At 38.5% G+C, this 67015-nt stretch overlaps 2 protein-coding genes across 7 annotated transcripts; both read right to left on the minus strand.

The window, feature by feature from the left end:
• Positions 1-13667: 13667 nt before the first annotated feature.
• SMPDL3A (sphingomyelin phosphodiesterase acid like 3A) lies at positions 13668-30600 on the minus strand. 6 transcript variants are annotated; one of them, XM_043890397.1, is made up of 8 exons: positions 30461-30600; positions 24589-24802; positions 23547-23691; positions 19204-19300; positions 18297-18466; positions 17502-17682; positions 15678-15802; positions 13668-14512 (listed from the first exon to the last, which is right to left on the minus strand). In XM_043890397.1, exons 2-8 carry the CDS (start codon positions 24675-24677, stop codon positions 14195-14197), a joined length of 1125 nt encoding a protein of 374 aa, XP_043746332.1. In that variant the 5' UTR covers positions 24678-24802; positions 30461-30600; the 3' UTR covers positions 13668-14194. The 6 variants fall into 6 exon arrangements, with proteins under 6 accessions (XP_043746332.1, XP_043746331.1, XP_043746329.1 ...); XM_043890396.1 differs by lacking the exon at positions 30461-30600 and adding an exon at positions 30176-30429; XM_043890394.1 differs by lacking the exon at positions 30461-30600 and adding an exon at positions 30172-30429.
• A 4686-nt stretch (positions 30601-35286) lies between these two features.
• Positions 35287-39440, minus strand: FABP7 (fatty acid binding protein 7). Its single transcript, XM_043890448.1, has 4 exons — positions 39004-39440; positions 38388-38560; positions 37644-37745; positions 35287-35664 (listed from the first exon to the last, which is right to left on the minus strand). The coding sequence occupies exons 1-4, from the start codon at positions 39074-39076 to the stop codon at positions 35614-35616; spliced, it is 399 nt and encodes a 132-aa protein (XP_043746383.1). The 5' UTR covers positions 39077-39440; the 3' UTR covers positions 35287-35613.
• Between the last annotated feature and the right edge of the window lie 27575 nt (positions 39441-67015).

The raw sequence follows: 67015 nt of genomic DNA on the forward strand, positions 1-67015 counted from the left end.
AGAGGCTCTGAGGACCCAGAACTGGTTCAGAAACTTGAAAACTATTCCATAAACTGAAGTAATTGAGCATATAGGAACTAACTTTGTACCTTGTGTAAAATGAATGTTCAGTAGATCATGTTAAATGGATAACTGAGATCCGTTAAATACATATAACGAGAGAGGTTAGAATTAAAAGATAATTTTTTCTAGTAACATATTGAAAGTAATGATACATTTTTTCACTCTCCTCTTTCACTTTCATCAAGAGGCTTTTTAGTTCCTCTTCACTCTCTGCCATAAAGATGGTGTCATCTGCATATCTGAGGTTATTGATATTTCTCCCAGCAATCTTGATTCCAGCTCGTGCTTCTTCCAGCCCAGCGTTTCTCATGATGTGCTCTGCATATAAGTTAAATAAGCAGAGTGACAATATACAGCCTTGACGTACTCCTTTTCCTATTTGGAACCAGTCTGTTGTTCCATGTCCAGTTCTGATTGTTGCTTCCTGACCTGCATATACTTGGTCACCTCATGTGAAGAGTTGACTCATTGGAAAAGACCCTGATGCTGGGAGGGATTGGGGGCAGGAGGAGAAGGGGACGACAGAGAATGAGATGGCTGGATGGCATCACCGACTCGAAGGACGAGTTTGAGTAAACTCTGGGAGTTGGTAATGGACAGGGAGGCCTGGCGTGCTGCGATTCATGGGGTCACAAAGAGTCGGACATGACTGAGCCACTGAACTAAACTGAATGATACATTTACCATATACAAATCAAGACTAAACAAAAAGTCTCTTATACCTAAAAAGTTACATTTTACCTGTGTAATATGTGTTAGTCATTAAGTTGTGTCCCACTCTTTGTGTTCCCGTGGACAGTATAGCCCTCCAGCCTCCTCTGTCCATGGAATTCTCCAGGCAAGAATACTGGAGTGGGTTGCCATTCCTTTCTCCAGGGGATATTCCCGACCTAGGAATCAAACCCAGATTTCCTACATTGAAGGCAGGTTCTCTACCATCTGAGTACCTACTCTGAAGTAAAAGAAAAAAGATAAATTCTTTCTTACACGATTCCTAAATTGTGTCTGACAGGAGAAAAAAGAGACCAAAATACAAAACAGAAGCTTTAATATGAAGCAGGTCAAGACAACATCATGAAGTCTTCATTGTTTTCAACCTATCAATAACAATCAAGTGACTGTTTCCTCATAGGTAGGCATGTAGCATCAAAAGAATATTAATTCTGAGATCTCAGAACAAGCAGTTTCTAACAGGAAAAGAAGCAAGAGGTTACTGAATAAACACAACATTTTGAAATAGTGACAGACAATCTTGGCAATAATCCATTGTGTAACTCAATTGTGAAGCACATAATTGAAACTGTTTTAGTAGAAGAGTTTATTATCTGTTGCCCTATGAACCTGATGAATTATACATCAATGTAGAAAGTGCTGGAAACTGCAAATCTGACTAGTGTAATGGAAAGAGCACTGAGCTTGGAGTCAGAAGGCGTAGGCTGTGTTTCAGATCCTTTATTTTTTTGAGCATATCCCTTGACCAGGTTACTTAGTCTTTCTGAGTCAAACATGCCTATCAGTAATGTAGCAGATGATCTAAAATGCTTTTGAAATATTAAAGAAGTAAAGGAATTATTATTTTGAAAGTTCATGTAGGAAATATATACAAAGATACGTAGTTTTATTTAAAATTTTTAATTTCCTTAATGAGTGACTTATGGATATTTAAATGGATTGAACTGATAATGACTTTAAAAGTGAAAGTTCACTATATGCCTTACATGTCTTCAGATGAACTTCAGTGTCAAAGGACATTGCTCTAGCAGCTCTTCATACTGTGACATGAATTCACAGAATAAAATCAAAAAGCACAGCAATAATTTAAGCTCCATAGAGGCAGGGATATTTCACCCTATATCCCCAGTGCCTAAATAGCACCTAGCGTGTAGGAGGAATTCCATAAATATTTCATGAGAGAATAAATTAATTAACCAGGACTAAGAGTCACCCTGTTGTCAGAATCCAGAAAAAACTTGAACTGATAACTTGATGGGAAGAATAATTACTGATCTCTGCATAATATATACTTAACCAATGCAGAACTGCTGGTTTGAAAGGAATAGAGAAACCTTTGCCCTTATCCCACGTCTGCCACTTGCTCAGAAGAAGACATTCACCAACAGGAAATCTAGACATATACTTCTCTCCAGCCAGAGCACAGAAATTTGAGAATTGGTTTCCCTCATCCTTAATCAGTCAATGAGTATTGTTCTATTTAAAAAAAAAAAAAATTAGACTAAGACCCCCAAAAATTAATAGGCAAGAAATAAGGAGGAGGGAAGGGGCTTCCCTGAACATTTATGTTGCTTCCAAGTCTTGGCTGTTCTACATAGCGCTGTTATATTCATTGGGGTGCATCTGTTTTTTCAAATTAGAATTTCATCTTTTCCAGACATACAGCCAGGATACATGTAGTATCGTGTGGTTAACTCTGTTTTTAGTTTTTTAAGGACCCGTCATACTGTTCTTCATAGTGACTAATTACATTCCCACCAATAGTATAGGAGCGTACCCTTTTCTCCACACTTTCTCCAGCACAAAAATGAGTTTTTATTGGGGAAAACAATGGCCTGTGGACTAGCATAATGAATGTTGGAAAAGGACTCTCGAAGGTGAAATTAAAGATATGCAAAATATATCGATTAGCTAAAATGGTACAGATAGAGATAATGATAGAGAGATAAATAAGCAGACATAGACATATATGTGTTTGTTTTTTTTAATAGACACTCCTCCTATCATACACAAGCAAGGTAGATGAGCCCAGGAGGCAAGCAGCCTCACCTCTAAGGATGATACCTTAGATAATCCTCACCTTTCTGCCTCAGAAGGTGAAGTCCTGAGGGTTTTAAGCAGTCCCCCATGGAGCTATATTAAAGCATAAGCTCAACAAAGAAAAAGGTGCATCCTTATATACTCTTACCAAAACATTCTTTCATATTTTGAAACATAAAAGTTCATAAAATCTCTACAATTAAAAACATGATGTAAATAAACCTCATGTTTCCCAGTGAGATCACATGCCATTGTTAACCTTCACAAACTGTTGTAAAAATTTGGTAACCATTGACTGCTTGGAAATGACTTCTTGTTGCACAGATGCAGAAATATAAAAACAATGACTGTTTTTATTTTAAAATTTGACATTTTATTCATGTTAAATAATTTTGCATTCTTTTTGATTTTTTAAAATATTATTTCTCTTGATTATTAAGTGTTTTGGCACCTCTTCAAAATATGCACCAGAGGCTAATGCCTTAACTGCCCTGAGTTTGGGCATCTGAGGAGACTACAAGACTGAAACATTGTATCTCTGGAATTTTGGGGTTTAACTCTACCAAATCTTTTATCCAAGGTACCATTCAAAGAACCCCAAGGAATGAGAACTGGATCTTCTAGAGATTATAAAATGAACATTGTAAAATGTCTGTTGTTTGATTCTTTTATTGTATTGTTTTATATATTATTTTACTATTAAATACTTAGTTAATAAATGTCTGTATGTGTGGTATAATCTGGCTGAAACTTGCTCTCATTATTACCTGACAGGTAAGAATTTGGGGATGGCTACCGTTATCTGCCAAAACAGAATCTGAGACTAAATTGATTTGTCAATACACAGCACTCAAGAAAACAATGGATGGGGGGTCAATTAATGTAGTCAAATAAGATAAACTATGTAATTTAAGATAAAATATAAATTTAGTTTAAAAATATTTATTTTATCAATATATTCTTATAAATATAAAATTTATATGAAGTATAAAATATTTATGTACTTTATAAATATATTTTTCCTTATTTAACCACATTTTCTAGCCCTTACTATGTGTCAAACATTGTTTTACATTTTTTACAAAAATTCATTCATAAGAATTGCCTATGTGAAGTACTATTATTATCTCTATTTCACAAATGAGAAAACTCTCTTCTCTCTCAGTAAAATCCAAAACTATGTGTACCTCATTTGAAAATGCATGACAGAAAAAGTCCACAATGGGTATTAAACAAAACTAATGTAGCAAAAGGAAACACAACAATGAGCCTTTAATTTAACAGTCATTTATTTAATTATTTGGGTGCAATGGGTCTTAGTTCTCCGGCCAGGGGTCAGACCTGGGCCCCCTGCTTTGGGAGTGCAGAATCTTAGCTACTGGACCACCAGGGAAGTCCTGAGCCTTTAAACTAAGAGCGGGACAGTATTTCTAAATTAGCTCATCTCAAGAACCAAAAAATAAGTTTTGAAAATTTGTTAAAATCCTCAATCAAATGCAAAAGCTCAAGAACTTATAACTACGTAGGATAAGGCAAAATAAGAGAGTGGATCAGAAAGATTTATCTACTACAATAGTTTTTTCAGAGGGAGGAGGAAGTTTTTATTATCAAGTTAATGTAAATCTTCTTAAAGACCATTAAGTGCTTCTGCTCCACCCTTGGCTCAAATCTACTTAAAAATTGCAGCACTGATTGACAGAAAAATATCTTTGGTTCAGAAAAGTGTCTCGGAAAACAACTTATGTTCCTTCTAAGAGTTTCTGATAAGAATTTGAAAAGAAAAAAAAAAAAAGCAGAGCCCACGGTGTGGATGCGTGCTCAGTCACATCAGACTCTTTGCGACCACAAGGAAGGCAGCCCATCAGGCTTCTCTGTCCATGGGATTCTCCAGGCAAGAATACCGGAGTATGTTGCCACGCCCTCCTCCAGGGGATCTTCCTGACCCAGGGATGGAATCCACGTCTCTTGCATCTCCTTCATTGGCAGGTGAGTTCTTTACCACTGCACCACCCGGGAAGCATGAATTTAAAGGAAGAATATAATTTCTGGACCTACAACTTCTTATCCTGATAGATCTTTTCTCTCCCAGGTTTACTGAGATATAATTGACATATAACATCATGTAAGTTCAAAGTGTGCAACACGTTGATTGATTGCGTTTTGCAATACAGTTACCAACTTAGCATTAGTTAACACCTCCATCATGTCACCTAAGTATCATTTCTTTTTGTGGTGAATATAATAATTTTTAATTATCCACTTAAGTGTACGTTTTCTTTTTTGTTTCAGGCTTCAGTTACCTTTGTCCTCTAGTATCCAGCACAAACCCTGCATGTAATAGGCATTAAGAAAATGTTTGATGAATAAATGTGTGAATCTATTACTCCTTTTTCCTAAAATAATTATCAAACATATGAGTAACTTAAATAAACACATTAAGGCTTCTAAACAAAGCAGCCCCCAGTTTGATATTCTGTGGCCTATTGTTCTCAAATGTAGGTGAATAGCCTCTTAAATGTACTCTTATTGAAAAGATCTTGTTTTGATTCTAAAGCATAAAGATTCCAAATGAAAGATTTTGCTTCTTTCTTTTATAGCAATCATATCCATTAAAATATAATAGTGAGTAGATGATATTTAAAATTTTTAAATGTCTTCTTCCATTCCAAAGGATACTAATATCCTTATACATCTAAAATCAATGCTACCAACCCTTGCCAAACAAATAAATGATTAAAAGAAACTACATATATTTCAGCTAAAGATTCCAGCTAGATTTTAAGGGAACTAGTGATTAATGAATTTTCAGGTGAATAGAAACTGCCTCAGGCTACCACTTCAGTGTTTTGACACCAGCTGGCAGTAATTTACAGGCTTAACAGGAAAGAAGACAAATGAAGACTACAGCATAATGTTCCTTATAACTCCAGTCCTTGTTCCAAGCATAGTTCCACGGCTGTCTGGGTGATCTGAGAATAAATGCTTTCAAGACACACACATAAAAGGGTAAGTAGTATCCAGCAGGAATTTCGATATTAATCAGCAAAATACCAAAATCTGCCTGACTGATCGGAAGAGGTTTTTCTTCTGTGTTGTGACAGACATTTCCATGTTTGTGCAATCATATGGTTTTAGACAAAGCAATCATTTTAGCAACTTTTCATCATTCTTTCCAAATACTGAAGACTTAAGTGGACATCTTTGTAACACAGTTGTCAGTATTTCTAACACTCCTTTTTTGTGAATGGCAGTCACAGCCCCTACTAATTAGTGTCTGGGAATGACGTCCATTGTAATGACGTCCACCTTCAGGTGGTACTATTTAAAACGTTTTAGTTGTTAAATCAGTTTGAGTTACATGCAATGTGGTTCAAGGGTAATCAGTGTTCCCAGTAAGCTGCGTGCAAACACACACACACATCACACTAATTAGCCATAAGGAAGGAATCGCCATCTCTTTTGCTCATTGCTGTATACCCAGAATGCAGAACAGTGCCTGTAACATTACAGGAACCCCATACATATTTGTGGAGAGAATTGTGCTGTACACAACTCAGGGGTCAGCTTTATTTGCGTATCCGACTGCATGTTCCACAGAGCAACACTGAAAAATATGAGATTCTGGTTTAACTTTATCTTCCATCTTCTGTACTTCCAAGGTCTTGTCAAATCTCCTCTGTTCCTTTTCATCATTTAATGATGTCAAAAATCACATTAATATTTATAATTTTATACAATGTTTACAACGTCCAGGAACTGAGCTGCGCACTTGTCATTTTCACTTAATTCCTACAACACTTTTATAAAACAGGTGATGTTATAACTCTCAATAAATGAGACAAATTGAATTACAGAGAGAGTGAGTGCCCTGAGCTATTAATACTCAAAATGAATGGAGGAGCTGAGACCAGACCACAAATACCTCAAACTAGAATCCCTGCCCCCATCAACTTATTGTAGCACTTTCCAATGAGCTTCTACTCACTAAGCCCTTCTCCCTACCACCATGTCAGAGGACGGGTTACACTTCTTTTGTCTGAAAATCCCCACTTCCCTTCTCAGGTTTCTTCCCCAACCCACCAGTGCCAATGCCAGAATCCATCCTGTCTGTCTCAACTGGAGTGAGGATGCTCTCAGACAGGTAGGATGGCTGACTAACCAATTCATTACCCACTGGTATAAATAAGTTCCCATCAATGGATTGCCTAAGCAGCATTTCCATTTTCAACATTTAATCTCTGCTGATCAATGATAATAATAAACGGTTTTATCTATTCATTAAGGAACTTGGGCATCAGCAAGAATTTGAGAAAAATATCTTCCAATGTAGATATAATGTAATTCATTTAATGCATGCATGTGTGCTTAGGGATGTCTGACTCTTTTCAAGCCCACCAGGCTCCTCTATCCCTGGGATTCTCCAAGCCAGAATACAGGAGTGGGTTGCCACTCCCTTCTCCAGGGATCTTCCCAACCAGGGATCACACCCAGGTCTTCTGCATTGCAGACAGATTCTTTACAGTCTGAGCTACCAGGGAAGCCCAATTCATTTGCTATTGCTCATTATAAAGATTACTTACCTATTGGTCAAGCATTGTGTTAAGTAAGGAGGATACAAAGTTGAGTAAAGCGGAGCCCTGTCCTCTCAGGACTAAGGAAGAGAGAAAATCAGAGAAAGGAAGGTGTAGTGATGGCATTGATGGTTTTAAACAAAGTATGATGGTGGCCCCAAGGAGAAAAGACTAATTCTGTCTGAAGAGGTTAGATAAGTTTTGATACCAAAGGTAATTTTTATGCCAGGTCTTTAAAAATAATAATATTAGAGAGATAAAGATATGGGGGTCCTTAGGTTTCGAAGAGGAACAATGTGAGCAATGATAAAGAAATGGGTAACTGCATGGAAGGACCTAGCGGGCATTGTGCTAAGTGAAATAAGTCAGAGAAAGACAAATACTGTATGACTGCAGTTATGTGTGGAATCTAAAAAACAAAACGAATGAACTAACATAATTCAACAGAAACAGAGTTACAGATGCTGAGAACAAATAGGTGGTTGCCAGAGGGGAAATGGGTGGGGTATGAATGAAACAGGTAAAGAGAGATTAAGAGGTATGAACTTCCAATTATAAAATAAATGAGTCATGGAGATGAAATGTACAATATGAGGAATTTAATCAATTATAATACCTGTGTATGGTGACACACGCTAACTAGACTTTTCATCATGATGATTCTATAGTGTAAAGAAATATCCAATCACTATGTTGTGCAACAGAAACTAACACAGAGTTGTAGGTCAATTATACTTGAATTATTAAAAATGTCTTATATGTAAACACTGAGAGTAAATGCATCAAATGCTCATGGTCATTGCCTCTGAAGGGTGGGGATTATGGGTGATTGTTATTTTTTACTTTATCCTTTTATGTATTTCTAGTTGTCTAAAATGAACATGTATCACTTGTAAAATTAGAAAGAAAACAATTAAAAATGAAAAATAAATATATCCTAACCTTATAATAAATTAAGAAATTGAAATATATGCTATATCAGAAGTTAATAAAAAATAAAAATTAATCTAATAAAGTGTACCAATTTAAAAGTGGGGAACAGTGTATAACATTATATAAGAGTTTCAGTTCTGTCTGGATATTGCCAACTTTTTAAAAAACAATTCCAATAGGTGTATAGAAGCAAAGTTTTTTTTACTTTTAAATTTACATGTTTTTAATGACTAATTTCTTACATGCTTGTTTGCCATTTGTATTTCTTCATTGGTGAAACATTTGAATTTTTTGACATTTTAAAAAGATTTAGTTGTTTTTCTTATTGTTGAGTTTTTAGTTATTTATATATTTTGAATACAAGTAATTTATGGACATGGATAATTACATGTGTGTTTAAAAACTGACACTCTATTTTAATTAGAATATGGGGTAGTGATGGGAGGTAGGAGTCTTCCCTGAAGCTACAGAAACCAACAGGACCACTTGGTTCCTAGTCCTGCATGAAGAACAGTCCTCCAAGTCTACAAGTCATTGGTCAGGAGACACTCATAGCCCACTTCATAAACCACCAGTTTGAGGACAAAGAGCTTTCAAGACGGAATGTACTATGTACAATATAAAATGCAAAAGACATTTGAAGTTTGAATTTTTACAATAAGACAGAGGAGTTTTAGAGTGATTTGTTTAAAATTAAAGAACAGATTATAGAAAGAAATTTGTTTCATTAAAAGTTAAGTATGATGAATTACACTACATTTTATTGAGGAGAATTTTGTAAAACAGGAACTTTAGGTATGTCTTGAAAAACTGATTATAAAATAAATATGACCCTTATCATTTCCTTCAATGTTCATGGAAACATTGCCTACATTATATTTACATACGTAATTGCTTCAAGGAGAACCAACCCAAGTAGGGGAGGCTGTAGCTTGCAGAAATACATTCTCTATCAAAAAAATATATATAACACATCAATAATTGAACTAACACTATTTTTCCTTTCCTTAAGTGTCCTCAACATTTGTCTAGAATGATTGAGGCAGTACCAGTGGGGAGGCAGGCAGATAATACATTCCTATAAGTGGGTCTCATTTACTTCTGATAAATTTTAAATACTATAAAAACAATCAGAGTTGGTTTGGCTGCTTTCTTAGGGTACTGGTTAATTCTAAAAAGAAATCCTAAAGTTCTCTATTTAGTGATGATGAGAATAGCAAAATGTTTAAAGAACTAGAGTAGTTCCTGGGTAGCTTGTACTAACTGTAATACATGATAGTACTTTTAATCTGTTGCTCTGTGTCCCACACACTCCCCGCAAGCCCTCTCCTCTCCTAGTAATCCTAACTCCCTCATAACACCGCCATGTTTCTCCAGCCATGAATCCAGGAGTCACCCTTTATTTCTCTCTGTACTTTGCCTCCTATATTCTTGCCATCAACAAGTCTTACTGCTTCTGCTTAACAAAATATATCACAAAACGGCTACCTCTCTTCACTGCCACCACCTAAGCCCACCAGAATCCCTTCCCTACTAGACTACTGCAAACCCTCCTGGTGTCTCTATGCTTTCATTATGAACCATTCTCCATGGATGAGCCAAAACAATCAACTTTAAAGCCTGGATCTCCATCTGTAGTATTTAATATATTTAAAGATACCTGAAGAAAAAAATGAAACTATGAGCCATGCTGTGTAGGGCCACCCAAGACAGATGGGCCATGGAGGAGAGTTCTGACAGAATGTGGTCCACTGGAGAAGGGAATGGCAAACCACTTCAGTATTCTTGCCTTGAGAACCCCATGAACAGTATGAAAAGGCAAAAAGATGGGACACTGAAAGATGAACTCCTAGGTCTGTAGGTGCCCAATATGCCACTGGAGATCAGTGGAGAAATAACTACAGAGAGATTGAAGAGATGGAGCCAAAGCAAAACAACCCAGTTGTGGATGTGACTGGTGATGGAAGAAAGGTCCGATGCTGTAAAGAGCAATATTGCATAGGAACCTGGAATGTTAGGTCCATGAATCAAGGCAAATTGGAAATGGTCAAACAGGAGATGGCAAGAGTGAATGTCGACATTCTAGGAATCAGTGAAATAAAATGGACTGGAATGGGTGAATTTAACTCAGATGATCATTATATCTACTACTGTGGGCAGGAATCCCTTAGAAGAAATGGAGTAGCCATCATAGTCAATAAAAGAGTCTGAAATGCAGTACTTGGATGCAATCTCAAAAACAACAGAACGATCTCTGTTCATTTCCAAGGCAAACCATTCAGTATAACAATAATCCAAGTCTATGCTCCAACTAGTGATGCTGAAAAAGATGAAGTTGAACGGTTCTATGAACACCTACAAGACCTTCTAGAACTAAAGCACAAAAGAGGTGTCCTTTTCATTACAGGAGACTGGAATGCAAAAGTAGGAAGTCGAGAAACACCTGGAATAACAGGCAAATTTGGCCTTGGAGTACGGAATGAAACAGGGCAAAGACTAACAGAGTTTTGTCATAGCAAACATCACTTCTAACAACACAAGAGAAGACTCTACACATGGACACCACCAGATGGTCAATACCGAAATCAGATTGATTATATTCTTTGCGGCCAAAGACGGAGAAGCTCTATAAAGTCAGCAAAAATAAGACGGGAGCTGACTGTGGCTCAGATCATGAACTTCTTACTGCCAAATTCAGACTTAAATTGAAGAAAGTAAGGAAAACCAGTAGACCATTCAGGTATGACCTTAATCAAATCCCTTATGATCATACAGTGGAAGTGACAAATAGATTCAAGGGATTAGATCTGATAGAGAGTTCCTGAAGAACTATGGATGGAGGTTTGTGACACTGTACAAGAGACAGGGATCAAGACCATCCCCAAGAAAAAGAAATGCAAAAAAGCACAATGGCTGTCTGAGGAGGCCTTACAAATAGCTGTGAAAAGAATAGAAGTGAAAAGCAAAGGAGAAAAGGAAAGATATACCCATTTGGATGCAGAGTACCAAAGAATAGCAAGGAGAGATAAGAAAGCCTTCCTCAGTGATCAATGCAAACAAATAGAGGAAAACAATAGAATGTGAAAGACTAGAGATCTCTTCAAGAAAATTAGAGATACCAAGGAAACATTTCATACAAAGATGGGCACAATAAAGGACAGAAATGGCATGGACCTACCTACAGAAGCAGAAGATATTAAGAAGAGGTGGCAAGAATACACAGAAGAACTATACAAACAATATCTTCACAACCCAGATAGGCACATTGGTGTGATCACCAACCTAGAGCCAGACATCCTGGAATGAGAAGTCAAGTGGGCCTTAGGAAGCATCACCAAGAACAAAGCTAGTGGAGGTGATGGAATTCCAGTTGAGCTATTTCAAATCCTAAAATCCTAAAAGATGATGCTGTGAAAGTGCTGCACTCAATACGCCAACAAATTTGGAAAACTCAGCAGTGGCCACAGGACTGGAAAAGGTCAGTTTTCATTCCAATCCCAAAGAAAGGCAATTCCGAAGAATGCTCAAACTACTGCACAATTGCACTCATCTCACGCTAGTAAAGTAATGCTCAAAATTCTCCAAGCCAGGCTTCAACAGTACGTGAACCATGAACTTCCAAATGTTCAAGCTGGATTTAGAAAAGGCAGAGGAAGCAGAGATCAAATTGCCAACATCTGTTGGATCATCAAAAAAGCAACAGAGTTCCAGAAAAACACCTATTTCTGCCATATTGACTATGCCAAAGTCTTTGACTGTGTGGGTCACAACAGACTGTGGAAAATACTTCAAGAGATGGGCATACCAGACCACCTGACCTGCCTCTTGAGACATCTGTATGCAAGTCAGGAAGCAACAGTTAGAACTGGACATGGAACAACAGACTGGTTCCAAATAGGAAAAGGAGTACGTCAAGGCTGAATATTGTCACCCTGCTTATTTAACTTATATGCAGAGTACATCATGAGAAACGCTGGTCTGGAAGATGCACAAGCTGGAATCAAGATTGCCGGGAGAAATATCAATAACCTCAGATATGCAGATGACACCACCCTTATGGCAGAAAGTGAAGAAGAACTAAAGAGCCTCTTGATGAAAGTGAAAGAGGAGAGTGAAAAAGTTGGCTTAAAGCACACCATTCAGAAAACTAAGATCATCTGGTTCCGTCACTTCATGGCAAATAGATGGGGAAACAGTGGAAACAGTGTCAGACTTTATTTCTGGGGGCTCCAAAATCACTGTGGATGGTGACTGCAGCCATGAAATTAAAAGACGTGTACTTCTTGGAAGAAAAGTTATGACCAACCTAGACAGCATATTAAAAAGCAGAGACATTACTTTACCAACAAAGATCCATCTAGTCAAAGCTATGGTTTTTCCAGTAGTCATGTATGGATGTGAGAGTTGTACAATAAAGAAAACTGAGCACTGAAGAATTGATGCTTTTGAACTGTGGTGTTGGAGAAGACTCTTGAGAGTCCCTTGGACTGCAAGGAGATCCAACCAGTCCATCCTAAAAGAGATCAGTCCTGGGTGTTCATTGGAAGGACTGATGTTGAAGCTGAAACTCCAATACTTTGGCCACTTGATGCGAAGAGCTGACTCATTGGAAAAGACCCTGATGCTGGGAAAGGTTAAAGGCAGGAGGAGAAGGGGACGACAGAGGATGAGATGGTTGGATGGCATCACTGACTCAATGGATATGAGTCTGAGTAAACTCTGGGAGTTGATGATGGACAGAAAGGCCTGGTGTGCGGCAGTCCATGGGGTCGCAAAGAGTCTGACACGACTGAACTGAACTGAATTAAAAAACAGAGCTAACAACAACATAGCCACTGATTGAATTAGGAAATAAAACTTTCCCAATGCATTTAAGCCCCCTTTTATATCTCTCCCCAATCAACTTTCACATTAATTAACCTCCAACTTTCTTGTATTTGATTTACCAATGTACCTCTTTTGGGGGGATCTATTACATATATCTCTAAGCAATCTATACTATCAATATCTCTGCAATTTTTAAAGTTTGATAAAATATTTCATTCATCCATTCTCCTGTGACAAGCTCTTCCTTAAAACTTAGCAGTACTAAAAAGGACTCTCCTTCACTCAGAGAATGAAGACAGGTAAAAGTCCTGTCCCGTGGCATCTCGCAGAATCAGAGACAGCCCTAATGTGACCTTGGTGTTTTCCCAAGAGTACAGACAGCGCAAAAACAGGCTTAGCCTCATGATACTTAAAACAGTTTGAACTTGAGTTTATACATGAAGTTTCCAAGAGAGTGAATTAAAAACTGAAAATTACCATATTAAAAATAATTAATTCTACTTAAGGAAAAATAATTTGTTTTATTGTATAAATGACAATTTCAACAAGAGTATAAATTAGGTACAATTATATAAACTGGAAGATAGGGTGTGTGTGTGCTCAGCTGTATCCCACTCTTTGGGACCCTATGGACTGTAGCCCACCAAGCTCCTCTGTCCATGGAATTTTCAAGCAAGAATACTGGAGCAGGTTGCCATTTCCTACTCCAGGAGAACTTCCTGACCCAGGGATTGAACCTGCATCTCCTGAGTCTCCTGCATTGGCATTGGCAGGCAGGTTCTTTACCACTGAGCCACCTAGGAAGTCCTGGAAGATAGGGTATTTACATTCAAACATCATTCTAGTAATGGGCAATTTAAATACATTCGATATAATAAAAATTGCTACATTTTTGCATCATAAAAAAGCAAAGACAGGAATTATTCCTGCCCACTGAGTAACTCACAAAGATTTGTATAACAATTTCCACAAACTGATCTCAGAAGCAGAGGATCGTTTCATTATCAAAGAGAACAAACTGTGAAATATTACAAACTGTGCTTCATATGATATTGTCTCAAGCAATCTGTATAAGAAATAACATCAAGATTCATAATTGCACAAATCTGAAAGATCTTACATTTTCCCTGACAAATTACACTGCTATCGTAACTCACAAAGAAGTATTTGTAGTATTTTATGAACTGCTTACTCTCTTGGATTGCAAATTGTTTAGCTAACTTATACAAACTTTTTGGCTGCAAATCTTCAATGTCATAGGCCTGGGTCAGGTTATACTCCACCTTCCAATTGGATTCTCCCTTTAGATTAGCATCTGTCAGGTTCAAGTAATACTGCAGCATATCCTATAGTTAAAAAATAGTTAAAAAGAGTAATGAAGTCTGGTTCATATTTTGGCATATAACATACTGCATAGCAAGTAGAGTTCTTATTAGGATTTATGTGACCTTCTTAATTTTAAAGTGTAGTCATTTTAAAAATTGACAATCGCTTTTAAGGAAAGAGTCCCAACAGAAAAATCTATATTGTTTTGTTCATGTAAAATATAATGAAAGGACATAATAGAAAATAATCCAACTATACAGAGAGATATACAGAATAAAAAGCCTTCAGTTCATACACCTCAGAAGTAACCACTGCTAACAACTGTCTATAATCAGTTATATGCAGCAGGTGGCTTGTATAAGCCCACAAATGCCGACTGTCAAATTTTCAGGAAACTTGCAAGTTAGTTTATATCATTAAGGCAGCTTGAAATTGGCCATTTTGGGAGTATTTATGCCATGGAAATTGACGCACACTAAAAAACAAAGCACCTTCCACACCCCAGTGAGCCAGCTACTAAACGTTTACCAGCACTCCAGTGTATGTGTGCTATTCCAGACCGTATGTACAAAAGAAATATAGGTGTTTAATTTCTTTTTACTATCTTTTTCATTTCTTCATAAAATGAAATCAAACTATTTTGCACTTCAAAAAATGATATAGTATTATAGCAAGTACATCTTTTTATGTCAATGTACACACATACACATGAATTTCAGATCTAAAAACAGGCAACTAGTAGTTTTAAAAAATTTCTTTTGGACTATTCTTATCAGGCAATTGTTGTATTACCTTTCTTAATTTAATGCTTATGGATTAAAACCAGATTTCTCCTGCACTATTGTTTTTTGTAAAAACATGCTCCAGGGAATAATAGAACTATTGCTGACTAAATTTACCTAGGAGAAAAATACAGTTACATCAGTAGTGACTTTAACTGAGAAATTCTTTTCAAATTACATATTTGTTGAAAGGGACAATATTCATAAACTAAATGCCTACCCTTTTGAAGCTGAATTGATATAAAAGTTTGCTGACATTCAAAACACAAAAAAGAAGACATCTTGAGATTTCAACATAAAGCACAACTTACAGTAGTTGTGTTGAAAACATTCAACTAAACTGATGAAAACTACACAGACAGACAAAAATATGAAGTCAATTCTAAAAGTCACACCAACTTACCAATAATTTGTAATCACGAGGATCATACTGAAATAGTCTGACACCGGGGTTGTTGGTCAGTTTCTCTAAAGCACTTCTCACTGGAGTTACAGCAGGAGCCACGAACAAAGAATTTACTGGATTTCCTGGACAAAACATATGTACATAAATATATGTATTTTTAACAGTTGAGCTTAATAATATTAAAAATACAAAAAGTTTCAGATTAAGAAGTTAACAGTCGTAACAGTCAAATAATGCATGATGCTTGATGGATCCTGATTTGAAACAACAGTAAAGAGACACTTTTAAGAAAATAGGGAAAGTTTAAAAAAAAGAAAATAGGGAAAGTTTTATTACAAAGAGATTAAAAGAATTATTGTTGGTTCTGTTAGTTAAGTTAATGGAATTATGATTATGTTGTTATCCAAATATTTTAGCAATGTGTGAAGCACGTAGTGTTGAAATACATTTAATGTTTGACATTTACTTTCAAATACCTCAAAAAAAAGAATTATTGGTAAAACAAATCTTGATAGATATTTGAATATAAGTGATAGTACACAGAGGTTCTCTCTGCTTTTATATATGTTTGAAATTTTTCATAATAAAAATATCCAACTTATTACAAGTACACACACATGAAAAATACAAAGCTAGTTTTTTGTACTCTACCTATGACAATATTCCAATAATTACGTAATAAGAATTTGATTAAAGTGTCACCATGTTTTATATCTATTATAGAACTAAATCTCTTTCTGAGTATAAAAGCTATCAAAGGCTGAAAAATGGTCATTTTTACCAAGCCCAGTCAACCTAGATGAAAAAGGCAAAACATTTTAAAAATGTTCTCCAATTACTGAAATATATATATATATATAGATTTTTATCCTGGCTGACTACTAAAAAATCAAAACTTTTATTTTGTTAACTCTCAGTTTTCTACCCTCATACAGAAATTAACTTTAAGACTAAATAATCATTGTCTTATTTAATGCAACTGCTCCTTCTGGTTTTTTTTTTAATGCTGAGTAGATGACCATGTTGGTAACCACTTAAAAGTTAAGAGCATAATATATTTTATTTTAAACCACAGTAAATTGTGCTTTGCTTTTTAAATTCTAAGGAAAACTAATCATAGCAAAAGAAACTTGAGGACTTCCCTGGTGGCCCAGCGGTTAAGAATCCACCCACCTGCAAACACAAGGGACACAGGTTTGATCTCTGGTCCAGGAAGATCCCACATGCTGTGGGACGACTAAGCCTGTGTGCCATAACTGCTGAAGCCCGCACACCCCAGGGCCTGTCCTCCCCAACAAGAGAAGCCACAGCAATGAGAAGCATGCACACCGCTAGAGAGTGGCCCCCGCTATCCACAACGAGAGAAAGCCCGCAGGCAGCAGCGAAGACTCAGCGCGGTCAAGATAAATTTTTTTTAAAAGTATGGCAAAAACCACCACAATACTGTAATTAGCCTCCAATTAAAAATAAATGAATTAAAAAAAAAAAGAAAGAAAAACTTGAGTCTCACAGGTAGAACAAAAGCAGTGCTTCTCTAAACTTTCAGACCTAAAAGAACATTTGAGTGAGCTGAAGGTTTCAGAGGCTTTTGGGTCAACAGTGATCAAATGGTGATGGCTTTGGGAAGTTAATAAGAAGTCCAGCAGTTGGACTAGATATAGTCCTACACACTATAGGACTATATATATACTCACTAGAGGTAAGTGAGAAAAAGCTAGTGCTGGCAAGTAGATTTATTAAACTTCAAATTTACTGGATCAGTAAAAGTTAATATTCACTATTTTGCGTAGCAAAATACATACAAATAGAACATTCTATTACCTTTTTTATCTGAAAGAACCATAATACTATCTCTGTGAGTATGTCCATAAAATTGTCCTGCAATGATGTCACTGTATTTTCTAAAAATGTCTATCAGTTTCTCATTATGGTATTTTCTCATGGCTGTGACGTCCCTTGCAAAAGGCAGATACCCCACTGGAACATGAGCTATGATGTACACCTGGAGAGAGAAACACAAAGAGGACTGACGGGACTCTTTCTGCACATTTATCATAACAAAAAGACATTTAGATACCCAAGATTGAAAGTACGTTAATTAAATTTTAGAAAACAAATATACCATCTCTCCTACTCATTTATCAAAAGGAGAAATTATGAAACTATTAATGGTCTTAAATTTATACTTGTCTATTTAAACTGCATGGTTTATGATATAACAGTCTTCCCAGGTGGTGCTAGTGGTAAAGAACCCACCTGCCAATGTAGGAGACATGAGAGACGTGGGTTTGATCCCTGAGTTGGGAAGATCCCCTGGACATTATGATATTAGGTAACTGTGACCACGCTGCAGTCCGTGGGGTCACAAAGAGTTGGACACGACTGAGTGACTGAACTGAACTGAACTGTGACCTTGCTCAAAAATAATTTTTAATATCTATCAAGCCTTAGAGCATAATAAAACAAAACTAGCATCAACAACAGAGCAAATCTGTTTCATGCAAGAACATCTTTAAGTTTTAATACTTTTATTAATACCTGACCCCTTGCAAGTCTAATAAATTCACAAGTGTAACCCTCTGTTCATCCCCAGTGATGTTGGTCTATGGCATCTACCTTCTCTTTATTTTGCTGAGAGATGTTCAGTATATTTTCTAGCCATTCAAATTGATTTGCTGGATCAGTTTGATTTAGGGTCATGGAATTTGGGCCATAGTATAAGTTTGTGTTGAGACTGATGATCCGAAGTTTCGGATTATTTGAAACTTTCTGTGTATAAAAGCCACCTATAAAAACAAATTTTGAACACATTCTATTAATAAAATAATACACAGATACATAGACACTGTGAAAGCAAAAATCTTAATTAAGGCTTACAATCCATTTCGGAAGGTTAAACTTATTTCTCATTGCTTTGTTTGCACTTAAATAGGCTTATCATTGGATAAGAATCAGATTTAACAAACACTGAAAACCTACTCTGTGTCAAGTCCAGTGCTACTACTTCCACATACTGAGGTCACAACAGTTGTGTTTAACATTCTTATGAAAAGATAACTAGGCAATGAGGTACTGATTTTTATCAAGGAACGATTAAGAAATCAATGTCTACTTTTGTATGTTTGCGGACTTACGGTAAGAGATACTGTGAAGTCTAAAATCTAAAGAATGAGAACACACGTGGATCTTGCCAGAGGACACTGAAGAAGCCATAGCAGATAAATCAGAGCTGCTAGACTCTCAGGTGAGATGGGGCTTAAACGCATAACCCCACTCACACCTGTGAACCAGTGGTGAGAGAACAGCGCCGTCATGGCGCTCTCAGAGTGAGCCACTGGGACCTCGGCCCACTCGCCATCCATGCTGCTCCTCGGCTTTCAAACATGGTCAGGCCTCTAGGAAAACTGGGCACAGAGACTCTTCAGAACTGGCACACCCAAGCAAACACTAAATATCTAAGTCTAAACAATATTAACTGAATAAAAACAGAGACAAAACAAGGCTGAGTAAATCTTTCACTTACCTTTCTTTAAAGTAGTAACAGCTTCTTCAGTCAGCCATGGTTTCCAGAGGTTTGCTACTGCATTGTACACTTTGCTGGTGACTACAGGCAGCTGATCCTGGCCACAAACAACATAATCCAACATTAAAATTCTGAAGATACATGGATGACTTAATTTACACATGATTTGAGCGATTACTACTATAGGAGGCATCTGGAGATGCAGGAATACTAGATATACTTAATTTTTCAAGGAAGTTATGGCTTTGTTGGGGAGATGGAGGACAAAATGCAACCAGTCATCTATAAGACAACATGCTAGGAACCATGGCAAGGATCCTAGGAGTGGAGAAACAAGAATAATCAAGGCTGGCCTAGAGAGTCAGCAGCGAGAGTGAGAAGAGCATTTGAACCAGACCTTGAAAAATGATTTCATCAGGTTGACAAGAAAAGGAATCAAAAGCAAAAACAATGGCCCAGACACCAACACGGTGCTATATACAGAAAAAAAGCCCTTGTTCTGGCATAACTGGAGTACAAAATAGATGTGGGAGTGTGCTCACTAGACACTGGAGGCAAGTTTGCCCCTGAAAACGTAAGTTCTGGTGTAGCATGCCCAGGAAGTGGAGAAAACGTCATGATTTCAGAATTAAACAAAGTCCTCTGAAATGTGAACACTAGTATAAAGCATTTTAACTTCTTGAAAGAAGACTTATAACCACATGGTTTTGATTCGAAGTCTCTGTATGTCAACCCTGAATATTCATTGGAAACACTGATGCTGAAGCTGAAGCTCTAATACTTTGGCCACCTGATGCAAAGAGCCGACTCACTGGAAAAGACCCTGATGCTGCGAAAGATTGAAGCCAAAACGAGAAGAGAGTGGCAGAGAATGAGATAAATAGCATCACCGACTCAATGGGATGAATTTGAGCTAACTCTGGGAGATAGTGAAGGACAGGGAAGCCTGGTGTGCTGCAGTCCATGGGGTGGCAAAGAGTCAGACACGGCTTAGTGACTAAACAACAACAATTCCTTATGTCAGCCTAAATCATATCATTATGATTTTCTAAATATTATATCTGTAATATACAGTATTTTTATCATCCTACTTCATCATATCATTATTAAAGAACCCTTATGGTGATGTAAGCTCTAGACAAGAAAAATAAAGCTTCGAGAAAATAGATACTGAATAAAAACCCAGAATTCTATTTCCTTTTCAAAAAATTATACTAAAAAACTGAAGCCATATTATTCACTTTGTTCATTTCCCTCTATATATTGGTGACCTAGACCTATTTCTTAAAGGAGTTTCACTGACATCATTAATTAAAATGCTTTACCCTTTTAAAAATGACATTCAAGTCACGTTAGTTCCTAATACATATGCCTAATACATGATTAAAATATAAATATATTCAGGGCAAGTTACAAGTAAATGACTTCTTTTAACTGAAACTAATTATTCAAAGTATATTTTCAGTTTGTGTCAGAGATCGGAGTGATCTGTCTGAAAGTTACACAGTGGCTTTGCCCAATCTAAGTCCTAATCAAACACTGGTAAGCATCATCATCATAAAAAAACCTAACATTTTAGCCATTTGTTTACTTCAGGATGGATGCCAAGATACTGGTATAGTCATGTAGAATCAAAATCATATAAACATTACCCTAGACTTTTCTCTCTACTTTAAACATGAGAAATATGAGCACCAGAGGTAAGTGATTTATTCAGGGAGAGCGTGTCAGTTCCAGAGCTGGGTCTAAATTCCAGGTCTTCCTACCGTCACTCTGATATCCAATTATCTATTGCACAATGGGAAGTAGCGTCACCCAAGTTTGGTGGCGCCTGCTTTGCCAGTGTAGGAGTACACAAGGATGCTGGGCTGCTTCCTGGAGTGGCAATAGGAAGAAATCCTTGGGCTCTCCATATGAATATCTACTTCCGACATAATGGGTGGGAACTTGTATCTGTATGTTTATGTAGCTATGTTTATATACATGTCTATGGGAGAAATAACACATCCAATTTATTTGTTACTAACATTCACCAGAATTTGATCTCAGATATGAGTAGCCTCTAGGTGAATTCGTTGTGGGGCTTTCGTGTTACATTTGACATTCCTGAAACTGGGATGGAAGGAAAGATGGCAGAATAGTAGAAAGAAGATTTTCAGACACAAGATCACAAGCTAGAAAGAGGAAACCATTAGCTGTTTAAGGTATAAAGGCTGCTCACTTTATCCTAGTTGTACATGTAATAGGATATATTTTAGACTTGGATAGCACCTATATCTTTGAATTGTTACAAGATTTGACTTCACAAAAAGAAGGCAGAGATAAAAGTAAAATGAAACCAATCCTCAGAGGAGTTAGGAAACACGTGTCCCGTGTCACTGCTTCATGCTACAAAACCACCACTCCACTGACTGAGGGCTTATAATGTGCCAGGTAGGAAACTATGCCCTTTCCACCGAGCATCCTCAAAACTTTGCAAGGTAAGTATCACCGCTGTTGTTTACAAATGATCAGGGATAATTACATGCATTACTCAAGTTGCTCAGCTATTAGAAGAAGCAGGACAGGTTTTTAAATTCTAATGGATGTGACACTAAACCCCACAGGTTTTCCATCACAGTAGTCTGTCTGTTAAGCTTATAAACAACCTAAAGCTTATAAACAACGTGTGTAACCTCTGATTCCTGGAGATTGTCCACCTCCAACCCTCTGCTGTGTGGTCTCACATGCAACAGTAACAAAAACTGACCACTAGTTGAGAGGCTGACTGTCACCAAGACTCACCTATCATTCATCTCAAGACTGGAGGCCAGACCCAGGAAGTCACCTAAACTTAAGCTCGTCCTAAAGTGCAACTTGCAAAGTCACAGTATTTAGATTAATTAACCAATATAATCAAGACCCTCATTAAGCAGTCTTTTGACATGAGATGGAAAAGATATTCTAAACACAAAGCAAAACGTAGACAAAGAAAGGCATGAAAGTAAACGTCATGTTCAGGAAATGCTGATAGTCTGGCAAGAGCAAAGACCTGTGAAAGGATGTTTGTTTAACTGAACACAAAAGATACAGGATGTGGGCTCTGCCACTAAGGGACTGAGCACGTAAACAAGTGACTTAATTGTTCTGGGCCTCAGTTTCCTCATTTATAAACTGAACAGTTCATCTAGACCAAGCGTCAGCAAACTTTTTCTGTTGCTGCTAAGTCACTTCAGTCGTGTCCGACTCTGTACAACCCCATAGACGGCAGCCCACCAGGCTCCACCATCCCTGGGATTGTCCAGGCAAGAACACTGGAGTGGGTCGCCATTTCCTTCTCCAATGCATGAAAGTGAAAAGTGAAAGTGAAGTCACTCAGTTGTGTTCAACTCTTCGCGACCCCAAGGACTGCCGCCTACCAGGCTCCTCCGTCCATGGGATTTTCCAGGCAAAAATACTAGAGTGGGTTGCCATTGCCTTCTCCAAACTTTTTCTATACAGGGTCATATAATAATACTTTAGGCTTCAGGGTCATATAGTCAATATGGTAACTATTCTCTGCTGTTACAGTATACAAGCAACCACAGGTAAAACAGAAAGAACAGCCAGGGCTGTGTTCCAATAAAACTTTTATTTACAAAATCAACTGTCAGGTCACATCTGGACTGGTTTGTCAAGTCCTGCAATAATCTCTAAGATCTCTTGAATCTGAACAAATGTAGGATTCTGCACTGCTATCGCAGATCTCTGTTACTGGAACTGCTATCCAACTGTTATGCACAGGCTGTTTAATAAAACAGCCACTCTAATAGAGGTTGAAGCCTAGGTTGTATCAGACATTTAAAATATTCTGAACATACTCTCTGCCTTGAATTATATTTTGAACATGGACTTCCCTTCTTGGTTCTTATAATAATTCTCTATGCTTTCGTTTTTAATCACAATCCAGCTTCGATCAGAGTATGAGCAGCTTAGTATGCCTAACAGAAATTCTAAAACATGTAAACATTTGTCAACAATAACCTTTTTAGGCTAGCCTAAAGGAAATTAAAATGAACAAAATAATTAAAAAAAAAAAAACTGAGGAAGAATAAGAAGGAAATCACAAATTAATAACCCATGAACTAAGTAATCTGTTTCCAAAACCCCACTATGGACGTAACTTTTTATGAACTATTACAAGTCAGTTTTAAGTCCCCAAACCATGTGTCTTGCCTTCCTTGATGGTTAGTGTTAAGAGCACACTCTACCTCCACGTGCCCTCCCCCGCCCATGCTCTATTATCAACCAGTTAGTTGCAAAACTTTGACACTACTGATGGGAAAAATCCTTCAAGCATTTCCAGAAGTTGTGGTCAAATTTACCTGTGGCCAATAGTCATGATTACCCAGTGCAGGGAAAACCTGGAGATTTGGAAAGAGACGCTGGATAGTGGTTGTAATATTAGCAATCACATTTATGACTTTGTCTGTTGAGAGTTCAAGCACTGGAACGTGAGGTGGGCTATCCCTGAAGAGAAGACAGAATCGTAGAAAACAAAATCAGTTTCTATAAAAAGTCACTAGACTCCTGTGTAAAGCTTTGCTGTACTGTCATTGTCGAATTCTACCATAAATTAACAGATGATAAAGAGTTGATCAACTACTCTACACTTACTTTTGTTCCACTGAGAACCCTAAAGAAAAAGAAAACTTGTGAAATACAAAAGATAAACTGAAAATGTCAGCCTATTTCACTGCCTGACTGAAGATTTATAAGAGGCAAAAATGCTTAGTAATTAAAAGCACAGACTCCAGGACCAAAAGTGCCAGGTTTGCCCTCTTATAGCTGTGAGCACTTGGACAAGTTACTTAGATGCTCAGTGCCTTAATTTTCTTATCTGTAAAATGGGAAGAATAATAACAATATCTATTGTGAAGATTAAACGAGTTACAATGTATAAGTTAAAATAAAGCCATTATCATTATTGCGGGTACAGGAAATACAGACCTCTTCACTCTGTCATGATGAATAGAATTAGTTAAGTATACCACCAGAAGATCATGTTTGTAAAATCGCTATCATGGGTTAATTCCCATTGCTGACTTTTGTTTTTTGATTATTTAGTCAAGACTTATTATCACATTAATAAAGATCTCAAGACAATGACACAAAAAGCTATTTATAAACTCATCTCTTAGTTAATATGGACATATTTCTAGAGGATATTTTCTAAATAAATAAAACTAGGACTTTGAAAGTTTTTCTTATCCCTAATAATGCTGACTTATTTGATCCAGTATTTTTGAAGCCCCAATAATTCTTAAAATGTAAATTAATTTTCTTATGAAATTCAACATCCTAATGAAGCTTAGGACACTGTAGATATATACTCAGTAACTATATGGTATTTATATAATCACTCACCCTGTCCATATCATAAAAGATACTTTTTGTCCTGAATTTTTAATAAAATCAAGTGCTGAAAAAATGAGGCGATAAGGAGAATCACACATTACATCTCCAAAAGGACCAGGATCTGAGGCTTTTGCACCTTTGGAGGAAGCACACACTTTTGTGTGGTCACCTGTGACGTGGTAAGTCGGATCTAAGTGGAAGTCCGTCACATGCCAAAACTGCCCTGTTGATGAGAAAACAAGTGGTGTTAAACCTACTTCTCGTTCGGAATTCCCATACAAATATTTACAGTAAGACGAAATAGGTGTTCCATCCTGCATTAGAGGAAAGCCTTAGCAATTTAAATATCCATGTGCTGAGTAGCTCAGCAGTCCTGTCCAACTTTTTGTGGACCCAGGGCCTACAGCCCTTCTGGCTCGTCTGTCCATGAGATTTCTCAGGAAAGAATACTGGAGTGGATTTACACTTCCTTCTCCAGGGGATCTTCCCACCCCAGGGATCAAACCCATGTCACTTGCATCTCCTACATTGGCAGGTGGATTCTTTACTACTAGCGCCACCTGGGAAGCCCAAATATCCATATGCCCTGAAATTAAATACAGTCTTTCCCTGTGAGAAATACTGACTCTAAAGATAGTACAAAGATTTTAGTAGAATTTACTATTTGCACACAACAAAATTGATGAGATCAGTGACAGCGTGACTACCTAACAATGACTACATAACAAACATAAGTTTGCATAGTGATATACACGGAAACCCCTTTCTGGGAAGTCAATAATAATCCCATATATTGTATCTTAATAGCGTATCTTCTTCCTTATAGAATTTAATGTTTTAGAAATTATTTTCTTCTTGTAGAAAAATGGACATAAAAATATGATGTGTTTTGTTAGGGTTACACAGTGAAGAGATTGCAGATGTATGTGTGTATGTTAGTCGCTCAGTCCTGTCTGACTCTTTGCCACCCCATGGACTGTAGCCTGCCAGGCTCCTCTGTCCATGGAATTCTCCAGGCAAGAATACGGAAATAGGTAGCCATTGCCTTCTCTAGGGGATCTTCCTAACCCAGGTATCTGCATCACAGGCAGATTCTTTACTGTCTGAGCCACCACGGAAGAGACTGCAGAACTTGTAACTAATAAATCTTATTCCTAATTTCATATAAAACCTTGCCTCTCAACATTAATGGAAAATGAGTGTGTAATCTAGCTTTCAGCCAAAAATAGCCATTGCTAGAGGTTCTCAAAAGCAATTTAATAGAGGAACATCTTCTATTATACACTGTCTAAAATGTTAATAATATTAAGGGAAGCATTTTTTAAAGAAGATGCTTCCATTTGGGTTTTCAGAGAGAAGCCCAGGAACCATTTGACAGCACCCTTGCTTGGAAATCATCTTGACAAAAATTCTTTCATTGAAGGAAACACTAGTACTAATAAACATAGTAGTAGCTCTCTTTATTAAATATTCACCATATGCTAGATACTGTGGAAACAACTGAAATACACTATGTGATTTCATTCTCAAAACGACTTCTTAAGCAGGAATCCCTGTTCCTATTTTAGAGTTGAGAAATTAATACTGGGTCAATTAGAAAATTTGCTCTCGTATATACAGCTTAAGAAACAGGAGAGCCAAAATCTGAACTCCCGTTTTGAAAGGCCCTCACGTTTGCTTATAATTGATTTACATATATCTTCAATGATTTTGCTGCTTTCTTATATATGACCAAAAAGTTGTTTTATTTTTTTTTTATTTTATTTTTTTAATTTTTTTTTATTATTATTTTCAAAAAGTTGTTTTAATATTGAGACTTTTTCACACTTTGAATTTTTAGCTCAATCTGATACTGACTAATTTACAATAGGAAACACATCAGAAGTGACACAGTAGCAACATACCACACCAGAAGCATGGAAAAAATGAGCAGAATACAAAGTCTTATCCATACAAATAATAAAAAGCTAAGTTTGCACCTGAGCAAATACTTGAATAAAACCCAAAGCTGGATAATAAAGCAGAAAATCGAAAGTAATTGATTTAATGTGGAAAAGGCATATTATATATATTTAGGATGTGGTTTCTCCATGATGTTGTTACAATAGCACATTTTAAGCCCACAGCTAAGAAGTGGTAGACAAAAAAATCCAGAACAAAGTAGTCATCAAATAGTCTTCATGGTCAATTACTTGGTATTCAGTCTTCATTTGGAAACTTTTGCCATGAGTAATTTATTTTATTCCATAATGCAGAAAGTACTCCAACTTTTTTCCAGCTTGGACCTACTTTACCCAGCACATAAAGTGGACTGGCAGATAACTCAGAATTATCCTGGACACAGCCGTTCCTTGGGGTATAAATATACACTACATCTCAGTTTTATGTAAATATATATATTATTCAAAGAATGTTAATGTGTGTAGTGAACTTACAAGCAGAAAAGTATAGTGTTATGGTTAAGAATGGGGGCTCCACAGACTTCCCTGGCAGTCCAGTGGTTAAGACTATGTGCTCCCAAAGCAGGGGGCATGGGTTCAAGTCCTGGTTAGGGAACAAAAATCCCACATGCCCTGCCACGCAGCCAAAATAAATAAATAATTTAAAAAATAAATATTAAAAAAGAATAGGGGCTCCAGAGTTAGACTGCCTGACTTCAAATCCAAGCTCTTCTTCCCAATCTAGTTGTATGATCTCGGCCTGTTTCATCTGTAAAATGGAAATAATATTATTGTCTACTGAATGAGGGTTAAGTGACTTAGTAGAAGTAAAGGCCTGGCATTTGGTAAGCTCAGCATTATATTGTTATTCATTTGTAATGTCAAGTTTGCATTTGACACTGAATTTCCTAATTTCCAAGTAGTGGAAATGTATTGAGTACTTACTTTAGTACTGTTTCTTATGCTTTACATGTATTTATTGACCATTATTTTCATTTTACAGATAAGTCCAAATCACATATGTCATATGCAACAAAACTAAGACAGCAATTCCGGAAATCTGATTCCAGAGTTGACATTGTTCTTAACAACTGCACACAGGGCCTCACTGTGTTAGTTCACATGAAAAAGTCCTTTCAGAATAAAAAAGTCCTTCCATCTCACTTGCCTCATACAAAATAAATAACAACATACCTACAAGAAATACTGTGTCAAGTAAGGGACATGAAATTACCAATATATTAAATTTTTCTAAATAAAATTTTTGTAAAACAAACCTGGAAACACATTGAAGACATTCATCTGATGTAACCTATTACCTGGATTTACACATCCCCAGCATCTAGAATAAGTCTGATCTATGGTTAGGTCCCCAATTAAACATTCTTTAATTAGGCACAGGAAGAGTCAGGATTTCCTCAAGATCACATGGTGACTCAGTAATAAAAGCTGAAATGGAACCAGTCTCTCCAGACTTGCAGTCTGGAACTCTTTCCACTACCATTGCACTGCTAGACGGATAAGTAAGGGGTAATTATTTAGATGCACTGAAAGGTGTCTTTAAATAGAAGCCAAGAATGGAGCCCTGACAGGTTCTTAACCCAGGATTTATCAATAATAAACATCTAGAGACCTCACCTCCCGCCTCTAATGAAATTTATACAAAATACTGTTTGTGTGTCCAAGGCTATAGACCTGGCCTGTGGCAGAGCCCACACTTCAACCCAAATTCTCCGGTTCATAGTTCAACATGCTTTTCACTACTCAATTATCACATCTTGTTTGGCAAATAGGGAAATCTCAGGTGTCTCAGTGGTAAAGAATCCACCTGCAGTGCAGGTGACACAGGTTCGACTCCTGAGTCAGGAAGATTCCTGGAGAAGGAAATAGCAACCCATTCCAGGATTCTTGCCTGAAAAATCCCCTGGACAGAGGAGCCTGGCGGGCTACACACAGTCCATGAGGTCTCAAAGAGTCAAACATGACTTAGTGACTAAATCTTTAAAGCGTCTCACAAATGTATATTGGGAGTTTGAACCCTGGTTCCCCCTCTCCCTTCCTCTTCCCCAGGCGACAACTCTGAGTAGCTTCCTTACAGAAACAGGGAGCTGTGGAGATTCACCAGACCACAGAAATCTGTCATGGAGGCCTTCAGCAATCAGAGCCTTAAAACCAAAAGGTGAATTGGCCAAGGCTGGCCTCCGGCAATCTAGGACATTTTATCACAGAATCCTAAACAGCCACATAATTGAAGAAAAACAGCTTTAATGAAAGCAGAAACCAGCATACATAAGTATTTGGGGACAATTTTTTGTTACGACTGACAGTTGGGAAACCAGACTGACAGTTCTAGCTTTCAAATGAGTCATGAGCAGCTGAGTCATGAGGACTTGGCTCTTGGACAAATAGAAGGCTTGTGAGAAAGCAAAGTGAGAAAGATAAGCAGTCTCAGCAGTCAGCACTGCGCTGTTTCAGAGACAGCTATGCCCAAACCACAAAACATAAAAATAACTCCACCTTGCTCATTTCCCCCTCCTCTAGATAACAACAGCCACCACCACCACCTGTGTGCCCAGTCTGTGTCCGACTCTTTGTGACCCTATGAACTGCAGCCCATCAGGCTCATAGGATTCTCCAGGCAAGAATATTGGGAGTGGGTTGCCATGCTCCCCTCCACGGGATCTTCCCAACCCAAGGTTGAACTCATGTCTCCTACACTGGAAGGCCGATTTTCTACCACTGAGCCCCCTGGGAAGCCCAGATAACTGAGCAATTCTATTTGAAAATGCGTCAGGGAGGTGGGGATATCCTGACACTGAAGGCTCATATGGCATCATAACATCTTCCATCCAACGTTTACCTATTCAGGACCAGTGGCTCTCAACTTCCAGCGTCTACCAGAATCAGCTGGAGGATTTGTTACACGGATGGTTGGGGTTTCGGATCTAGTAGGACTTGGGGGTGACTAAAAACTTGCACTTTTAACCTGTTTAGGTGATGCTGGTGCTCTTGGTCCCAGACCTCGCTTTGAGAATCACTTCGGTCCAGGTACTGGGGTAGGCGTGGGGAATGAATAAAATTGACTCAGCCCTCAGAGAACCCAAGGGCGTCCAGGTAGAGTGAAATGAAGGCCCCGAGAGTTCTCACGTAGCCTAAGGAGTGGGGAGCGCGGTGCCTGCGACCGTGATGTGGTTGGTGAAGTGGGACGAAAAGGCCACCAAACTTAGCGAGCAGGACGGAATAAACTCCGAGTCCCGGTGAAATGTACACAGCTGAGCGGCTGAACCCCGGCAGCTCCCCCGCCCCACAGGGGCAGACTCGGGGCCCCTGGGAACGTGGGACATCCAGCCCCCAGGTTCTTTTTTCCCTCGAAACACCCCTTTTGCCCGGGAGCAAAACCTATCTGGAGACAAAGTGAAAACAACTGCAGGAGCAGCGCCCCTGCAGCGCCCCCGCTGTTACCGGCCAGTCCCGATCTCTCCGCCGAGCCGAGCGGGCACTCTGGTGCCTCCGTCACCTCGCCCTCCCCGGGTCCCGCGGCGCCCACTCACTGCGCCCCGCGGCGCCCACTCACTGCGCCCACTCAAAGCGCATGCGCTTTGGCCGCGGCTCGCGGGCAGCTCCAGAGCCGGAAAGGATAGCGACGACTCACCCACCGCGGGACCAGCGCCAGCGGGAGCCAGAGGCCGTCCGAGGCCCGGGCGGCAGTGCCAGGCGGCCAGCAGGCAACAGACAAGCGCCCCCAGCCGCGCCATCGCAAGTTGCAGCCACGAGTCTGGGTGACTCTTGCTGTCCGGAGACTCCCCGGGACCGTGGGACCCGGGGGAATCGGGGAGGAGGTGGAAGACCTCTGCGGTTGTTAACGCCCAGCGGTCACGTGCTAGATTCCGATTCCTCAACGAGTAGGTTCTCTTGACCTTCAGCAGCTCTCTAGCGATTACCTGGTTTGTTGTTGTTTCTAAATCGGCGACAGGTCCTGGAAGGAATATGCTTGAGGCAATCCCGCGCAGATCGGGTCCCCTAAGTGCCGCTTGACCTTAAGTGCATGGGGCTCCTCCTCAGAAGTGATACAGAGAACCTCCAAGTGTCTTGATTTGAACCAGGTCAGCAGAGATTTCCAATACAGTGGATCTGAGTGTGGTCCCTGGAACAGCAGCCTCAGCAGTATCTGGGAAGTCTAGTTACAAGTGAAAATTTCCCAAAATTTCCCAATAGGCTTGGCCCATTGAGCCACAAACAGGACCTGAAGCCTAGTCTGTGTGTCCAAGTCCTCCACAAGATGCTAAAGTTGTGGTGACGTTTGAGAACCACTACTCAGATATACTGGGCTTCCCAGGTGGTACTTGTTGTTGGTCGTTCAGTCGTGCCCGACTCTTTGCGACCCCATGGACTGCAGCCCACCAGGCTCCTCTGTCCATGGGATTTTCCAGGCAAGGATACTGGAGTGGGTTGCCATTTCCTTCTCCAGGGAATCTTCCTGACCCAGGGATCAAACCCCGATCTCCTGCACTGTAGGCAGATTCTTTACCGACTGAGCTACAAGGGAAGAGTGTCAATGTGGAGATAAAGGAGAGCTCAGTTCGATCCCTGGGTGGAAAAGATCCCTTGGAGGAAAGCATGGCAGCTCACTCCAGTATTCTTGCCTGGAGAATCACATGGACAGAGAAGCCTGGCAGGCTAGGGTCCACGGGGTCCCTAGGTTTCAGTTCTTTGTTTGTCTGGGTTTTTTTCTTTGCTTGCTTGGTTGTTTTTGCAGTTGAGTTAGAGCAATGTCTCAGAACTATGTTCTATGCATTTCAGAGATAACACGGAAATCATATATAGAACTGGTAGATTTTATTCTTCAAGGAATTTTTGAAGATATTCAGTCTGACAAAGGAGCCAAGATCCTCAAACTTCCTTGGGTTCTGTGTTCCTTGTGATATCACTTATGAGGATGCTGATCCCTTTAAGATAAAGGAGCATATAATTTAAATTTATAGCATGTGGAATTCCTTTGAAGAAGAAAAAACCTTCCAGAATTACTAACCCCATAAAAAATGTTATCAAGTGTATTTGTCTCCCAACAGAGAAATTCTTATTTTGTTTGCTGTGTAATTTATTGGAAAGTGTCTCATGAAAAAGGCTTTGAAATGGGAATCAAGGTGCCTCCATTTTCTGTTTCGTGTCTTGCCAGGGAACTTCCCAGGTGTCGAAGTTGGTAAAGAATTCGCCTGCCAATTTCTTACATTAAAAGCACATCAAGGGGCTTCCCTGGTGGTCCAGAGGCTGAGATCTCACACTCTTAATGCAAGGGGCCCAGGTTCAATCCCTGGTCAGGGAACTATATCCCACATGCCATCTTTTACCAATTTTCAATGTTTTACTGGAAGTAAACTGATTATGAAATAATTCTTCAGTAAGTAAGCATAAAATATGGCCTACACATTTTGAAACTTAAGAAATGCTTCAATTTTTAAAAGGTACTATACTGAGTTAACAGGTAGAAACACTATCTTCCCTTCAACTCTGCTCTCTTTTGTTTTCCTTTATAACTTGTCTCTGAGGCACACACAGCTCCAATGCCTTAACATCTCTGGGTGTACAGCTCACCCCTTGCATGTATTTGTAGGTCCCCATGTTCTAAAGGTCTGTCTAGTCAAAGCTATGGTTTTTCCAGTGGTCATGTATGGATGTGAGAGTTGGACTGTAAAGAAAGCTGAGTGCCGAAGAATTGATGCTTTTGAACTGTGGTGTTGGAAAAGACTCTTGAGAGTCGCTTGGACTGCAAGGAGATCCAACCAGTCCATCCTAAAGGAAATCAGTCCTGAATACTCATTGGAAGGACTGATGCTGAAGATGAAACTCCAATACTTTGGCCACCTGATTCGAAGAACTGGCTGATTTGAAAAGACCCTAATGCTGAGAACGATTGAAGACAGGAGGAGAAGGGGACGACAGAAGATAAGATGGTTGGATGGCATCACTGACTCAAAGGACAGGAGTTTGAGTAAACTATGGGAGTTGGTGATGGACAGGGAGGCCTGACCTGCTCTAGTCCATGGGATCACAAAGAGTCAGACACAACTGAGCGACTGAACTGAACTGAACTGATGTTCTGATGTGGCGCTTCCCTGGTGGCTCAGGTGGTAAAGAACCGGCCTGCAATGCAGGAGCCCCAGGTTCAATCCCTAGGTCACGAAGACTCCCTGGAGAAGAAGTTGGCAACCCATTCCAGTATTCTTGCCTGTAGAATTCCATGAACAGAGGAGTCTGGCAGTCTACAGTCCATGGGGTCACAAAAGAGTTGGATACAACTGAAGTGAGTAGCACTTTCACTTTCACATTCTGGTGTAGGTGTAATTTGTTGTGAGCGTGTATAGGTTAATACATTGACCCAGTATAGCTTTGCTTCCCATCAGGCCATCCCAAAACCTTCCCCTTCTTCAGAGAGTTGTTATGGAAATGAATGCTAGGATGTTATTTGACCTAATTCTCTGGAGAAGGAAATGTCAACCCACTCCAGTATTCTTGCCTGGAAAATCCCATGGACAGAGGAGCCTGGCAGGCTACAGTCCCTCGGGTTGCAAAGAGTTGGACATAACTGAGCAACTAAACAACAACAACAATAATGAAGTGAAACTAAATCCCTATTCTTACCCTTATGTCTTTACGAATGGAGAAGCCAGAACCCATGCTTCTATTAGAGCATAAGTTCAACATTAAGAGAAAGCTGTATTCCTCCAGAAGGAGAAGTGAAGGCGTTCAGAGCAATTGGAGCAAATACCTTCTCTGTTCCATGCTTTTAAAGACAAAGCTTACTAGTTTTAGTAATGACAACCTGGGCCAATCTTATCTCGACATTCAGTAATAATTACACATTCACGTGTTAAATCCTACAGCTGCACTTTAGATTTTTTTACTCTTTATTATAGTAGTTAAAGTAATAAAAATAGCCAGGTGATAGTATCATTGTGGTGATTGTGTAAGTTAAAGAAAGTTTCCTCATACTTATATCTGTAAGTTCGTTGGACCTTGACTTAACTTGTAGAAACTTACTGAACATTTTGCTTTGATTAAAAATGAATACTGAATGTCCTGTAAAACACTTACATTTTTTTCTGCCTCACCCCCTACCCTTCACAGAGGCTAACAGAAGAAAGTTTTCCTAAGAAGTGATTCAGGGAAAATAAAAATCTTACATTTTGTTTCAGAAGAAAATTCAGCTGCATATTAATTTTTAAGAGAAATATTATTATTTTCAGTATCATTCACTAGTCAGGTGGCACCAGTGGTTAAAAAAAACCTGCCTTCCAGTGCAGGAGACAAAAGAGAGCCAGGTTCAATCCCTGGGTCGGGAAGATCCCCTGGAGAAGGGCATGGCAGCCCACTCTAGTATTTTTGCCTGGAGAATCCTATGGACAGAGAAACCTGACAGGCTTCAGTTCATGGGGTCACAAAGAGTCAGACATGACTGAAGCAATTTAGCATTCACAAGAGAACTTGGACACATTAATCTAATCTTCTTTCCTCATCGGTAAAGTAAAAGTAGTATCTTCCTTACCTGCTTCACATTGTGGGTTTGAGAAAATGTACAAAAATCATCTTGTAAACAATAAACTACAAAATAACGTTTGTAGTTTACCAATGCAAATCTTACCAGTCATAAACAGGTATTTACTTTCCTTTGGTCAACTCAGTTCCACCAGCCTCCCCCATGTCCCTGCTTCCCTACTACCAGCCACACACCCACACAAAGGAATTCAGATGCCCTTTGCACACTCCACTTTACCCATTATAGCAGTTCTCAACTTAGTTCTGGAGAAGGCAATGGCACCCCACTCCAGTACTCTTGCCTGGAATATCCCATGGACGGAGGAGCCTGGTGGGCTGCAGTCTACGGGGTCGCTAAGAGTCGGACATGACTGAGCGACTTCACTTTCACTTTTCACTTTCATGCATCGGAGAAGGAAATGGCAAACCACTCCAGTGATCTTTCCTGGAGAATCCCAGGAACGGGGGAGCCTGGTGGGCTACAGTCCACGGGGTCGCTAAGGGTCGGATACGACTGAAGCGACTTAGCAGCAGCAGCAGCAGCAGCTTAGTTCAGCTCGGTGTACTTGCCTGGAGACACATCTTTCTGGTCTGGGATCAAATTCATTGCCTGTTTCTATTTACCTTTCAATAAGAAACTTGAATTACTTGACATTTTGATTCTATGAGACTTTGATTATGTTTACTTTTTAATAAGACATTTTCATGTATATCAGCTTGCTTCTTCAGACTACCTGTTTTTAGTATCAAGAGGTCACTTGTGCAGCTCAGCTCACCATAACAAATCTCCTTCGGATCCTAGCCAAGTTGTATGTGGACGTTCCAACCCAAACATTTTCCACATTTCCCTAGGCTTCTGATTTTTTTTTTTTTTAATTGGAGGATAATTGTTTTACAATGTTGTGTTGGTTTTTGCTGTCCAACAACTGGAATCAGTCATAACTATATATATTTCCTCTTCCTTTTGAGCCTCCCTCCCACCCCACCCCCCATCCCACCCCTTTGGGGCAGCTCAGAGTACCAGGCTGGGCCCCCTGTGTTATATAGCAGCTTGCCACTAGCTATCTACTTTACACATTGCTTATATTTTAAATTAGTATTTTAAGCAAAGTGCTAACTTCCCCAGCCTAATGTTATACCACACACACACACAAAAGGCTATTTTACTTAAAACTTTCTAATATACAATTCCCAGCCAGATTAGTGAGTGATATTAAAAACAGCAACACATTTCTCACGGGTGTAAGATTTTTTTATTCCAATTTGATTTGCATTCCAATGGAAATTATAGCACATATTCCCTTCTTGATTTTAAAAACAGTAGCTTAAAAATTTTAACGTGGATTATAAAATGTGATAAATTTGCAGATCAAAAATGGCTTTGATTGCTTGCAGCAACAAGTTTTTAAAACAAGGTTTAAAGTCATCATTTTCCACCTCCACACCAAGGTAACCTTCTAATTAGTGATCAGCCGCACTGTAATAGCAGTTTTACACTGAGACTTGAGTATACTCAACAGGAATATTGTAGAGCTTCTCCAGCCCCAGGTCAGGATGTTTTCTATGCCTTCTCATAGTGGCGAACAGCAACCACATCGCCAAAAGTAAGAGTCTGAAAGATTCCAAAAGATAACCAAATCTTCTTACACAGGTACATCAGTGATTGTACCTACTGATTATCATATTATTTTAAATATTGTCATATTATTATCTTAAAGATTGTCATATATGTGATTTAAGTATTATACAAAAGAATAATGGCATTTACAAACATTAAATGTTGTATGCTCAGTCATGTCCAATTCTTTGCAACTCTATGGACTGTTGCCTGCCAGGCTCCTCTGTCCATGGGATTTTCCCAGGCAAGAATACTGGAGTGAGTTGCCATTTCCTCCTCCAGGGGATCTTTCCAATCTAAGGATCGAACCCACATCTCTTGCATCTCCTACGTTACAGGCAGAATATCTACTGCTGAGCCACTGGGGAAGCCCTAAATGTTCTATAAAAACATTTTCATTTTTTTCCTACATCTTCATTTTCTAAAAAGAAACCCTCATATTTATTGAGTGAGTGACATGTATACATAGTTCATATCTGTGAAAGAAATATGAAAAAAAACTTAGATTAACTATCTAGATTCAGGTCAAAAGAATTCCTTTTGCCTTAAATTATCAGGGTAATTGGAGCATTTTAGCTCTCTTTTTAAAGTGCATAAAATTTATAGTAGGTTCTCATACTACTTTACAATTCATGACCTAGATAAATTTTGAAGTTTTTAGAAAATCAAAATTATTTGGACAAATGGTATTTGCAATGACTTGGTCCAAAAGCAGGAAAAAGTAAATGTACAAATGTTCTCATTGCTTTGACTGTCCTGCTTTATTCTATGTGAACCTTGGTGGTTATGTAGCAAAATGTGCACCATGGGCTCTTGTATCAAATCCAACTTGAAGAATTGCTATAAATCCTCTTTACAAAATTTAGTGTTTTTCAGTGTTCATCATTTTCATGTAGTCCTGTGATTTTCAAGAGGATAGCATGCCTTGTCACCCATTACTTTCATTTCCTTTTTTCAACTCAGTCTTGCCTGATCACAGTCATACATACCAAAGCTGAACTATCTACTTCTTTGTATTCAGGAAAAACAAAAAGAAAAAAAGCATAAAGGAGAACTGGAGAACTTCAGATTAAATCTTTTCTCTCTTTTTTTCCATTTATTTTTATTAGTTGGAGGCTAATTACTTTACAATATTGTAGTGGGTTTTGCCAGATTGAATATTTTATAAATGAATCGCTCTGTCTATCTCCCTCTCTTTATGGTGATGATGATCACTGCAGAAAAATGTGGCCAAATACTTGTCAACATGAAAGGAAAACTGTCCCTCTGCTCCCCACCCCCACTTCCACCCAAGAAAAAAATGTGACTATGTAAGTCCTCTATCTGAACCTAGAACAGCTGGTAGTCAAGGGAAGGAGAAGGAAACTAGTCAATAGTCTTAAGTAACAAAACCAAAAAACCCATCCTGCTATTATCTCAGAAGAAATATGTAAAGCAACTCCCATCCAAGAAAAAATACAAAATGATGTATTGACTTCAACGTCTTCAAGATTCCATTACTCAACTCACCAAAAAAGTGTCTAGGGTGCTAGATCAAGATAAAACATTTTCCCCAGTTTATGATGCTACTTCACCATTAGATACATTATTTTTAAACTATTTTCTATTCTATAATTTTTACATGACTATCTAGTATTGAATAGACATGTTTTAAAGGCATCTTACAAAATTAAAAAGGACTGGAGGGAAGTAATATCAAAATAGTTCTCTCTGAGGGGACAGTAGAAGGGAATTTTATATTTTTGTTACATTTTCCTGTTATATTCTAAATTATCTGTACTGAACTTGTAAAACTTTTATAAACTAAAATATACAAATTTACACATGATTAAATACCCTTGCTAGTGACTTAATGTTATTAAAAAAGGAAAGATGGCAGAAAAGGAGGGAAGGAGGAGCAGGGAAGGAGATGGGAAATTTGAGGGGCGGTGGGGGCAGGAGGAGAAGCAGGAATCGGGAATTGCTCTACTTACCATGACCATTTTGCCATCCTTAATCTCTCTTACAAAATTTGTTTCTTTGCCATCCCATTTCTGTACATGAACAAGTTTGTCTCCATCCAGGCTAACAACAGACTGAGACCACCAACAAAATGCAGAACATAGCAATAGGTACAGATCAGATTTCTTACATGAAAGTCAAACAAACTGATTTTTCAAAGAGTAATAGTTGAAACAATAGTGATCAATTAATTATCACAGTAGTACCATTTCCTCTGTTGCTTCCAGAGTTGAAACTCTGAGAAAACTCTAATAAATCATAATTCGATTGAAATGTGTATGTTTAGATGCAAAAATTATCAGGCAGATAAATTATCAGAAATAAAAATCCTAAACTAGTGCTTTCTGAGGAATCATCCTACTCCTTTAAACAGGGTTTTAGAATGAGGTAAACTATTGATTTAGCCAACTTGAGGCAAAAGAGAGATTAAACAAAGTACAATCTTTATTTTAAATGAATACGATGAAATATTTTCTGAAATACAGATTTGATACAAAATGAGAGAAATATGTGGTAAAGAAAAAGATTGGAGATTTGAGCTATGGGAGTTGCCCATTATTCAGAACATAAGCTATGGGACATGAGAATGCAAAATTAACCCTGGGTCTTTCTCTCTGAAGTGAAATACTGAGAACATTTTCCACTTTCCATCATCTAGAAAAAAACAGTTATTCTGTCCTCCCCTCCCCACCCCAGAGGAAGGAGCGGCTCCTTACCTTACAGCTTCTGTCGTCTGCAGTGGTTTCATCAAACTCTTCTCCCAGATGAAAACTAATCTCTGTGTTTTTGAATGTGCTTTGAGTTCTGATCACCACTCTGTCCCCCTCCTGACTGATGATCACTGTTGGCTTAGTCACATTGCCCACCTGCCTAGTGGCAAAGCCCACACCTAAAATAGTAAAAAGAAGCAATACAGTTGGTGGCAACTTCCAAAATAGCTCATGAAGCAGGAATCCACTTTCCTATTCTGGAATCCAGGTCGTAAAATCTAAGTTTCATTAGAGTATGTTTAGCCCATCAGTTATGCTACTGAGCCTTAGTCGTATGTGGATGCCAATTTGGAAGCATAAATAAGAGGATGCTGGAGAAAAAGCAGAAAAGGCACAGAAGCTTCACATTCTTCACAGAATACTTGGCTCTAGGCAAGAAAGGGGACAATTGCCAGATTTAAAAAGCCCTTCCGTGGAAAATGGCTTTTTAAAATCAGCACAGCACGTGATTATGACAATGGGATCTGCTTTTGTCTCTTGCTAATCGGATGGGTGAAAAAAGGAATCTGCGAGTGTCTGAAGCTGCAGGTTTAAGAGAACGGCACATCTTAGTTTTACCTACCAAGCGCCTTCATGTACTCATCAAAGTTCTGACTGTCCGTCAGCTTCCAGGTAGCACAGAAAGCCTCCACCATCCTTGCCCTTTCCCCGTTTGCTTCAGAAGCAGATAAAAGCGGCGGATACGGGGATCTCCGGATCGCAGGGACACTGCAATTCGAAAGACCCTTTGCACCTCACCGCAGCTCCTGCCTTCTTATTTAGAAAAGAGGCTGGCAGAAAGCCAAGGCTTTGAATTGCAAACACATCCCTCCGGCGTCCCTCTTTCCCGGAGGTTGTGGAAGGGGCCCGGGATGGGAAGGGAGGGCGGCGGGAGGCTCAGGGAGGTTCCAATCCTCTTTGTGATTGGCTCAGGCCACTGGGTTAGCGGAGTAGGTCGCGTTCCTCCCAGTCCTCGCAGCGCAGCCCTTCTTCTGCCTGAGAAATCTCTGCGAAGGTTCAATGAGGTTGGAGGCAGGGAGCGGAAAATGAGAGAGGGTCTTTCAGATTCAGCTTGAAAACTTGGCAAAGGCCATTTCAGGCTGTGAGGAAAGAAAAAAATGCACAATAGGACATTCAGATTGATTTCCGTTCATGGCAAAGCTGGTTACAAATGAGGACCCCCCCTCCCCAACTTCAAAAAAAACCACTGAAATGCCAAACTTTTCAAATAAAGGAAGCTGAATAGTGTCTTTTATTTTTCTCTCATATTTATAAGAAGAGCAAAACACGAGCTAGAATATGCCAAGCCAGGGAAAGAGGAGAAGGAGGAGACATAAATGCCTCCCCTAGACTGTGCTGCTGAAAGACTCCTCCAGCAGAGTATTAATGGGACCTGATTTGGGCCTCTTCCCAACATGAACTGAGTGAATTAAAAGATCCCATTTTTCTTTCTAAGGAGATGAGAACCAGACTGAGATGGAAAAGGGACCTAAGGGAGAGTATGGTTAGGATTCGCTAATGAGCTGTAGAAATAAAGCAGAACACACTCTTTCCCGCACTCCTTCACATAAACTGGACAGTTCATCTGATAAGATTTTGAATGACCTGCACGCTAGAACCTTTTGATCTCCCAAGGTCACATCTACATCTGTTTACTGATTGTGTTAGCAGGAGGGGAAGAATTGGAGCAGCAGTGGGAGTCAGAAGACTTTGCCTTCAGTTCTGGAGTCCAAGGGCTTCCCTGATAGCTCAATTGGTAAGGAATCCGCCTGCAATGCTGGAGACCCCGGTTCGATTCTTGGGTCGGGAAGATCCCCTGGAGAAGGCATAGGCCACCCACTCTAGCATTCTTGGAATTCCCTTGTGGCTCAGCTGGTAAAAAATCTGCCTGCAATGCAGGAGACCTGGGTTCCATCCCTGCGTTGGGAAGACGCCCTGGAGTAAGGGAAAGGCTACCCGTAACTCCAGTGTTCTGGCCTGGAGAATTTCGTCCGACACAACTGAGCAACTTTCACTTTCACTTTCTGGATATCGAACTTTCCAGTCAATGACTAGAGTCCGCATGGGCACTAGGTAGGACTTGCTGTTGCACTGACAGGAAGCTGAAGCTACCAGAGGCGACAGTAAAAAGTCTGAAAACCTGAAATGAAATAAGCCCAGAGGGAGCAAAGCTTACAGTAACATCAGACACATCTGACATCGTTTGAGCCTTTTTAAAGATAGCCTCACCTAGGAATTTTACATACATTCTTTTTTTTTTTTTTTTTGCTAAATCTAAGCCACTAATTTATCCATTTACACAAACCATCTTTATGGTAGAAGTTCTCAAACCAATTTATTTTGTTACATCAAAATGCTCTTCTATGTTCCACTTAATAAAACATATTTAAGCTGGTGGAATTGTTAATTATTATCCTAAAATGTAATAGATCATTTCTTTTTCATAGTCCAGAAATGTAAGATCAAGATTGTTGAGAGCAGGGACCAGGTGTTAGACAATTCATTACTGATTGTGATGCTCCTTACTGATTGTGATGCTGAAATATTTGTTTACCTAATTTATGTCTTCCATTCTTTAGATAAGTAGCTTTTGATATATTTATTCTAACTTAAAGCATGTATTTCTGTAATGCAATTTTTTTACACCTTATATAAAACATAAAAGTCCAGCAACTTAGAGATAAATTTTTTTGAATAGTGTATTAATTTAGTAATAAGCAGAAGAGACTATTGCTATGCAGATGTCTATAGTAAAAATTTTAGGAAAAGCCACTTGACTATTTTGTAATTCCCTAACCTAAACTGACACATTTAATCTTATAATTTTTAATTGTTCAAGATACTACAGATTTACAACCAAGAATAATTGCTTTCAAGTAATAGGTAACTTGCTCTGTTTATTGAGGACCTTATTAAAAGAGAAAGTAAAAGAATAGAGAAAAGATTGTGTTCTGCTAAAGAGGATTCAAATATTAATAATAGATTGTTTTTCAATTTTCCTAAACCTAGGAGCAATTTATGACCCTGCTATGACTTTTATAATGTAAGTACATCCACAGATTTAAACAAGGAAAGAATCTGACAGATTGACCCTTCTCTCAGGACTATTACCTTTATATAGGTAATGTGAACTCTAAAGAATCTATTTATAAAGACTATTTTTAATAGTGAAAGGAACAGAGAATGTTGCTTTGGGAGATCTTGGCAAAATCGCCACATGAGGCTGAATCTCTGGGCACCTGCTTTATGGAAATTTTTCTTTCTTAAGGAAACAGAAGGTTTTAATAAAATTTTAACACTGTTCTTGAGCTAAGTACGCCAGTCAAGGTCACAGAACTATTTCCTATAAAATATCCAAGGATCTTCACCAAAAGAGATTAAATAACATTCAAAGTACTTGCTTGAGTTTCTTTTTGTTACCAAATAACACAAAATAAAATGCTAACAGATTCTCTTTATAGTTAGACGTGATATGTGATTACACCAGGAAGGCACTATTTATTGACCTACAGTTAATAAATGACCTGTGATGGTTAATATCTTCAGCCAACACCTTTGCTGCAATTGTGGTCACTCTTGTGCATCACAGTCTCTCCCCTCAAGCAACCAACCAGCAAGACCAACTCTAGGCTTCAGAAATGATAAAGACTCCAACCTTCAAGCAGGAGTGAATGCGATATGGATGATGGAATTCAACAGGAGGAGGTGTGTGGAAAAAGACCTGTGACTTGTCTGTCCCTTTATTGTTGTGAAATTTTTACATTATTATGTTTTTTTAAAATGTGGACTAGACCAGAGAGGAGATATGCTGCAGGTGTGGCACAATCTTGAAAAGAAGTGCTGTTTCATTCTCTTCTACTGAAGTATGAAAACCTAATAAAGACAAGCTGCCGAGGTTTGGACGGTCTTTCCAACATCCTTATTCTTTTCATTTTCTGCGGTGTTTCCCCCTCTGTTTACCTCCCTTTGTCCGAGTATTCCACTCTCCATATTTTCTTGGGCATAAAATGCAGAAGAAGTCCTTTACCTGCTTCTAGATCTGACATACCTGCTTTTAGATCTGACAAAGAGACTTGGGAGAGAAATTTGTTCCAAGTTAGTTTAGGAAAGAGTTATGGACCTTCCCTCTCTTCAGACCATCTATATCGCCACAACTCTGCTGAGAAAATGCTCCTCTCAAGTGCCCTGGTTACTTTCCAACTGTATTTTAGAGTTTAACTCAAATATTCACTCCGGGAAGACTGGATCAGAACCCCAATTATGTCACCCATGGTTTTGTTTTTATCTTTTTAAACGTGTCATAAATGTAATTAAATGCTTGTGTAGCCAATTGTCTAATTAGACATGAACATGAGTTCCCTGGAGCATCTATTTTAGCATCTATGTCTTTTATTATCCATTGTGCTGTATCCTTATCTTCTGTTATAGTATCAAGTTCATAGTGTTTGTTCTACGATGTTAAAAGTATGAACAAATATAGAGTGTGGACATAGAGAATCAGAGAACTTCAAAAAATAAGAATGAAAACAATTGTTCAAATGGTCTTTTCCAAGTTTCTATTCAAACTTTTCCTCTCTTTGCAACCTATATAATCCTTCCTGTCCTGTATGATGGGCTTCCCTGGTGGCTCAGATGGTAAAGAATCTGCCTGTAATGCAAGAGACCCAGGTTTGATCCCTGGGTCAGAAAGATCCCCTGGAGAAGGGAGTGGCAATCCACTCCAGGATATAGTCCTGTTTGATAAGGATACCTAAAAACTCTTCCTCATACTGTCCATCGAGTTCTCCAAGCAAGAATACTGGAGTGGGTTGCTATTTCCTTCTCCAGGGGACCATGTTTTGTCAGAACTCTTCTATATCACCCATTCATCTTGAGTAACTCTGTAGTCATGGATCATAGCTTCACTGAGTTACACAAGCCATTTCACCACAAGAAGACTGCAATTCATAAAGAGATCCAGCAGTCATATACGAAAGTGAGAGCTGGACTATAAAGAAGGCTGAGCACCGAAGAACTGATGCTTTTAAACGGTGCTGGAGAAGACTCTTGAGAGTCCCTTGGACTGCAAGGAAATGAAACCAGTCAAGGAAAATCGACTGAATATGTGCTGGAAGGACTGTTTCTGAAGCCGAAGCTCCAATACTTAGGCTACCTGATTGGAGAGCTGACTCACTGAAAAAGACTCTGATGCTGAGAAAGACTGAAGGCAAAAGCAGAGGATGAGATGGTTAGATAGGCTGAGCTGAGCTTTGAGTAACACTCCCAGAATACACCACTGCATCATAGAAACTGGCCTCCTAAAGAAAGCGTTTTCTCTACTAAAATCAGAAGTCTGGGGAATCAGGAAGCTGCTTCCCCACCTGCTGGTGGGAGAAATCTCTCGCCTTTGCTGTCATTCAGGAATAGGGGAGCATCTCCCAGAAACAATGATTCCAGAGGCATGCCACATGGGCCAGATCTCAGGAGCAAAATGGATATCTGGGGTGCATTTTCTCTCATCACTTAACTGAGTCTTGAATTCAAGTCTTACTCAAGCATGCACGATAGGCAGGGCTGAATGGAGAACTCCATGGACGGAGGAGTCTGGCGGGCTACGGTGCGTGGGATCACAAAGAGTCAGACATGACTGAGGGAGCTCGGGCACACCAGAGAGGAGATTGGGAGATGCTGTTTTGCTCTCCGCTGCCTCTGCAGAGCAGAGAAAACCACAGAAGGCAGTGGGATCAAAGGTCAACCTATCCACAACGCAGAGATATGCTTTTAAAATGTTTGTTTAAAATCTTAAGTTTAGGGTTATAAAGAAAAGATAGAGATCCTAGATGCCTGGAAATACCTTAAAGTAGGTCACTACTTTAAGTTAGAGTCACTTGGAGAGACTGATAATAATGCAGAGTCTAAAGTCACCCAGGGGCTTCCCTGATAGCTCAGTTGGTAAAGAATCTGCCTACAATGCAGGAGACCCCGGTTCAATCCTTGGGTCGGGAAGATCCCCTGGAGAAGGGATAGGCTACTCACTCCAGTATTCTTGGGTTTTCCTTGTGGCTCAGCTGGTAAAGAATCTGCCTGCGATGCAGGAGACCTGAGTTCCATCCCTGGGTTGGGAAGATCCTTTGGAGAAGGGAAAGGCTACCCACTCCAGTATTCTGGCCTGGAAAATTCCATGGACTACTATACATGGGATCACAAAGAGTCAGACACGACTGAGCAAATTTCACTTCACTTTCACTTTCAGAGTTACTCAGAGAGATTTTGAAATAGGTAGTCTGGGATAATGCTGAACTTTGTACTGAAAAACAAAATCTTAAGTTGAAATTCTGCATATGCTAATTACATTTAATGCCTTATAAAATAAATAGTATACTCTGGTCTGTCAGAATCACATTAATTTGGATTCTCATACTTCTTCAATGCAAAATACAAGATAAGACTAAGGGAACAGTGGTACTATTTTTGACCCTATCATTTCAGAAATGGTGTGTAACTTATACCAAGGATGGCTTAACATTTAAAATTATGTGTATTACACAATATACTTATACCATGCTGTAAGTCAATTATATCTCAATGAAACTGGAAAGGGAAATATTTTTAAATAAAAAATAACGTGTCATGTGATACCAGCAAGGAAGAAACATGATCCAACTATCCTAAGAATGAAACATTAATTAAACCAATGCTAACAAGTAAAATTCTGTGTCATAATGGGGAATATAATCTATCAGAGTGCAAATTATCAAGATTTATAAAATTAAGGCACTCAATTAATTTAAATGGAGACACTTCTGAAGACACTGAGAAGGCTTGTTGCAAGAAAGCATCTGGTCTACCTGGGCCTTCTTGTGAATAAGATATTTTCATACTTGTTTTCTAGAAGAAAAGGAATCCTTGAATAATATGTTCCATCTAAATTTTAAGCCTCTGCAACATGTAATTTTCAAGACAATTTGTTGGAACAGCTTTTGATATATTTTGATCAGTAACATCATTAAACATTATAAATGGGCCATTGAGATTCATGGTATTTTTTACCCAATAACTAATTGGAAAGCATAGGAGTATTAGGTTTGTGCAAAAGTAATTTGCATTGTTGGACTTTTCTGTTTGATATTGGAATATATTCCTAAATAAATGTGGTTTTTTAAACATCATTTTTATGCATATCTATTGCTTTATTTTTTTGCTAATGACATTACTTGCTATTTATTTTATATTTATTTTAGACTAGGTAAATGATGTTAGACAAAGAGCAAATTCAAGCAGTTTTCTCATTTGAGTTCAAAATGGGTCATAAAGCAGTGGAGACAACTCACAACATCAACACACTTGGCCCAGGAACTACTAACAAACATACAGTGCAGGGGTGGTTCAAGAAGTTTTGCAGAGACAAGCGCCTTGAAGATGAGGAGCACAGTGGCCGGCTATCGGAAGTTGACAGTGGCCATCTGAGAGGATCATCGAAACTGATCATCTTACAACTACACGAGAAGTGACCCAAGAACTGAACATCGACCATTCTACAGTCATTTGGCATTTGAAGCAAATTGGAAAGATGAAAAATTTGGATAAGCGGTGCCTCATGAACTGAATGCAAATCAAAAAAGCCATCTTTTTGAAATGTCACTTCTTATTCTATGCAACAACAAAATCTCAACTGGACTGTGACTTGTGATGAAAAGTGTATTTTATATAACAACCAACAATGACCGGCTCAGTGGTTGAACTGAGAAGGAGCTCCAAAGCACTTCTCAAAGTCAAACTCGCACTCAAAAAAGGTCATGGTCACCGTTTGGTGGTCTGCTGCCAGTCTGACCCACTACAGCTTTCTGAAAACTGGTGAAACCATTACATTTGAGAAGTGTACTCAGCAAATTGATGAGATGCACTGAAAACTGCCGGTATTGCAGAAATGCAACTGCAGGTTGCATTAGTCAAGAAAGGGCCCAATTCTTCTCCATGACAGTGCCTGACCACACATTGCAGAACACATCGCTTCAAAAGTTGAGCAAATTAAGCTATGAAATTTTGCCTCATCCACCATATTTACCTGACCTCTTGCCACCCAACTACCACTTCTTCAAACATCTCAACAACTTTTTGCAGGGAAAGCTCTTCCACAACTAGCCAGAAGCAGAAAATGGTTTCCAAAAGTTTGTTGAATCCCAAAGCACAGATTTTTATGCTAAAGGAACAAACAAACTTATTTCTCATTGGTAAAAATGTGTTGATTGTAATGGTTCCTAATTTGATTAATAAAGATGTCTTTGAGCCTAGTTATAATGATTTAAAATTCACGGTCGAAAACTGCATTTACTTTTTTATCAACCTAATCTAAATATTATCTTAGAATGTTACTGATATAAAATTAAAATAAAATAGGATATTAATTTATTGCTTATTTCCAAAACAACTTAAAACCATTATTATGATTACATTATTTTTGTTGTTGAGTCATAGGAATGTTATAAGTCATAGGAATGACTTAACAAATGCTAACACCCATTGATTATTGAAGAGTAAGCCTACATTTGAAATTGTTAAGAAAATGCCAGAATATCATAAATTTTCTGCTCTTCATATTAATTTGCTGTTTGGAAATAGCTAATATCCTGCAGTGGAGATAGTAATATTAATACATAGCATAATATTGTTTGAAGAGAATTTCTAGAATATAGAGAGATATAGTGAATGATCAAACTGAAAATAATAGATATAAAGAGAAGGAAAATACATCCTAATTATAGATATTACTAATAAAGACATCTAAACAAGTGGGCTTCCCTTGTGGTTCAGCTGGTAAAGAATCCTCCTGCAATGCAGGAGACCTGGGTTCCATCTCTGGGTTGGGAAGATCCCCTTGAGAAGGTAAAGGCTACCCACTCCTGTATTCTGGCCTGGAGAATTCCATGGACCATCCATGAGATTGCTAAGAGTAGGATACAACTGAGTGATTTTCACTTCCCAAACAGTTGGAATCAGATATGTAATGAACAAAATGATAATTGAGAAAAACTTTCTGTATGCTAAAAAATCACGCATGCTCAGTTGCTGGAATCCCTTGGACTGTAACCCGCCAGGCTCCTCTGTCCATGGGATTTTTCAGGCTAGAATACTGAAATGGGTTTCCATTTCCTCCTCTAGGGAGTCTTCCCTAACCCAGGGTTCAAACCAGCGTAGTTAAAAAATAGATACCAATATATAGATCAAAATGCCTCATCATTTGACATAATTAATGAAAATAGAACACAAGCTCTCTAATTCTAGCAATATTTTTGAATCAAATATAATTCAAATAAGAATACATAAATATAAGGGGAAATTCAATATTCAATCAGAGGAAAAGATATACATAAATTGTTATAAGAAGTATGGCTGACCATAGTTTTTCATTGGAGCCTTTAGAAACCAAATAAATATACAGCACTGTTACAGAATTTTTTTTTAAGTGGTGGCTCAATTTTTTTTCATCATATTGTGAATGTAGAAGAGATTTTTTTCTTTGAAAATCAGTCAGCACTCATTTTCATTATACCATTCTCATGTGCTACTTGTCTGTAGGAAGAGAATATATTAGACATTGGATTTGAGAACCCAATTTACTCTACACTTATATTTCTCCTGCAAAGCCATAAAATCTGATTGCATATATCAGTCATGATAGCCTAGCTGACTTGTGTCTGCCGAGAGACAAGATCAAGGTCTGCTGTCAAATTGTTTCCAAATCCTCATCATCAGAGTCTGGTTTCTGAATAATTACCAACACTTTTCTGTTTTGTTATTGAAAGCTAGTTGATGTACAATATTATGTTAGTTTCAGGTGTGCCACATAGTGATTTGGCACTCACATAAATTATGAAATGATCACACAATAACTTCAAACAAAAGCTTATTTTTGATTCGTACAAAGTTACTACAATAATATTGATCATATTCCTTATGCTATGTATTACATCCTCATGGCTTCTCTTTTTTATCAGTGGAGATTTTTACCTCTTAATCCCTTTCACCTGTTTCTCCCCTTCCACTACCCTTTGGCAACCACTGTTTGTTCTCTGATCAACAAGTCTGTTTTCACGTTATTTTGTCGGCTGGTTTGTTTTGTATTTTAGATTCCACATATAAGTGAGATTACATGGCATTTGTCTTTGTCTGACTTATTTCATTTACCATAATGTCTTCTAGATTCATCTGTCTTGTCACAATGGCAAGATTTCATTTTTTATGACTAATATTCCAACCCATAGGAAAGATACACACATACGCACGCATGTGCACACACACACACACACACACACACATCCCTTCCTTGAGGCTGAGGATCCTGAATGTTGAAAGAGACGATGTGTTCAGTTTAAGAAACTATGTTCAAAATTGCATTGTTTTGACTTAAAAATCAAGGGAAAGCATGCAATTTTTATCAAAAAGGAGATAGGTCATAAAATATTGAAGTAATTCTTCAGTTCAGGATCTTCAGCATCCTTCAAGAAAGAATAATCCTTCTGTCTCTTTAAACATCTTTTCAAAATTTTAACAGGTCAGAATTGAGTTAAAATTTATAAATTTTTCAGAAAGGATTGAATCACTGTTACATGCAGTCTTTCCATTTAGAAACCATAGGTTTTAGCTCCATTTATTCAAAACTGTGGTACTTCTTTCAGCAATGTGTTTATCTTCCATGTATAAGTTTATATTCCCAATCTCTTCAAGTTAGTCTTTGGCTATAAAAATAATTAAAACCAAAATGAAGCAAAACTCCATAACCTAGGGATTATCACCTTTAATCTTATATCTGTTCACAACCAGCATTTAGATAAATTAATAAAATAATCCTCTGCTGCCCTACATGAAAAGCCTATTAAGAGAAGACTTTCTTGTTTTGACTACTGTCTAAGTTCAAAACACAGGATTTCTTATACTGGCTATCTATATATTTATCCTTAGATAAATTATTTAACCCCTTTAACCTTTGTATCTTTGTCTGGAAATGATGATGTTATTCTGGATCATCAATTTAGGCTTCTACTTTCTCTAATGCCCTAGAATTCTTCGGTACTTCTACATTATGTTAGTCCATTTTCAAGTTTAGCTTTATGGAAACTCAATCTGAGAAGTTAAGAGGACTTTGACCTATTTATGTTACCAGTCACCTTGTAGGAGCCTCATACTTCATAGCTTATGGGCTCACCCAGATGCACCCAATCAGTATTTAGCTCACCCAGTCAGTATTTAGCAACACCCAGATGCACTCAGGATTCTAATTCAGAGACAACAAAACAATTCTATTGATGCAAAAGTTTTAAAAAGTCTTTATTGAATTTATTACAATACTGCTTCTGTTTTATGTTTTGGCTTTTTGTTCAAGAGGTATGTGGGATCTTGGCTCCCTGACCAGGGATCAAACCCACACCCCCTACATTGAAAGTCAAAGTCTCAACCACTGGACCACCAGGGAAGTCCCTGATGTAAAATTTTGAGGTTAAAAACATAATCTTTTTAGGAAGATGGAGTTGGGGAAAAAAGAAAGCACTAAATAGCTATGTTTGAATTTGTCAAGTAAATAATACTAAGTTTAACCTGGAAATATCATAAAATTCTATTCATCATGAGTTTTATTAAAAATTTGATTGTTTACTTAATGAGGATCTGTATACTAATCATTGGCAAAAGCTTTCATTTTAAATTGTAGTGATACATGTACTATTTTCTTTCAGGTATTTACAGCTGACAAAATAGCCCTAGTCAACATAAAAGGAAATGCTCAGCAAAGACTCGCTTTAATTGTTCACATCAATTTTGAAACAAGTATGCAGAAGCCATACTTACAGATTTATCTCTCAAAAATTTTCATTTTTTTCATTTCTAGCATTTTGTAGCTTTATTATATTCATTTTGGTCAGTACAGCAATACATTTCAATCAGTTCAATTCAGTCGCTCAGTCATGCATAACCCTTTGTGACCCCATGGTCTGCAGCACACCAGGCTTCCCTGTCCATCACCAACTCCCGGAGCTTATTCAAACTCATGTCCATCGAGTCAGTGATGGCATCAAACCATCTCATCCTCTGTCATCCCCTTCTCCTCCTGTCTTCAATCTTTCCCAGTATCAGGGTCTTTTCCAATGAGTCAATTCTTTGCATCAGATGGCCAAAGCATTGGAGTTTCAGCTTCAGCATCAGTCCTTCCAATGAATATTCAGGACTGATTTCCTTTAAGATTGACTGGTTTGATCTCCTTGCAGTACAAGGGACTCTCAAGAGTCTTCTCCAACACCACAGTTCAAAAGCATCAATTCTTCAATGCTCAGCATTCTTTATAGTCCACTTCTCACATTAATAGATGACTACTGGAAAAACCATAGCTTTGACTAGACAGACCTTTGTTGGCAAAGCAATGTCTCATTTTAATGTGTTGTCTAGGTTTGTCATAGCTTTTCTTCCAAGGAGCAAGCTTCTTTTAATTTCATGGCTGCAGTCACCGTATGCAATGATTTTGGAGCCCAAGAAATGAAAGTCTGTCACTGTTTCCATTGTTTCCCCATCTATTTGCCATGAAGTGATGGGACCAGATGCCATGATCTTAGTTTCCTGAATGTTGAGTTTTAAGCCAGCTTTTCACTCTCCTCTTTCACTTTTATCAAGAGGCCCTTTTATTCCTCCTCACTTTCTGCCATAAGGGTGGTATCATCTGCGTATCTGAGGTTATTGATATTTCTCCCAGCAATCTTGATTCCAGCTTGTGCATCTTCCAGACCAGCGTTTCTCATGATGTACTCTGCATAAAATTTAAATAAGCAGAGTGACAATATACAGCCTTGACATAACTCCTTTCTTAATTTGGAACTAGTCTGTTTTTCCATATCCGGTTCTAACCGTTGCTTCTTGACCTGCATACAGATTTTTCAGGAGGCAGGTAAGGTGGTCTGGTATTCCCATCTCTTGAAGAATTTTCCACAGTTTATTGTGATCTGTACAAAGGCTTTGGTGTAATCAATAAAACAGACGTAGATGTTTTTCTGGAACTCCTTTGCTTTTTCGATGATCCAGTGGATGTTGGCAATTTGATCTCTGGTTCCTCTGCCTTTTCTAAATCCAGCTTGAACATCTGGAAGTTCACAGTTCATGTACTGTTGAAGCCTGGCTTGGAGAATTTTGAGCATTACTTTGCTAGTGTGTGAGATGAGTGCAATTGTGTGGTCGTTTGAATATTCTTTGGCATTGCCTTTCTTTGGGATTGGAATGAAAACTGACCTTTCCAGTCCTGTGGCCACTGCTGAGTTTTCCAAATTTGTTGGCATATTGAGTGCAGCATTTTCACAGCATCATCTTTTAGGATTTGAAATAGCTCAACTGGAATCCCATCACCTCCCTAGCTTTGTTCATAGTGATACTATAATAAAGTGATTTTATTTAATTTAAACAACCAGACAAAGAAGCCCAGAAAAAAGAAACTTGCTAGGAATAAAGAGGGACATTTTATAAACAGGAAAAGTCAATTACTCAACTACTGTTTCTTGCAAAAAAGCATAAATGAACATTTTAGAGAAAAAGAAATTCTCCATGTTGATTGGTTTGTTGGATACTTGGATGTGTACATTTGTCAAAACTATCAAACTATACACTTCAAATGGACACATTTGTTGTATGTAAACTATAGCTCATGAGTGCATGTTCAGCCACTAAGTTGTGTCCGACTCTTTGTGATCCCATGGACTGTAACCCATCAGCCTCTTCTGTCCATGGGATTTTCCAGGCAAGAATACTGGAGTGGGTTGCCATTTCCTTCTCCAGGGGATACTCCTGACCCAGGGATTGAATCTGCATCTCCTGCATTGACAGGTGGATTCTTTATCATTGAGTCATCTGGGAATAAAATTAAAAGGGAAAAAAACAACATTTGCCAAATGAACCATAAGTAGTCTAGAGTTGTATTATAGCATAGTGATTTAGGATATTTGCTCTTTGGCCAGACTGCTAGGGGCTAAATACTGCCTCTACTCCTTACCATATGTAAAATTAAAGGTAACTTTTCTGCACCTCAGTTGTCTTTAAAATTCTCATTGTCATAGTTAAATCATGATTGTGAGGATTAAATGAGTGAATACAAATTAAATGCTTAAAATAGTGTCACACTAAGAACTCAATAGATACTTAGCTATTGCCGGATGTGTATACTTTGCTTAACCTGATTAACAGTAGATGCTTCTGACAATTTATAACATGACTTTAATACATCAAAAGGAGAAAGCTAAGAGGAGGAGGAGAAGAAATTAGTAATAGCACTTTATTGCAAATCAGTTTTTAAACTAGGAATTAACTAGAATTGGTTTGCTTGTCTAGATTTTTAGTTTGAGCAATGACAAATGCCTTTTTGTAAGTGATTTGCATAGTTGGCATACACCCTGCGGGGAAAGACTGCAGCCAAATACAATTTAGAATTGTTGCCAAGAACGCTTGTAACTTGATTTGGAAATTCTTAGGAGGAACCTCTGGGCTTTCTTTATACATAGGAGGTACTTAATGAGTACATTTGAATAAATTAATGAATGAGAGAGCGTGGGACTCATTCTGGGTTTGTGACACTAGTGATCCTGCTTTAAAACTCTACAAAAGAAAAACACAAGACGAGAACAAAATATATGTTGGTCCCAAAGGGCCTTGTTTATTTAAGAAACTTCTTGAAGTGCTGTGTAGCTCTACTATTTCCACTATAAGATTTAGAAGTAGCCCTGCTAATTGCTCTCCTAATGATCAATGGTCTCTAAATAATTTTTATCTTGCACCTCATCAATAAAATGTTTATCTACCTCATATTTGTGCATTTATTTATTCATAACTTTTTTCATATACATATGAATAACTTTTATTCATATACATTTAATGACCATGTTAACATAGTATGCATAACTCACTTTTATAAAATATAAATTGAAGAGAATGAGATGAAGTCAAAATAAATATTTTTATATATCATATTGCTGATTGTAGATGACTTCATATTACAGTTAACTACTATTTTGAGGCCAAATGTACACTTAGGTTTGAGTATTACTTTCAATAATAATGGCCATAAATTCACATTTCAAATGGTCTTCTTGTAACTGTGAACTTTCTTTTCATTTTTTGTTAAAACTATTCATATGCTGCCAGTTTATACCCTAGAGTGTGACTGACAAGAACTTCCACTAGGAGTCATGAAACACATACCAGCACTCACTTTTTACTGTTAGGTTGTATGTTGTTAGCATTGTTTTAAATTTTAATTTCCTTAGACTTATTTTCAATCTTTTTGCCTCATTTCATAATGCTTAGTTTAAATAAAACTGGATAACATGATTTATGAATTCACTTAGTTGGGTCCATATACAATACAGTATATCATGGTAACTGAAATGGGATGAAAAATGAGGGACTCACTGTCAAGCATTCTTCCTCCGGACACGGCATGACAAGTGACTGACAATGTGCCTCAGTAAAGGACTAATGCCAATCTATCTATCTATTCATATGTATCTTAGTAAAGATTAATTTAGATCTAATTTTGCATAAAATTAAATATGAATGAGGGCATTAATATTTTCTTCTGGCTCCTTTATAGATCACCTTGCTGACTCACTGGGTATTCCTGTAGCCTTCTTGAGAAACCTGTCAGGAAAGAAGTTTCACAGGCTACATAAGGTGGAGAGAAACCTCAAGGGTAGTGGGTATGAATTTGCAACCTGTATGTAATAATGTATGTCTTTGTTCTTCTGTAACTGAACTTGACTAATAACTTTACTTCCCATTTTGACCTAAAAGCAGAAAACTTTATGTGCTCACTTTTTTGCAAACTTAGTAAAATTTGTGATTACTGAGGCATTTTAGGTTTTTCTCCAGCTCAGTTCAAAGATTCCCTCCTCCTTCTCCATGAGGTTTCACCTAAGATCTAAAGACAGAAGATGAGGTGAAAGGACAAAGGGCTAGGGGCCAGGAAGGAAGTGGTTGTCACGATGGTACCACAAGACCTAGTCCTCAGTCATCTTCTTTGGACATTGGTGACACTCACCCTGCTGAGATTTCCCGTCCTGTCTCACATGAGAGAAAGGGCAGCATCAAGAAAGATTACCAGATTTTGACTGGAGCAACTTATTGAATTGTAATTCCATTTGGTGCATTTAAAAAATCTAGGGGGAAAGTGGTTTAGAAGGGGTAAATCAGCATTTCTCATTGGAAATTGTAAGTGTATGATGTCTATTATGTATCCAAGGCAGATATCAAGCAGAGTTTTGAATATGGCATTCTAGAGCTCAGAAGAGAGATTTTTTCCATTAAAATGTACATTTTGGAGCCACCAAAAGCATATAATTGATCTTTAAAGTCATGGGACTGGATTAGGTCATCAAACTCTTAAGTTCCAAGGAGTGAATGTGGACGGCACAGAGAAGCAATTCAATGACTGAGCCTTAAGGACTTTCTGTTAATTAATCAGGAAAAGTAGACAAGGGAGCTTAAAACAAAGTGGCTAACAAGGATAGTTTTATGTATCAGAAGGCAAAGGAAGAAGAATTTCAAGGGGAGTGACTGATTAACTTTGTCAAATATAAATGAGATATTGGGAGAGAGGAAGACAGAGCTGATCTTCAGATTGGGTCACATGCAGGCCGTTGATATCTCTGATAGGAGTGATGAGAATGGGTTCCAGAAAAGCTAAGACAGGAACTGGAAGAGTAGGTACAGAGAAGACTTTTGAAAAGTTTTTAACAAAGAAGAACTCATAAATTGCGGAAGTGGCTGGAAGTTTATGTCAAGTCATGCAAACTTTTTATTTTCTGACTGCAGGATCTTAATTCCCAGACCAGGGAATAAATCCGTGTTCCCCGCAGTGGAAACTATATACAGTCCGACCACGGGACCACCAGGGAATTTCTCAGTTTTTTGGATAATGACAGGTATTACAGCATGATGCTATGCTAGCGTTACTGGAGGAGGGCATGGCAACCCACTCCAGTATTCTTGCCTGGAGAATCCCCACGAACAGAGGAGCCCGGCGGGCTGCAGTCCATGGGGTCGCAAGGAGTCCGACAGGACTGAAGCAGCTGAGCACGCATGCATGCTAATGAAAATAGTGCAGTAGATAGGGAATGATGACCAGAGAGGCTTGTACATCAGGGACAGTAAGGCTATACTAATGATTGTCCCTGAGGCAGTCAGTGGCAACCCTCATTACAGCTTTCATAGAGAAGGTACCATTACCTGTGAGAGTAAAACGCGGGCGTGGCGGGGAGCAGCAGTGGTCTCGGGGCGCTCTGCGGCCTGCCTGAGAGCCTGCCATGGGCAAAGTCAAAAGTTTGACATTGTACAAAGTACAAAACTTTGTACAAAGTGACATACACCAAAGTGCAACAGGGTAATATATTTTGTACTGTTTAGCCATGGTGTTTTTCACTCTGGTCATGCTCTTTTATCCCATTTTTCTTTCCAACCAGACTTCGAGGCACCTCTTATTACCACTGAAGAACAGGGAAGGAGGCAGGCGAAAAGCAAGTTTTGGAAGCTAACACTTTTGAGTTGAAAGAGTCTGACCTTTTGAATTATTTGAAGTTCTCATGTAAAACTAAGAAAAAGGGTACACTTTCAAGAGATAAATCCCTGAGAAGCTGGAAGGGTCTGAGGGCAGTGAAGGAGTTGCCTTAAAAGTAGCAATATTTCTTCCACTGAAATGGACTGGGAGGGGGGATGGTCAGCATGTGCATTGGAGCCAGCAAACTGGTAGATTTGATTTGAGAAAAAGAGGAAATACTGGCCTGGTAGTCTTCTATCAAATACAATACATTCATCAGCTGAGAAGTCTAAATGAGATGAAATTATCTAGAATTGACAGATTAGGTTCACTTTGTGGAACTTCTATTTGAAACCAAATTTGACTATAAAAAATAAAATTGCATTTCTTATGCAACAGGGTCTTGGGGACTAAAATGCTACCTACTATAGAAGAAGCCTGTCTGTAATAAATGCAAATCACCGCAGGACCGGATCATCTTGAGGTGGCAGATGGGAGAGAACTGGCAGACTTGGAAGTCAACCCCAATTTCAGATAAACTTCTGGACAGTGATGCAACTGTGAGCAGGTTACTGAATGCTCTGCATTTTCCGGGTAGATGCAGGAGAACCTGTATCAGGAAGGAAACAAATGTCAACAGAGCCTTCTACACTGCCACCGAGATTCAATTCTCTGAACCCCTGGAGAACACCTAGGAAGGAGTGAAAATTTTATGTAGAGCCCATTCTGTAGGCTCTGAATTTCTATTCAAAGCTGTCTACAAAAACCTAGCAAGTCACCTTGCAGAGCTGTCAGCAAGCAGCAACCTGGGGTACGTGCTAGGCCACAGATTGTACTTTGGGAGAAGGGTTTAGACTCTATGGTAAAATCAGAGACGTCCACTTATTCCTGGAGACAGAATTATTTCAGATAGCTGTTAAACGTGAAGTCTGAAGTAAGCATTTTTCTCTTTCTTTGCCTTTGTGAAAATAGCATTTTGTTCTTAGCCAAGACCCTTAAAAAGAGACTACGGCTAAAACAACAGGGACCATGCAGGCTTAGGTGGACTCAACAAATCGGAGAGAGGCCCCTGACTCTCTGCAGGCAAAGCTCAGCCTACATTTTCTTGAACTGTTGATGGCAAAAGACTAGGCCATCACGACGAGGGGGGAATAGATATGGCTAGGGCTTTGTTTGCTATCTGTAAACTCTAAGCGCCATAAAGTTTGGTCTGTTGGGTGGGAGCAAGACTGTTCCGATTCACGCCTTCTGTCCTGGCATAATTGTTAAGTGTGCTCTTTCAAAGGTGTCAGCTTTCAAAGCTTAGACAAAGGATACAAGGCACCCTGTCTATAAACAAAGCCAACTCTTCACCTTTTTATGCAAGAGCTTTCACCAGAGCTTATTCTATGTGTGTGTGTATATATATATATATATATATATTTGGCTATGCCATGACTTCCCTGATAGCTCAGTTGGTTAAGAATCTGCCTGCATTGCAGGAGACCCTGGTTCAATTCCTTGGTCAGGAAGATCCCCTGGAGAAAGGATAGGCTACCCACTCCAGTATTCTTGGGCTTCCTTTATGGCTCAGCTGGTAAAGAATCCACCTGAAATGCGGGAGACCTGGGCTCGATCCCTGGGTTGGGAAGATCCCCTGGAGAAGGGAAAGTCTACCCACTCCAGTATTCAGGCCTGGAGAATTCCATAGACTGTATAGGCAATGGGGTCACAAAGAGTCAGACAAGACTGAGCAACTTTCACTTTCACATCTTCATTGAAGCATGTAGAATCTTTTTTGTGGCATGCAAACTCTTAGTTGCAGCATGTGGACTCTAGTTCCCTGACCAGGGGTCGAACCTGTGCCCCCTGCATTGGGAGTGGGCAGTGTTAGCCACTGGACTATCAAGGAAGTCCCAGAGCTTATTTTTGAAGAACAGCTTCAACCTGTATTATGGCCAACATCCCCAGAGAAGAGCAAGAAAAGATGGCAGAAGTTTAGGCCAGCACTTGAAAGAGGAAAACTCCTTTAAAATGACTGGCAACGCTAGTGAAGTGTGTTGCCTGTGATACTCACTTACTTAGGCTTAACCCTTGAGAGAGGGGAGGAAATGTCACCCAGAGAAGCACAGGCTGCATTGCATGATGAGGAAGTTACTGTTCTTGTGAAATAGATTCTCTATAGGAAACTGGTCCTCGCTCTTTTGGAGACTGCAGACAAGGACAATCATACCTCTGGGAGAAGTGAGGTTTTTTCCAGAAGACAAAGATTTATACGGACAAGATACATTTTGCAATATAAATCACTGGTACTTTGTTTTTGGTCCTTAGCCTTCTAGAATCACATTAGTAAATTACTTTGCTAGTCAGCTAAGCCTCCGGAAAGGAGCTGTGCCACAGAGAAAAGGAGGGGGGGGATATCAGGGTGGCAAACGGGAGGTGCAGTGGATTTTCAGATACAGAAGTCAGAACTTTTGGGTATAGGGACCCAAGGACATTAACAATGGGTCTGGAGGAAAGCCTGATGAAATAAGAGCCAGCCCTCCAGCTCAGATCTCAGAAGGTCCATAGGAAGTAAAGATTACCTGGGCTGGGGAAAAGGATGGGAGAAGAGAAAGAAGGAAGATGAGCAGGAAACCAGAGAGCTTGGAAGCTAGCGAGTCCCTGCTAAGGCCCAGAGTCCTCCACCGCCTTCCTTTCCCGAGCTGAGTTCCGAGATGGAACATAGGATAGAAATCTTCGACTGTTGGTTGGAGGAACCTGAGAGATGAAGAGTCAGTGCCTTGATTCTCAGATGGAGTGAGAGGAGGCAGAAGATTTGTTGAGTTCCCTTCTTACCTTCCAGCATCCCTGAGCAATAAATAAAAGTGGCCCTTTGCATTATCTAACACATGACTGATACAGAACCTTCCTGAGCTAAATGTGCTGAAAAGAGGTGCAAAAATAGCTAAGTGTGAAGGGAAACCAGAAAAGCCTGTAGACAGGATGTGGCAGTAACCTGAGTAGAAACTTTAAAGGAATAAGACTTCTCAGCAAGGATGCTAGCAAGCAAGCATAGATGGTGCAAACCAAGGACAAGATGTGTGCCCACCTCCCTTGTTCTCTATGACCCGTCACCACTTGGGATCAACAGCAAGGATGAGGGCAGAGGTAATAATAAGAGTAGCAAGCTATTATTATTGTAGTTTGCTATTATATTAATAGTTATTTTTACTATAGGGATTTCTGTAGGCCAAGGCACTATTTGATGTAGTTTACCTATATTGACACATCTACATGAAGTGGGTAGCCAGTCCCTTCTCCAGAGAATCTTCCCAACCTAGGAACTGAACCCAGGTCTCCCACATTGCAGGCAGATTCTTTACCAACTGAGCTACCAGGGAAGTCCCAGCTTACATACATTAACATATTTAATTCTCACAAGAACCCTATGATGTAGGTGCTGCTATAAAACCTCTTTTACAGACCCAGAGAGTTTGTGTGGAAACAGACACACAGAGTTTAAGAATAAAAATCCTGAATTAATTTAGATTAAGTAGAAACTACTGACATCCATTTCATGATCTCTTCCAGTTTAGAGTGATCAAAGAAAATATTTAAGTATTTATATATTCATGTAAAGTTATGTGTATATAAATTTATTATAGCTAAATTTTCACACAAAGAGTTTTAAAAATATTTTTATTTATTTATTTGACTGTGCCAGGTTTGTGTCTGGTGTGGATTCTTCTAGTTAGAGCTTGCAAGGCCTTAGCTGTGACATGCAGGATCTAATTTCCCAACCAGAGATTGAACCCAGGGCCCCTGCTTGGGGAGTTCAGAGTCTTAGCCACTTGACCACCAGAGATGTCCCCACACAAAGATTTGAACTCTCTAAATAGATGCCGAATGTGAACTTTTAATGAGATGATGTGTATAACAGATAATTGAGCAACAAAGTAACAGCATATTTAGCACAAAAACACAGAAAAACTCAGAGTAATTTAAGCGATCCTGAAGAAGAGGAGAAACTCCACAGATAAACCTAGTCTTTCAACTTCTCCTCATTATCCCATTTATCAGCTGCCTCCTGACTTCATGTTTCACTTTTCATGGGCCTTCTGTCATTCCAGTGCTGCTCTTATCAACACCTTAAATTCTTTTATGACATCCAGGTTTAGACCAAGTTTCTTGTCTTCTCTGTTCATCCTAACTTTAACATTACTGGATCCCAGAGGAGGAGGAAAGATGGAGGCGCCCATGCCACTAAATATAAGTCCTGTCTCCCTGCCTTGACACATACATCTTCACAATGACTCCCTGGCCTGACAAATATACCTTCATAATCCAAAGACATATGTAACTGTATGAGTTCATAAGGATGAAAATTAGCAAAATAATGAAGACAAAAGAATTTTTATTACTGCATGTCTGACTGCACTGTTAATGAGCTATCTCAATGGATGGATGACTAATAATGAAAAGCAAAATTTATAAATTATACAGTTATTCAAAATGAATTTTCTTATCTTCATTTAAGCAAAATAATTGTATTGCAATTAACAAGATTTTTCACTTATTTTGTGTTCTATTGGCAGCAGTCATTCTAGATGATTAAAAGGCAGTATGTACTTATATTCAAAGTGTACAAAGATAGAATATAGTTTTTTAAAAGTAAAGCAAAATTAGATAAAAACAAGGTCCTACTGTATAGCACAGGGAAGTATATTCAATAGTCTATGAAAAATTACCATGGAAAATAATATGAAAAAGAATTTACATGTGTAATTGAATCACTTTGCTGTAAGCAGAAATTAAGACAACATGATAAATTGACTATACTTCAATAAAATTTTTAAAAAATGTTTAAAAAGATACCACCATGCTTCTGTAGATTCCAGTAGTTCTAACACCCTAATTTCATAGAACTCTATTGGATTACAAATATATCCAAGGCAAAAAAAAAAAAAAAAACAAGGAAATTAAAATCAATGCAAAAAAATAAAATTAAAAATATTTTCTATGTTTTCAAAGAACTTTCCTTCTGAAACACTCAATATAACCTATTAAAATTATAAAACAAATAAAATTTAAAATTAATGAATATTAAACTTATTAAAATTAATGAATACTAATATCATTTGGACTTCCCATGTGGCATTAGGGTAAAGAACTTGCCTGCCAATGCAGGAGACGTAAGAGATGCAGGTTCCATCCCTAGATTGGGAAGATCTCCCCTGGAAAAGGAAATGGCAACCCACTCCATTATTCTTGCCTAGAGAATCCCCTGGACAACTGGTGGGCTATAGTCCATAAGGTCGAACAGAGTCAGGGACAACTGAAGTGACTTAACATGCATGCATGCATGCAATATTATTTAATTATTAAAATTTACATAATTCTCATGATATATGTTAATAAATTTAAAACCACTCATAATTCTAGCATTCAATTTTTATCTAGTTGAACTGGTATCACAATTTACATGACATCTAAAAGTAATATAAAGCACTTAATACTCTAAAATGTTCTTCTGCCATCATGTGCAACTGTTGAGAATGCTATAATTGATGATTAATACTGGAAACTCAAATTGAAACATGAAAAGAAGCAAGAATCAAAATGTCTGGTGTTATGGAAAATTGTAATCCAAGACTCCACTGCATTCTTATTGCTTGTGAGAAAAGATATAAGTTAATTATGTCTTTTATCTTAGCTCAGTGATTTTCCTGCTTTAATCTTCACTGTACTCAAACCATTATTTGACCATAACAAGGAAATAGCCCACAAACATTCATGGCAATTAAGCATAGTTGACTTCAGTTTCAAGATTATGGGCTAGAAGAAAGGCTATATAAGGAGGCTGTATGATGTTAGTCATGTGAGCTAATATTGAAGGTTACAAGTCATGTTACTCCATGAGAGGAAATATTTAGGGTTACAAGTCATACTACTCCATCTGGGAGCACCAGATCCCCAGAAACAGAGATGCATTTCTTTTCCTTAACTAACACAAAAATGTTCACATAATACACAGATGTAGAGAAAAAATTAACCATCATTTACCTTCCACTTTATCACCATGGTTATATGTTCTTTAAGAAATGTGAGCAGTATCATAGATTATTTTTAAAATTTAGGAAAATAAGGTATTTGCCTTTTTGTTGATTTGCTCCCCAGTGTAGGTACTGAATTATTCTTCAGTTGAATTTCACAGAGTTCAGATGGGGCTTACCCTCTCTTCCTTGCCACAGTGGAGAAAACAAGAGTCAGTGATGGCCAGTCCAAGTACCCTCGCTCTATAGCTAAAAGGTTCAGTATGGAACATGTCTCAGGTCGGATGGACCAAAGTATTTCAGAAATTATTCGCTGGAACTGTTGAGAAGTAGCAGTCTGTTTCGCCTGTGGAATGTTTAAGCTAGGAGTCAGGAGTCTGGGATCATCGATGGCCATCTTACCAGTCACAGGTCTGATTCTAGTATGGAAAATCAGTCAGGCAAAAGCAAGCAAAACCTAACGAGAGGGTCAGAGCCCTGTTGACTTGCTTGAGCTCCTGGCTACAGCTGTGAATAAGCCAAACACACACAAGGGTTAGCAGTGTAGTCAGAGCCCAACAGCATTACTGAAGGCTCTGGACCCACATTTTGACAGGTTGGCTACACTTCTGGACTTACAGTTATATGAATCAATAAGTTATTTTTGCTTAAATTCAGACTGTCTGCATCTTGCAGACACTGATGAATACTTCGTTAATCTTAATCCTAAATACTTTGCTACTCTTAAATTAAATCACAATAAAGATGATTAAGTATGGGTCATATAACAGATGAATCTAGATACTACCTAGACATGGCAAACAGCAGGTGGAGGAGGTCTATCCCTCAGGGGTGGTTTGAGTGGTGCAAATTACAACATCATAAAAAGTGTGCATTACAGACACTCTCCCGGCTAGTTAGTAGTAGTGAGTTAACTGTGAAGCAAAGGTTAATTGGTTTAGTGTCCTCAAATAATAGACATTTAAGAGTTCATTAGAGGTTTGAAAATAGTGAAAGTACAAGGGATGAATGACACTGCATGACACAAAGAAGAAAGTCACCATTTCACTTTTTTTTTGGCTGTACTACAGGTTTGTAGGTCTTAGTTCCTTAGAAGGGGATTGAACCCATGCCCCCACACTACAAGCACAGAGTCCTAATCACTGAACCATCAAGGAATTTCCAAAAGTCACCATTTCAGAACCCTTATCTCTGCTGCCAGCACCTTCTTATTGGTTCACAGCTTCCAGAAAACTCAAAATCCTGAACTTGTGAGACAAGTAGCAGGATTCCAATTATCTTATTTTAAGAAATATAGTAGATATTTTTAAAAATAGTGATCTTCATGAAAAATAATCTTTATGAAAAATTAAAAAAATGGAATACTTGGGAAAATTCATTTTAACTTACCAATCTCTGTGAGCATTAGCCCATATATAAGAAATATTAAAATTGATTAAGATTTTGATTAAATTTAGTATTTTAATTTAATTATTTTAATTTAAATATTCATTAAATTTTAATTAAGTATAAAATTGATATAAGATTGAATACAGCTTTTTTCCTTTAAATTTTGGAATGTGCTTGACTGCAAACAAATTTAGAATAATGCATCATTAAACTTCAAAATCTTGACAATCATTGCCTAACCAATGATGTAATACCAACAATAAAGTTGATTTAGTTCATTACTGAAGAGAAACTGAAAAATAGCAATTTGATAAAATAAAAATTTTTTTGACAGTATATTAGATATCAAGATTTGAATCTTTTCACTGCTTTAAAGGAAATAAGGATTACTAGAAGAAGAAGGGGGCTTCCCAGGTGGCGCTAGTGGTAAAGAACCCACCTGCCAATGCAGGAGATGTGAGACTCAGGTTCAAAACCTGGGTGGGGAAGATCCCCTGGAGAAGGAAATGGCCACCCACTCCAGTATTCTTGTCTGGAGAATCCCATGGACAGAGGAGCCTGGTGGGCTACAGTCCACGGGGTCGCAAAGTCGGACACGACTGAGAAACTGGGAACACAAGACTTGCTGATAATTAAAATGTGTGGCTATCCTGCTCAACTAAAACATAAGATGACCTTTAAGAAGTATATATACAAACATAAGCTGTGTTTAAATGTTATAAAATATACATAATCTGATTTTTCCCCTCGTTTTCTTTTCTACCTGGATCCAGGAAAACAAATAAATATCATTAAAGCAGAAAGCTACCATGATTTTCTTGGCTTTCTCTCCCTCATTTCTATTTTGGAAAAGTCTTGACTTTGATCCAAGGCTTCCCTGTTAGGTCAGATGGTAAAGAATCTGCCTGCAATGTGGGAGACCCGGGTTCAATCCCTGTGTCAGGAAGATCCCCTGGAAGGAGGACGTGACAACCCACTCCACTACTCTTGCCTGGAGAATTCCATGGACAGAGGAACCTAGTGTGCTACACTCCATGGGGTCACAACAGGTCAGACACGACTGAACGAGTACTTTCACTTTCACTCAATCTAAATAGGTGACCAAGTTTGAGTATTACATTTGCTCTGTTTCTAGTCCTGCTGTGAACTTCTTAGGTTTACTTTTTTCTATGCTACATGAAAGTAAGGAGGAATAAATAATTGACAAAACGAATTCCAAGGAGGAAATCCAGACATTTGTCAAAAGCAACAGGTAATTTTTTTTTTTTTTGCTTTATGCTAAGCTTTTCCAGTTTGTTGTCTATAAACATAAATATTTATGGCAAACCTAGACAGCATTTCAAAAAGCAGAGACATTACTTTGCTGACAAAGATCCATCTAGTCAAAGCTATGGTTTTTCCAGTAGTCATGTATGCATGTGAGACCAACATGTATGCATGTTGGACCATAAAGAAAGCTGAGCACGAAAGAATTGATGCTTTTGAGCTGTGGTGTTAGAGAAAACTGCAAGGATATCAAACCAATCAATCCTAAAGAAAATCAGTCCTAAATATTCATTGGAAGGACTGATGCTGAAGCTCCAACACTTTGGCTACCTGATGCAAAGAACTGACTCATTGGAAGAGACCCTGATGCTGGGAAAGATTTGAAGGCAAGAGGAGAAGGGGACGACAGAGGATGAGATGATTGGATGGCATCACCAACTCGATGGACATCAATTTGAGCAAGCTCTGAGAGTTGGTGATGGACAGGGAAGCCTGGTGTGCTGCAGTGCATGGGGTCACAAAGAGTCAGACGTGACTGAGTGACTAAACTGAACTGAAGCATAAATATTTATGACTTAGAATTCATTCTGTCCCATACGATAGGTCGTGATTTTGGAAGTTTCCCTTATAGATAACTCGTATTCATGTGAAGGAAAAAGGTGACACAACCAAGTTATATTTCTAAACAATAACAAAAATTCTTACACTCTTGAGTCCTATTTTTGTTAAGCAAAAGGAGATGGCCTGAGTCATCATGAAAGACAATCCCTGTCACTCCTTTTGCCCCCACCCCCTCCCACACTACTCCAAACACACACACATACACACACACACACACACACACACACACACACCCCACATATACACACGCCCCACACATATACAAAACCAAGTATTCAGCCCCCAAAATACAAGAGGACAGCTTTGCAGAAAGGGGTTTACATTATATAACAATGTAATATTAATATTTTCTGGAAAATAGGGTAAGCTATAGGAAAGACAAATTCGCATAGGAGCAGTAAAGCATTGTGTAATGTTTTGCTCTTTATGCCAGTGATAATAGAAGCTGCAAGTTAGTGGAAGATGAAATATGGCTTCGTAATGTGATTTATTTTAATCTCTAGACTAGAAGTGTTCAAGTGTACCAAGCTCTTTACACGGAAAAATGCTTTGCAGCAGCATACTTGGCAAAGTGTAAAGATGACCTCACATGGCCACATGAGCTCTGAGCTGCTTCCTAATTTACTTTTTTCACGGTTTGTTACTTGATGTCACACATACTAATGTGCTGTCCTAGACTAATCTGGTTTCTCAAATATTTCACCATGCCTGTGTTTCGATCTCACTGCTCTTCTTCTATTATCTTCCAAAATTGTTGAAATCAACCATTTCTGTCAGGAGAAAAGCATAATATAGAAAAGATGGTGCTCATGACTAAAACGCCTGAAATGTGTTTGCTTTCCATTTGATACTGGTAGAGCCAACAGACTCTAAATTCAGTATGTCCTTCAATAATTACTCAGTAGAGAGAGAACCATTCTTAAGTTTCCTAGGCAACCACTTGGTGAAAAATCTGCAGTAACATATTTTTTCTAATTTTTTATTTTTCTAGAACTGCTTAGTTTGTTCCCCTTATTTCCCAATATCCATTCTTCCTCACATTTCTCTTTATTCATTATTTTTATTATTTCTTCTCCTCTGGCTTTTCTCTTATCTCCTTTCTTCCATTAATTAACTAACTTTCTCTCCCTTAGGAAAGAGTTCTAAACAAATACTTGCCTTTAAAGTCAGCCTATTAACTAAATACCATCTGGTTACTGTTTTGTTCCTCTTTAGAAAATCCACATAGGCCTTTCGTGGATCTAGAAATTCTACTCACTTTTACTACCAGAGCATGGCTGTCTCCCCAACTAATTAAAATGCAGACTTAGGAACATAGAAAAGAGTGGTTCAGACTCTAATTTCCACATCCGCCTGCTTTCTCTGAAGACTGAGGGCATTTGAAATGAAATTTCTTAAGACCGAAAAAACAAAGAGAAAGGGCAAAGAGGAGAGACTGCTGTTTTTGTTAGCAAGTTAGCAGCTATGGCAAATTAGATATGCAAGAAACGCGTCACCAGTACTGGGAGGGGAGGTGTGAAGGCTAAAGGGCATTTCTATGGACTGAAATTTCTTGCAGCATCTAGATTTGTTCTCTGACATGGAGTTTTTTGGACCAAGTTGGCTAGCATGCATTAGTTATCACCCATTTCCCATTTGGCTTACCCGGTGGCTCAGTGGTAAAGAATCTGCCTGCAATGCAGGAGACGTGAGTTCCATCCCTAGGCTAGGAAGATCCCCTGAAGGAAGGCGTGGCAACCCACTCCAGTATTCTTGCCTGAAAAATTCCATGC

The sequence above is a fragment of the Cervus elaphus genome, chromosome 28 (assembly GCF_910594005.1).
Source record: "Cervus elaphus chromosome 28, mCerEla1.1, whole genome shotgun sequence".
Classification (NCBI taxonomy): Eukaryota; Metazoa; Chordata; class Mammalia; order Artiodactyla; family Cervidae; genus Cervus; species Cervus elaphus.

Bases quoted from the DNA above. Each gene is read 5' to 3' on its own strand.
- FABP7 (XM_043890448.1), bottom strand. From the start codon at position 39,076: ATGGTGGAGGCTTTCTGTGCTACCTGGAAGCTGACGGACAGTCAGAAC. The intron at 38,561-39,003 runs GTAGGTAAAACT...TTACTATTTTAG, and splicing joins TGAGTACATGAAGGCGCTTG to GTGTGGGCTTTGCCACTAGG. The intron at 37,746-38,387 runs GTAAGGAGCCGC...TGGTGGTCTCAG, and splicing joins CAGACGACAGAAGCTGTAAG to TCTGTTGTTAGCCTGGATGG.
- SMPDL3A (XM_043890392.1), bottom strand. From the start codon at position 30,274: ATGGCGCGGCTGGGGGCGCTTGTCTGTTGCCTGCTGGCCGCCTGGCAC. The intron at 18,467-19,203 runs GTAAGTGAAAGA...TTGTTTTTATAG, and splicing joins TGTTACTACTTTAAAGAAAG to GTGGCTTTTATACACAGAAA. The intron at 14,513-15,677 runs GTAAGTTGGTGT...TTTTAACTATAG, and splicing joins CTCGTGATTACAAATTATTG to GATATGCTGCAGTATTACTT.